Source organism: Nicotiana tabacum, chromosome 6 (genome assembly GCF_000715075.1).
Source record: "Nicotiana tabacum cultivar K326 chromosome 6, ASM71507v2, whole genome shotgun sequence".
Lineage (NCBI taxonomy): Eukaryota > Viridiplantae > Streptophyta > Magnoliopsida > Solanales > Solanaceae > Nicotiana > Nicotiana tabacum.
The window spans coordinates 190329097-190401185 of NC_134085.1; the positions used below are offsets into that span (position 1 = coordinate 190329097).

The 72089-nt window shown below is 38.7% G+C and overlaps 2 protein-coding genes and 1 long non-coding RNA gene across 7 annotated transcripts; 2 read left to right on the top strand and 1 right to left on the bottom strand.

The window, feature by feature from the left end:
• Nucleotides 1-14328: 14328 nt before the first annotated feature.
• Nucleotides 14329-18425, bottom strand: LOC107766207 (ELF3-like protein 2). 3 transcript variants are annotated; one of them, XM_016584956.2, is made up of 4 exons: nucleotides 18057-18425; nucleotides 15720-15961; nucleotides 15168-15219; nucleotides 14329-15092 (listed from the first exon to the last, which is right to left on the bottom strand). In XM_016584956.2, exons 1-4 carry the CDS (start codon nucleotides 18147-18149, stop codon nucleotides 14460-14462), a joined length of 1020 nt encoding a protein of 339 aa, XP_016440442.2. In that variant the 5' UTR covers nucleotides 18150-18425; the 3' UTR covers nucleotides 14329-14459. The 3 variants fall into 3 exon arrangements, 2 of the variants coding, with proteins under 2 accessions (XP_016440442.2, XP_016440441.2); XM_016584955.2 differs by lacking the exon at nucleotides 18057-18425 and having other exon boundaries at nucleotides 15720-18049; XR_012711080.1 differs by lacking the exon at nucleotides 18057-18425 and having other exon boundaries at nucleotides 15005-15092; nucleotides 15301-18050.
• Nucleotides 18426-19196: 771 nt separating this feature from the next.
• On the top strand, nucleotides 19197-31964 carry LOC107766208 (uncharacterized). The gene is made up of 3 exons (XR_001643612.2): nucleotides 19197-19368; nucleotides 19507-19604; nucleotides 31710-31964. It is a non-coding gene; the product is annotated as an uncharacterized LOC107766208 (long non-coding RNA).
• Nucleotides 31965-34488: 2524 nt separating this feature from the next.
• LOC107766209 (uncharacterized) lies at nucleotides 34489-40152 on the top strand. 3 transcript variants are annotated; one of them, XM_016584959.2, is made up of 10 exons: nucleotides 34489-34685; nucleotides 34912-35087; nucleotides 35673-35804; nucleotides 35896-35946; nucleotides 36608-36704; nucleotides 37605-37651; nucleotides 38323-38539; nucleotides 38976-39105; nucleotides 39175-39217; nucleotides 39898-40152. In XM_016584959.2, exons 1-10 carry the CDS (start codon nucleotides 34628-34630, stop codon nucleotides 39937-39939), a joined length of 993 nt encoding a protein of 330 aa, XP_016440445.1. In that variant the 5' UTR covers nucleotides 34489-34627; the 3' UTR covers nucleotides 39940-40152. The 3 variants fall into 3 exon arrangements, with proteins under 3 accessions (XP_016440445.1, XP_075112332.1, XP_016440444.1); XM_016584958.2 differs by having other exon boundaries at nucleotides 34490-34685; nucleotides 39871-40152; XM_075256231.1 differs by lacking the exon at nucleotides 35673-35804 and having other exon boundaries at nucleotides 39871-40152.
• Nucleotides 40153-72089: the final 31937 nt, after the last annotated feature.

Genomic DNA, 72089 nt, shown 5'->3' on the forward strand with positions numbered 1-72089 from the left:
GCTCATACAAACTCTGTTGGTGATTCTATTCTTCCTGATCCTGGACCATACCAACGTTTGCTGGGGAAACTACTCTACTTGACTATCACTCGTCCTGACATTTCATTTGTTGTGCAGTGTTTGAGTCAATTCATGCATACACTCAAGTCCTCCCATATGGAGGCTGCTATGAGGGTCATGAGATATGTCAAGTCTTGTCCCGGTATGGGTGTGTTACTAAGTGCTAATTACTCTGCCTCTCTTTCAGCCTTTTGTGATGCAGATTGGGCTGCTTGCCCTAACACACGCAAGTCAGTCACTGGCTATTTTGTCAAGTTTGGCAGCTCTTTGATTTCTTGGAAGTCCAAGAAGCAGTCTACCATCTCTCGCAGCTCAGCAGAGGCTGAGTACAGGAGTTTGGCATCCCTGAGGTGATTTGGATTCTAGGTCTGTTCAAGGAGTTGGGCATTCTTCATTCCTCTCCTGTTCCTATATATTGTGATAGTAAATCCGTTATTCAAATTGCAGCAAATCCAGTTTTTCATGAACGTGCGAAACACATTGATATTGACTGCCATTTCATTAGAGAAAAGGTTCAGCAATGGCTGATTAGTACTGTCTATGTTCCTACTGCTGAACAGGAAGCTGACTTGCTAACCAAGGGCCTTGAGCGATTTCAACATGACTATTTGGTGTCCAAGGACTGAAGAACATCTTCAGTGAACCTAGCTTGAGGGGGGGGGGTGTAAAGGATTAAACATAATATCAGATCTCTAATTATGTCCTCTCCATCACCTATTGTTTCCACCATAATTTGCTGAAGGGAAATCAAAGCACACAAGAAGTAATTTGATCACGAATGAATGATTCAACAATGGCTATTTAGGAGTATCAATATATAACACCTACATTTATAACAATACAAACTTACTTTGACTAGGAAACTTATTCATATAAAATTTTGACTGTAAATCCTAAATAGACATGAATTCAATTTTAAAGAAGAATTTAAGCTTATTCCGTCACAGTTCTTTACGATTCCCATTCCAAGTTGGAGTTGGTCATAACTTTTCCATATGTTCTTAGCCAAAAAAAAAAAAGGAAAGAACAAAAAATCCATATGTAAAAGCAAACAAGGAAACGAATTCCTTCCCTTTTCTGGACATGAACTTTAGTCAACCTGAAAGAAAAGTTATATGATCATCAATAAAAGGAGAAAAAATAGCTTTTGTGGGTGACCAGAACGGTTTTAAAATTCTTTTTTGCGAGTGTTTGATGCGGATCGAACTAAAGTTAATATTTATGTTATTTCAAATGTCCTAATTTAATTTGTTTAACTAAACAAGTGTGCGAAACATGATTAAGAGAAAATTACTAAATATTAGAGAAATAATTAGATGATAATTTTTTATATGTAAAATTTACTTTTAAAGGATAAAGCTTAATTATATGTTCGAATTACCTTCAATTCGAAGAACATAAATGGTATAATTATTTCTTCCTAGAATGGCGGAAGTAATAGTTTTCTTATAGTTAAACCATGTTTTAACTTTGGAAATTAACTTCATGCCCTGAAAAGGTAAGAAAGTATGTGACCAAAGGTAAGTATGAAGCCCGTCGGTTATACGGGCCCTGTAATGAGAAAAATACACGTTTGATCATTTTTAAGCTAGTATTTAAGAAAATGATACTACTTTTTGATTATTCCATTAATAGCAATTTTTTTTACAATCTTAGCATGTTGTAAACGCTATGCCTTACAATATTGCCTATTTATGTATTTACCTCGCCTGTAATTCCAATAACAGAAAATAAGACATCTGGTCCCTTCGGCCCATTTTATTTGTTGTTTTAGCTCAAACACGTCCTTTAAGAAAACATTAAGTACATGATGTAACTTACTATATTACCCTAATTCATTTCTTATTGGAAAGTGCTACTATTGGAAAATGAGTAGTAATATTTTGAAACTACTTTTTAGCTGAAACGATAGTTATTTTGAACCGAAGGGAGTACTGCATAGGATTCATATCTCTGTGGAATCGTTTTCCCCCTTCAGTTTGCTTCATTGTGAATTGGACGAATTTATCGGTTTAATTACTTGATTTATGTATTGCACTACTTGTTTAATTTGGGTTTTGGGCTTTCCACAATATGCAGGGTATTCTTATTTATGAAGATCCAAGAGAAATTATGCTTCCATTGACCCGAAAACTAAAGCCATGCATTGAGAATCCTTCAATGTCTTGAGTCATTCGTAAATGATATGATATGATGGTTTTTCCGGCCCAAGATAGTATTTGTTAGGGCTCCGCCTCTTTGAGCTTGACTTGATAACGAGAGTGTTGTCATGGGGCAGCATGAGTGGTACCAAGCTAAGGTGCACGAGCTAGCACCAAGGCGAAAAGGGAAGCAGGCAAGTGATGACCAAGGCTTTGAGGCAGGCAAGATAGCTTGGCAAAGGCTTGACAATGAGATGAGGGTTGAGGGTGACACTTGAATCTTGATCATGGAAAAGGCATCAAGGCATGGGGCAGTGACTCCAAGGCAAGGCAAAAACGAAGTTGGCAAAGGCAGGCTAAGTGAATGAAGGCATGCGAGCAAGACAGACTTTTTATGACATTGGGGTGTGGCAAAGGGCCATGTGTGTGGGCAATGGCATGGGCTAAATACGGCTACAATGCACCTGAAAACAAGGCATTGGCGCTTGATTCAAGCCAAGGGACGCACATCGGCAGCAAGCTTCAGATTGACCAAGTCAAGGGCAGTTACAAGCAGTGGCGAAGCTAGGAATTTATCCGAGGGTGTTCAAATTTAAAAAAGGTGAAAAAAATCCTTTAAAGAGTGTTCAATATGTGTTATATACCCCTAAAACGTAATATTTTACCTATGTACACAGTACAATTTTTGACGAAAGGTGGTCAGTTGACTACACTTATATCCACGTGGCTTCGCCACTGGTTACAAGGCACATGATGTGCACATGGGCGGTAGTTGGCTTTTGTTCAAACCTGACAGGTGGTTACCAGAACGTTTTTGGAGCCTTAGTTCCATTATCGTAGCACGATCTACATGATCCTAGTAGTTGGGGGATGTCAACTACACTAGGCTAAAATAGTGGATTGTGTAGGATAAGTGTCTAAGCCTAAGAGTGACAAGTGTAAAGGCAAAGTGCTGTCACATGTTTCATAAATGGGCAGCAACTTTATGCTTGTGAAAAAGGAGAAAAACGTGTGAGAGTGCATGTTTTGAGTTAGGAAAGAGTTCCTAAGTCTGTTTTCAAAAGTGAAAATTCCTAAGGCTAAGAGTAGTCTTGTGAGAAAATCCGAGGGTCAAGAGTGATCTTCTTGTATACGGCATTGTACTTTGAATTGAGTTTCTTTGTATGTTTGAGTTAAATACAAAGTTGGGAAAAGAGTTTCCTCTATATTGTGTTTTGTGTTCTTGTTTATTTCTGTTGCCTTTACTTAAATTTCATGGCCAAAATCAGTCTTAAGACTTACTACGTTCAAACTGCCTAAAAATATTCTAAGTCCAAAGTTACTGTAATTTTGGCTAAGTGTTGGGAGAAGGCTGAAGTTGGGTGTGAGTAGGGCTGGGCATATATCGGGTAAAACCGATAGCCCAAACCGTTAATTGTTTATTGGGTTATCGGTATCGGGTTATTGGGTTAACGGTTCGGTAACGGTTTAGAATTTTTTCGCTATTGGGTTATCGATTCGGGCCTCGATTTTCCAATTTTGTTAATGGGTTAACCGATAACCCAAGAAGAATTAATAAAATTATGACTTTACCCTTAAGTATATACATATGCTAGGGCTTCAGTTCATTTTCTCCTATTCTTTCTTAGCCGCACTCTTCCGTTGCTTCATCTTCATTCTTCATATACCTTACTAGTTACTCATAGCGTAAGTCTTTAGTCTTATACAATACGCTGAGCTTTGACAACATGTCAACATTTTCTTGCCTTCTAGGTGTTTTTCATTTTTGTGTTAGTATTGCCCATGCACAGATCAAGGTTTTATTATACGGTTTCTTTTTCAGGTTAGGCATTTGACAAACAACATCTAGTTTGGACTGTTAGTACTATATGTTTGGACTTGTTAATTTTAAGGTGAAATTGCTACTACTTTGTAGTATTATTAATGTATTTGGATAACCGTTGTTGAAGAATTAGTACTATTCATCGGACAAAACGTAAAAATGTGTAGTATATTATATGTGAATTCTTCTCTTTTTTGCTTAACTCCAGTGAATTATCTTCTCTTTTTCGCTTAACTCTAGATTGAGTTATCTTATCGGGTAAACTGATAACCAAATCGATAATGATCGATAACCGGTTAACCAATATGCTAAACCAATAATATTCATAATCGAACCGAACTGACCGATGCCCACCCCTAGGTGTAAGGCCTGGTTGCAACACAAGCTGGTTTTGACGGACCAAAATCAGGCCCGTGATAGTATCCGTAGTGCACGCCATTGACAGAAAAATGCTCCAGGTATACAAATACATTATAATCCCAAAATGACATTGTTTAAGTGTTTTTTCATACGACTTGGTATTCTTATATCGTAGTCCCTAAGGCGCACATATAAACATGTACAAACCAAAAAGTTTGCAAATAGTGTTTGACTCAAAAGATTAATGAAATCGTTTTGAACAAATCAATCAAAGATGAATGGGTAAATCTTAGTCAGACATAATAAATTCCAGATCAAAGAGCTAGCAGTACAGATCGTATGTAGGATAAAGGGAATGTAACTAATCTTTTTGAAATTCAATATTGTATCTCTTATCAATCGATGAGGAGATTGCTTTACATGTTTCTCCAGAAATTCATTCTAATCTCTTAGGAGCAATAGAAGAGAGCTATTTTGGCTTTTCTAGAGAGAGATAATAGGAGCAACCCCCTGGTCGAAAGCTTTTCCTGACTATATATAGTCAAGGCACCCTTGCCCTTTGCTCGACTCGATGTCCTCTTGCCGCTAATGTGTCTTAGACGTGCTTTTAGACGCCACTCTACCAACTCGTCGGATGTCAGGGAGGAGAAATGGAGTGGGCTATATTAAATTTCACTGCCTGGTTACTTAGGCGGGATGTCGGTCGGCTTGGTCGTGATGGTCAGATTTTGACCAATACAGTTAGTCCCTCCATCTGTCGGGGTCGTCTTATGTCGGGCTCGGCAGACGGATCATGATTGTCACGAATTTGAGAGAAATCTGACTTACAACTCTTCGTTCCTTAGTTATATTTTATGGGTTTTCAGCGGAGTAGCGGCGTTCTGTCGATTCCCATGGATCGTTGCGACGGTTTCGGAACCGAAACGTTGTTTGGTATCAAAGCGTTGTTTCGTGGTTATCGCCATTATGACACACATTCCGAGGGAGCTGAAACATTTCGTGCTCTATCAGATTCGATTGGCGACTCTTGGGTTTTGTGCTCGGGGGATTTATGTCTTTTATAAATAGAGGAAGCTTGTCATTCGATTGACACACTTCTTTATCTTTTTCTTGGGAGGATCCTGCTGATATACTTTCTTTCTGATACCTCGATTTTCTGTGTGCCCTCTTGTTTACTGAAAACTTCCACCTCTTCTTCTTGTTATTTCTTTGGCGTATTTTCTGATAAGAATGGTTGGTGATTCGTCCCGTAACAATGTCCCTGCCACTAATCTAATACCGAAAAGTGTTGCTCAGGCCGCTGGAGGGGTAGATGTGGTTGAAGATGAGGAGGTCCCATCGGTGATTGAGATCTTGCCTCGCCTTGGGAGAGAGGCGACCGACTTCAGTATTCGCATCGGGGCGGAACCGGAACCTGTCCCCTCCATTTTGAGAGAAAGGGACATTGCAGAGTTGAAAGAAAGGTAGGGAATCCCCAATTATGTCGATATGCAGCTGGCAGTGGGGAACGACATAGTTCACTTCGACCGCCCTGGGTACTGCGTGCTTTACGCCTACCCCTTTCTTATAGGATATACATTTCCTCTTCCTATGTTGGTGGTGGAATTTTGTCGTTTTTATGAGGTATACCCCGCTTTTGCGTTTTTCAGACATATATGGTAGAAGTGGAAAGCATTCGCAGGGCTAACATTTGGGCCAAGATTTTCTTAAAGATGTTAGAGAAGTATCGTTGCTACAGCAATAGATTCCGCGAGATGCATGAGCGGCTGAGGACAAACCCCGGTAATCGGGCTCTTGGTGAGGAGTTGGAGAAAAGGGATCAGGAGTTGATGCGAGCTATCCGTAGCAAGAGTGTGCTCGAAGAGCAACTTCATATTAAGTACGAGGAGCTCGAGTTGGGCAAGGGAGTTGCCGCAGAATGTGAGCATTTGCAGGAGAGATTGAGGTCGATGCAGTCGTAGATGGATCAGAATTTGACCAAGGTCGAGGCGATGAGCGTGGAATGGATGGGGAAATTGACCGCACTGGAGAACAAGGTCACCGGGTTGGAAAGCATCGAGAGTGCTTGGTCTGAGGCTTCGACGAGGGCGGCGGCCCTGGAGAACACCATCCGCGTCCTTCAATTCGAATAGGAATCGGAGAGAGCGACAACTACCCTCATGGAGGCAAGGCTCGAGGAGCGCATCAGCAAGATCGATCAAGAAGCATTGGTTCTGGGAGATCTAGTTGCAGCACTAGAGGTAGAAAATGGGCAACTGTTGGCTCAAATTGAGTCTTCCTCCACCGCCATTCCCCGCCATATGCACGAGCTTTGGGTTTACGCCGAAACCCAGCGTGATATATATAAGAGGTTGTGGGAGGCGGGTACCGTGAATAAGGTTGCTTATGAAGAAGCGCGAGCAAAAGCGCGGGAGGCTCGCATCAATTGCGGGTATGATGTGACGACGCATGAAGCCAACGGGGGTGCGGATGATGGTAATAGAGAGCTTCTAGGAGAAGGTGATGGTGATGGTGCTGATGACGCCAAACGAAGAATGTTTTCCTTGTCTATTTTTATTTTCAGTTTTTTGTCGATCGTCGTTAGTTTTTTTTATAGTTGGCTTGGTCCATATGTAAGCGGCGGTAGCCCACACAATGACTTTGTATAAAGGAGAGTCTTTTCTTCGTTATTTACCTTTACCTCGAGATCGAACTCTTCTCTTTTTGGCGAAGGCCCTTGGCCTTAAAGGGTGTTATTTCGAACTTATCGAAATAGTAACCCGTCGTCGCTCGATCGAGGTCGAACTCTTCTCTTTTTGGCAAAGTTCCTTGGCCTTAAAGGGTGTTATTTCGAATTTATCGAAATAGTAACCCGTCGTTGTTCGATCAAGGTCGAACTCTTCTCTTTTTGGAGAAGGCCCTTGGCCTTAAAGGGTGATATTTCGAACTTATCGAAATAGTAACCCGTCGTTGTTCGATCGAGGTCGAACTCTTCTCTTTCTGGCGAAGGCCCTTGGCCTTAAAGGGTGTTATTTCGAACTTGTCCAAATAGTAATCCATCGTCGTTCGATCGAGGTCGAACTCTTCTCTTTTTGGTGAAGGCCCTCGGCCTTAAAGGGTGTTATTTCGAATTTATCGAAATAGTAACCCGTCGTTGTTCGATCAAGGTCGAACTCTTCTCTTTTTGGAGAAGGCCCTTGGCCTTAAAGGGTGATATTTCGAACTTATCGAAATAGTAACCCGTCGTTGTTCGATCGAGGTCGAACTCTTCTCTTTCTGGCGAAGGCCCTTGGCCTTAAAGGGTGTTATTTCGAACTTGTCCAAATAGTAATCCATCGTCGTTCGATCGAGGTCGAACTCTTCTCTTTTTGGTGAAGGCCCTCGGCCTTAAAGGGTGTTATTTCGAACTTATCGAAATAGTAATCCGTCGTCGTTCGATCGAGGTCGAACTCTTCTTTTTTTGGCGAAGGACCTCGGCCTTCAAGGGTTTTATTTCGAACTTGTCAAAATAGTAACCCATTGTCGTTCGATCGAGGTTGAACTCTTCTCTTTTTGGCGAAGGCCCTCGGCCTTAAAGGGTGTTATTTCGAACTTGTCAAAATAGTAACCTGTCGTCGTTCGATCGAGGTCGAACTCTTCTATTATTGGCGAAGGCCCTCGGCCTTAAAGGGTACTATTTCGAACTTGTCGAAATAGTAACCCGTCGTCGTTCGATCGAGGTCGAACTCTTCTCTTTTTGGCGAAGGCCTTTGGCCTTAAAGGGTATTATTTCGAACGTATCAAAATAGTAACTCATCGTCGTTAGATCGAGGTCGAATTCTTCTTTTATTGGCGAAGGCCCTTGGCCTTAAAGGTGTTATTTCAAACTTGTCGAAATACTAACCCGTCATCGTTCGGCTGAGGTCGAATACTTCTTTTTTGGTGAAGGCCCTTGGCCTTACAGGGTGTTATTTTGAACTTATCGAAATAGTAACCCGTCGTCATTCAATTGAGGTCCAACTCTTCTCTTTTTGGCGAAAGCCCTCGGCCTTAAAGGGTGTTATTTTGAACTTATCGAAATAGTAACCCGTCGTCGTTTAATCGAGGTCGAACTCTTCTCTTTTTGGCGAAGGCCCTTGGCCTTAAAGGGTGCTATTTCGAAATTATCGAAATAGTAATCCGTCGTCGTTCGATCGAGGTCGAACTCTTCTTTTTTTGGCGAAGGACCTCGGCCTTCAAGGGTTTTATTTCGAACTTGTCAAAATAGTAACCCATTGTCGTTCGATCGAGGTTGAACTCTTCTCTTTTTGGCGAAGGCCCTCGGCCTTAAAGGGTGTTATTTCGAACTTGTCAAAATAGTAACCTGTCGTCGTTCGATTGAGGTCGAACTCTTCCCTTTTGGTGAAGGCCCATGGACTTAAAGGGTATTATTTCAAACTTGTCGAAATAGTAACTCGTCGTCATTCGATTGAGGTCGAACTCTTCTCTTTTTGGCGAAGGCCTTTGGCCTTAAAGGGTGTTATTTCAAACTTGTCAAAATAGAAACCTGTCGTCGTTCGATCGAGGTCGAACTCTTCTCTTTTTGGCGAAGGCCCTTGGCCTTAAAAGGTGTTATTTCGAACTTCTCGAAATAGTAACCCATTGTCGTTCGATCGAGGTCGAACTCGTCTCTTTTTGGCGAAGGCCCTTGGCCTTAATGGGTGTTATTTCGAACTTATCGAATTAATAACCCGTCGTCATTCGATCGAGGTCGAACTCTTCTCTTTTTGGCAAAGGCCCTTGGCCTTAAAGGGTGTTATTTCGAACTTGTCGAAATAGTAACCCGTCGTCGTTTGATCGAGGTCGAACTCTTCTCTTTTTGTCGAAGGCCCTTGGTCTTAAAGGGTGTTATTTCAAACTTGTCGAAATAGTAACCCGTCATCGTTTGATCGAGGTCGAACTCTTCTCTTTTTGGTGAAGGCCCTTGGCCTTAAAGGGTGTTATTTTGAACTTGTTGAAATAGTAACCCGTCATCATTTGATCGATGTTGAACTCTTCTCTTTTTGGCGAAGGCCCTTGGCCTTAAAGCGTGTTATTTCGAACTTGTTAAAATAGTAACTCGTCAACGTTCGATCGAGATCGAACTCTTCTCTTTTTGGCGAAGGCCCTTGGCCTTAAAGGGTGTTATTTCGAACTTATCGAAATAGTAACCCGCCGTCGCTCGATCGAGGTCGAACTCTTCTCTTTTTGGCAAAGTTCCTTGGCCTTAAAGGGTGTTATTTCGAATTTATCGAAATAGTAACCCGTCGTTGTTCGATCAAGGTCGAACTCTTCTCTTTTTGGAGAAGGCCCTTGGCCTTAAAGGGTGTTATTTCGAACTTATCAAAATAGTAACCCGTCGTTGTTCGATTGAGGTCGAACTCTTCTCTTTTTGGTGAAGGCCCTTGGCCTTAAAGGGTGTTATTTTGAACTTGTTGAAATAGTAACCCGTCATCATTTGATCGATGTTGAACTCTTCTCTTTTTGGCGAAGGCCCTTGGCCTTAAAGCGTGTTATTTCGAACTTGTTAAAATAGTAACTCGTCAACGTTCGATCGAGATCGAACTCTTCTCTTTTTGGCGAAGGCCCTTGGCCTTAAAGGGTGTTATTTCGAACTTATCGAAATAGTAACCCGTCGTCGCTCGATCGAGGTCGAACTCTTCTCTTTTTGGCAAAGTTCCTTGGCCTTAAAGGGTGTTATTTCGAATTTATCGAAATAGTAACCCGTCGTTGTTCGATCAAGGTCGAACTCTTCTCTTTTTAGAGAAGGCCCTTGGCCTTAAAGGTTGATATTTCGAACTTATCGAAATAGTAACCCGTCGTTGTTCGATCGAGGTCGAACTCTTCTCTTTTTGGCGAAGGCCCTTGGCCTTAAAGGGTGTTATTTCGAACTTGTCCTAATAGTAATCCGTCATCGTTCGATCGAGGTCGAACTCTTCTCTTTTTTGTGAAGGCCCTCGGCCTTAAAGGGTGTTATTTCGAACTTATCGAAATAGTAACCTGTCGTCGTTCGGCTAAGGTTGAACTCTTCTTTTTTGGCGAAGGCCCTTGGCCTTAAAGGGTGTTATTTCGTACTTATCGAAATAGTAACTCGTCGTTGTTCGATCGAGGTCGAACTCTTCTTTTTTGGCAAAGGCCCTTGGCCTTACAGGGTGTTATTTTGAACTTATCGAAATAGTAACCGATCGTCGTTCCATCGAGGGCGAACTCTTCTCTTTTTAGCGAAGGCCCTTGGCCTTAAATGGTGTTATTTTGAACTTATCGAAATAGTAACTCATCGTCGTTCGATCGAGGTCGAACTCTTCTCTTTTTGGCGAAGGCCCTTGGCCTTAAAGGGTATTATTTCGAACGTATCAAAATAGTAACTCGTCGTCGTTCGATTGAGGTCGAATTCTTCTCTTTTTGGCGAAGGCCCTTGGCCTTAAAGGGTGTTATTTCGAACGTATCGAAATAGTAACGCGTCGTCGTTCGATCGAGGTCGAACTCTTCTTTTATTGGCGTAGGCCCTTGGCCTTAAAGGGTGTTATTTCAAACTTATCGAAATAGTAACCCATCGTCGTTCGGCTGAGGTCGAACTTTTCTTTTTTGGCGAAGGCCCTTGGCCTAACATGGTGTTATTTTGAACTTATCGAAATAGTAACCGATCGTCGTTCGATCGAGGTCGAACTCTTCTTTTTTTAGCGAAGGCCCTTGGCCTTAAAGGGTGTTATTTTGAACTTATCAAAATAGTAACTCGTCGTCGTTCGATCGAGGTCGAACTCTTCTCTTTTTGGCGAAGGCCCTTGGCCTTTAAGGGTATTATTTCGAACGTATCAAAATAGTAACTCGTCGTCGTTCGATCGAGGTCGAATTCTTCTTTTATTGGCGAAGGCCCTTGGCCTTAAAGGTGTTATTTCAAACTTGTCGAAATACTAACCCGTCATCGTTCGGCTGAGGTCGAATACTTCTTTTTTGGTGAAGGCCCTTGGCCTTACAGGGTGTTATTTTGAACTTATCGAAATAGTAACCCGTCGTCATTCAATTGAGGTCCAACTCTTCTCTTTTTGGCGAAAGCCCTCGGCCTTAAAGGGTGTTATTTTGAACTTATCGAAATAATGACCCCTCGTCATTTGATCGAGGTCGAACTCTTCTCTTTTTGGCGAAGGCCCTTGGCCTTAAAGGGTGCTATTTCGAACTTATCAAAATAGTTATCCATTATCGTTCGATCGAGGTCGAACTCTTCTCTTTTTGGCGAAGGCCCTCGGCCTTCAAGGGTGTTATTTCGAACTTGTCGAAATAGTAACCCATTGTCGTTCTATCGAGGTCGAACTCTTCTCTTTTTGGCGTGTTATTTCGAACTCGTCGAAATAGTAACTCGTCGTCGTTCGATTGAGGTCGAACTCTTCCCTTTTGGCGAAGGCCCTTGGCCTTAAAGGGTGTTATTTCAAACTTGTCGAAATAGTAACTCGTCGTCATTCGATTGAGGTCGAACTCTTCTCTTTTTGGCGAAGGCCCTTGGCCTTAAAGGGTGTTATTTCAAACTTGTCAAAATAGTAACCCGTCGTCTTTCGATCGAGGTCGAACTCTTCTCTTTTTGGCGAAGGCCCTTGGCCTTAAAGGGTGTTATTTCGAACTTCTCGAAATAGTAACTCATTGTCGTTCGATCGAGGTCGAACTCTTCTCTTTTTGGCGAAGGCCCTTGGCCTTAAAGGGTGTTATTTCGAACTTATCGAATTAGTAACCCGTCGTCGTTCGATCGAGGTCAAACTCTTCTCTTTTTGGCAAAGGCCCTTGGTCTTAAAGGGTGTTATTTCGAACTTGTCGAAATAGTAACCCGTCGTCGTTTGATCGAGGTCGAACTCTTCTCTTTTTTGTGAAGGCCCTTGGCCTTAAAGAGTGTTATTTTGAACTTGTCGAAATAGTAACCCGTCGTCATTTGATCGATGTTGAACTCTTCTCTTTTTGGCGAAGGCCCTTGGCCTTAAAGCGTGTTATTTCGAACTTGTCAAAATAGTAACTCGTCGTCGTTCGATTGAGATCGTACTCTTCTCTTTTTGGCGAAGGCCCTTGGCCCTAAATGGTGTTATTTCGAACTTATCGAAATAGTAACCCGTCGTCGCTCAATCGAGGTCGAACTCTTCTCTTTTTGGCGAATGCCCTTGGCCTTAAAGGGTGTTATTTCGAACGTATCGAAATAGTAACCCGTCGTCGTTCGATCGAGGTCGAACTCTTCTTTTATTGGCGTAGGCCCTTGGCCTTAAATGGTGTTATTTCGAACTTCTCGAAATAGTAACCCGTCGTCGTTCGGCTGAGGTCGAACTCTTCTTTTTTGGCGAAGGCCCTTGGCCTTACAGGGTGTTATTTCGAACTTATCGAAATAGTAACCGATCGTCGTTCGATCGAGGTCGAACTCTTCTCTTTTTAGCGAATGCCCTTGGCCTTAAAGGGTGTTATTTTGAACTTATCGAAATAGTAACTCGTCGTCGTTCGATCGAGGTCGAACTCTTCTCTTTTTGGCGAAGGCCCTTGGCCTTAAAGGGTGTTATTTCGAACTTATCGAAATAGTAACTCGTCGTCGTTCGATCCGAGTTCAGAACTCTATTGTTAATTACTTGTCAGTTGAACTTAAATTTCTGACATTGTAAGGTAACAGTGAAAGAGTGAAAGGAAGCTGGAAATATAACTGATATTTTTCTCCCCCTTGTGGAATGGCCAAATCACTTTTGGTGTGATGGAAAGTCAAACACAATATCGTAACTATAATATGATTCTTCTATGACTGTTCTTAAGTCCAAGAGGAGTTTGTCATGTTCGGAGAGGGCAGATCAGACTAGGGGTATTACTACTGGTTTTCAACTTTAAAATAGAGGAAAGGCTAGTGCTACTAAATCTGATTCTCTAGTAATTAGGCCCAATTTTTATGACGTTCTTAATAGTTAAGCATCTAATAAAGGTGGTTAAAAGGACAGACAGAGGAAAAAAGAAAAGGGGAATGCTTCAAAGGAAAGGACGACGACGAGAAGCATGTTTTAATGTTTAGCTATTTGAAAGCCTTAATATCATGCTGATTACTTTCACCCAATCGTACAGCAAGGTAAACTTGGTTAGTACCAAAAGTTCGAAGTTTACTTCATATGTGGACACTGTATGGGTCAAAATCTGACCACACGTGGATTAGCGCTAACAAGAATGGTATATAAAAGGTTGACTAAGTCGTGGTCGTACCCACAAGATGTAATAACAATGAATACCTCGGCCACTGCTGAGATCGAGCCGTCAAAAAGCGTGTATGGCGAAGTAAATATCGTAGTACTTGAGGGTGGCGACGTGAAGTACAATCAAGGGATGAAGACATTCTGGTTAAGGACCGATGGATAAAAGGGAACACTGACAATATATATAGGAGGTAAGAAGACATGAAAATGGGGCTTCCTCTCCTGGAAGGAGAAGAAGGGAAGAAAACCAAGAAAAGTTTTAGATAGTGAATACAAATCTCTATAATCGTGATTATTGAATCAAAAGGATAGATCTCGTTATTGTCGATGGCATCCCATCTTTTCTGTCTTTATCACAACATCATGGGAAAATATGTCAAGAATGTAAGCCTATTATTTACATTTGACATCTTATAAAGTTTATAAGCTTGATTATATCTTTTTCTCTTATTCCATGTGTTTAGATCTAGAGTTAATTATCCTTGGCTAAGATTCATCCTCTATTTTCATCATTAATTAGTTAAACAAAAAGCTTAACACTTTTTGGTCAAACAAACACAAGTTCAAAGCAAAGTGAAAAAGGGAAAATAAATATTCACAAACACAAGATCCAACCTGTCGTCTCTCTCCGAACAATAGAAATCACCTTAACATTATTTATTGCAAGCTTGCTGCAAATATTCGCAGAGAAGTCAGAAAATAGTTTAAGATTATTGACATTTGTACTATATCTTCAATCCATCTTTTACATCCGTGCGCAAGTTTCAGTCAATGATACAAAAGAATGAAGTTAGTTTCTGTTGCTTTCAATTGAATGCATTTACAGTAAAGAGTCTTTTGATTAAAAGAAATGATGAAGGACATACAAAAGGAAAACATATAGTAATAGTTGAAAGGGCCTACTCCTTACAAGGTAAGACTGAAATGTAGTTTCCTTTCTTCCTGTATGGACCTAAATATCCGAGCTGCTGATTCAGGTGCTGTCTTAGGGTTGTGAGGCACAACCTTAATCACTTGAATTCGCTGCTCCGTATTGTGATCCTCAACTGTTTGACTTTGAAACTTCGAAAAGTCTCCTCGAACAGCAGACAAGTTCACAGGCGTAAAATTACCATAAGTTGATGCCACGAAACCGGGAGGAGGAGGACAAGGTCCGGTATAGTTTTTGTAAACAAGTCCTTCAGAAGGTGACCTTATTGGAACTAAGCACTGATTTCCAGGAAGTGGTAATTTGGGATCAGAAGCAACAGATCTTGATGTTGTTGTCCCTACGTATGAATTTTGAGTTGCCTGCTGTGGTATGTGTCTTCTATCATTTTCATTATCGAGAGTAAGCAGATTTTCGTGAGCATTATTATCCGCTGAATGCTCAAAAGTTATAGGTTTCGGAGGATCAACCTTTGCTTTAACAGGCACCGCAGAAGATTCGCGAACATTATTGGATAGCAACTTTTTCACTGAAGATCTGATAGAAGGTTGGGTGAGATAGAAGTTGTTTTCAAATAATATATCTGGTGATGCGGCAATCAACTTCTGCACCTGAAAAAGATAGTAGCTTAAGTAAATTCTAACCCTCCAGGTTACATTTAGTGTTTCGCCAAAAATGTGAAGTACCTTTATGAGCCTGTGTAGCTCAAACACTTGTATCGCCAAGATCCGTTGTTGGCTGAAAATAGTAAACAGCAAGTTAATAATACATCACAGACAAAAAGAAAAACTAATAATTGACCAAAAACACAGCAGAAACCTCTGTCCCAGAAGTATTTCCTCAAATTCCTTGTCGATATATTACTTTAAGAAGGCCAATGCACTGAGCCAGCGACGGACCATACACAAACTTGGACACCAAAGTAACATGAAACCTTCTATTGATTGTCGCAAATTAGATACTTTGGCAAAGTACATTTTAATATGAAGGATAGTGTTTATGCCAATTTAACCACCAGTTAGTAGATAAAATGACTTCTTCCACTTGTGCAGTTCAAAGTTCTAGCAAGTGGTGTTATCTAGATAAATAAATGGAACAGTGTAGCACGGGGGCAGAGACTGAAAGTAAAATCAAATTCGTATCAGCAAAATTACTTTACTAACTTCTCGTGTCGAGCCTCAAGTTTACAAGTCTACCATCACGCTACCCTGGAAATACATGAAAGAAATTAGGCTTACTGTACTATGGTTCTTCTTGCTATGCAGAATAGTTTCGGACCAATCAATTCCATGACATTATCTGGAGATACTTCAACGAATGACAGAGAATTTGAAGTGCCTGAAATTCCCTCACGTCTGCCAGCATCTCCTAACTTAGCCCTCTTTAGAGATCGATGGTCATCCTCAAGGGGTAGATAGGGACATAGTCGATCCTCCTTCATGTAAGCACGTCTCTTTGCTGATGAAACATCTGAATTGGCCTGGCTTACATCCAGAATACAAAGATCATTGCTCCTTTCAAAAGCATTGGTAGGAGAATTACTATTAGAGCATGATAAACTCTGTGGCTGAGAAGGATTAGGACATAAAGCCTTATGATTTAGAGGCTTCAGTTGTTGTACATCAGGATGTCTCGCCATACAATTCGTTCCACTAGAAGAATATGGAAGAATCATCTCAACAAAATGAGTAGACTGGGATGAATTGCAGAACGGAGAAAACGGAGTTCTGTAATTGCTATCAACCTATGACCGACGAAGACATTCTGTGAGCAGATGAAATGAAACAGCTTATATCAACTTCTCAGCTAGCACTTATCAGCCAATATTTGGCCCAAAGTATTTTATAGTTCACAAAATCACAAGCCATTAGCACCAAGGTCCTTACCTCATCCCATCGTTAAGGAAAAACATGGAACATTATCAATTAAGCAAAGCTAGCTAAAACTATTATTCTATGGTGGTTAATGTATTGGTCTAAATTTGGCGACTAGGCAGTAAGGGATAAGCGAGATCAAGGACGGGGTCAACTGCGGGTAGTAACTGAAAGCCGCTCTCGAGAGGGCTGATGCCAAAGACGGGCAGCTGAGATGAAGAAATAACAGTAGCATAGGTTCAAATATGAATATAAGAAATATTCCTTTGGATATTCCTTAATTTGTACTTTTTAGGATTTTGGGGAAATATCTCCCATAAATAGAAGGAGATAGAAACAAAAAGTGTTGGAATAAACTCCCTACAAAAATAATATTCACGGTACTAAAAACGGAATAATAATGTAGCACCGAGATACGATAATTAACACGGATAAAAGAAGACACCAAGATTTTTACGTGGAAAACTCTTTTGAATAAGGGAAAAAAACACGGTCCTGAGACGAGCAACTGATATCACTATAGCAAGGAATTTTACACTTTGTAGGTCCGAGTAAAATACTCCAAAGACCACTACAACACTCAAAAGAAATGACCCTCTTTTGATATTTTTATCTCACTACAATATCGCTCACTCTCTATTTTCCTCACAGACTATTTTCTTATACCTTATCTATGAAACCTCACTCTTTCTTTCTTTCTTTGTTGGTGTATCAAAATAAGGGCCGAAGCTCTCCTTTTATAGGCAGAGCCTCGCCTATTACATTTGACATTTCCTTCTGCACGCCTGCCGAATTTGACAAATGCAAAAGAGATGATGGTTGCCAACTTTGAAAACAACCAACAAGGAAGAAAAGTCTTCCTTAATTAATGGGATGGACCCCACAAAAAGGGGATCTTCGCTTTATGAGAAAAAACACATTGTAAAAGATTGACCTGAGAGAATATACAACAGTTGTCTTGTTCATTAATTATCCTATTCAAACATACGTTTTTGCTTCTTTATTCACAAGATCCAAAGATCCCTCAACCTTCTTTATTTCTCTTTTCCCCACGATGATGTCAGAGAAAAGAACCATCCAAGTGTTACAATAATTGGGTGGTAGATTCCTTTTTGTTATATTCATTGTCACTATCTACATTTATTGCACAATATTTATGTTATTGCATTTACGAGCATTTAATCGGCTGCATTTACGAGCATTTAATCGGTACAAACACACTGATTAACGTTGTTTATCTTAACCGGCTTTGAATATAATATTTGGTGTAGATTTTATTATTCTTAACTAAGATTCACCGTTCATTTTATCATTAATTGATTTAACTGAAAGGTTCATAACTTTTTGGTGAAACAGTTAATAAGCTAAGTTATCAAATAGGAAAACAGTTTCTGAATCTGAACAGGACAAGAAATAAACATATGAAGAAATTTAAGTCAATAAAAGAATCTGATGTCTTGGTCCATGCATTTTGATTTGTTTATATATCTTTTGGAGTGCTAGTATTCTATCTTATGTGTGGTTTACCTCTATAAACATGTCAAAAGCTGCATTGACATGTTTGAGCATTTAAGAGAATGCAATTTACCAGCCAAAGGATGTTTAATCGACTCAACAGCGAACAACAATCAATTCAGGTTATTCGAAATTCAAGCAACTATACTGAAGAAGACAAAGAGAACATTAAAATGCTTTACTTACAAGAGCTATTTTGGTAATGGCGGCGGACTGTTCACAAAGAGCCATTTTGTTCCCTCCTTTATCGGTATCATTGATATGTAGCCTCGGAAACATACAAGAAGATTTGAAACTGTTTAGCAGATTAGTAGTACACTTCTAAAGATGCACACAATGAGCCTACCCCACAGAAGTGAAAACGGTTTTCTGTTTACAATATTGAAAAGGCCAAATAATGAAGAAACAAGAAATACTATCACAGAAAAGGTGAGTCTTTTATTATGTAGTGCAGTGAAGAAGATTGAACAAGGATAGGTTGACAGTCATGTGGGAATCAGAAAAAGAAGATCACATGAACCAATAGAAGAGGAGAATGAAATATGGACATTATAAGACCAACAGTGGATAGAAAAATATAAAATTGCTTCAAATGGTTGACGCTTGGAACCACAAGTGCCACATTATAAAATCTGGCCAATCTTTTCACAGAAAAATCTGTAAAATATCTGGCTCTTTTGCCCTTTATTATTAATCTCATTCGTTCTAGTTAGTCTAATGAATGAGTCTAAGGCCTCATTTATTTGTACTTAATGAAGCTCTGAATCTTAATCATTTAAGATCTCAGATATTAAGCGCGTTTGTTTTTTAAGTTTGAATCTTAATTATTAAGTGTGTTTTCTTTTTTTTACTTCACAATCACTTAATGGGTCTGAATAGGTTTATATGATTAAGATCCATAACATGGACTTAATTTAATTAAGATGCTATCATTCATATTCATTATTAATTGTCATAACCGCCTACTATCATCAACAACCACCATGCAACCACCAGGGGCGGAGCTACAGTAGTGGGTACGGGTTCGGGCGAACCCAGTGACTTTTTTCGGAACCCTGTATATGTATTGAAATATTCATTATATATATATATAAATATATAATGCCGAACTTAGTAACAAAATGGTTCTAGGTTCAATGGTAAGGGTTGGGCTTGCTGTGAAAGAAGCAGTGTTTTATTTTGTTGCTTTTCACATTTTTTTAATACAAATCACAAACTGAACGATGACGTTTTCTTTTAATAAACATAAAAACGTTTTTGCTCAGACGTTCCTCTAAATAGAGACTAAACTAACATTTATCTTTTAATAAATAAAATAAAAAAACATTTTCTTTCTTTCTAATAAAGAAAAGAACAAAAGCCTTCCAACTCCAAAGACCAAACGACAAATCCCAATTCCCAAATCAAGAAAACTAGGGGTCTTCTCTGCCTCTGTTTATCGACAATCACTACTAGTCTGCTACCACAATCTGTTGGACGTCCTCCAATTCTCTGCTGTGTATGCTCTTTCTCACTTAGAAGTTAGACCCATTTTTCTTCTTCAATTCTTTTTTTCTGATTTTGTGCTTCATATGTTTCTCTTATATTTTATATTTGATAATTTATACAAAATTTGATTTTTAATCTTTGATTCTAGGGTTGTCCCACATTTTGACCTCTATTCTTTTGGTCAATTTGTGCTTTTGTATTTTCCAAAAGCTCAAACCTGGAATCCCTGACAAACCGGTAGACAAGGTATGTGGTCCATTGATCCTACTTTCTTGTTTTCAATTTCTTAGTGAGACCAACTTACATTCACATAGGTACTAGTCAGAGATTAAATTATCATTGTTATAAAATATAACCTAAAATAACAATATAGAACAAGCAAAAACAAACTAAGAGATATAGAGCGAAAGAGAGATTCTTATTTTTTCTTCAATTGTGTGTATTTTCCTATCTATTACAAGGCCTTTATATAGGCATAAAAGTGAAGAAAATATGTCATGGAATATATCATTGAACATACAAAATATGTCATTAAACATTTGAGATGAAGATTATGGAAGAAGAGTAGACATCCAACATAATGTGATATTTATCATAACACTCCCCCTTTGATGTCCATAGATAATGTACCTCGTTAAAACCTTATTAGGAAAAAACCCTATGGGAAAAAAAATCCTAGTGAAGGAAAAAGAGTACACATGTTTAGAAATACGCCTTTTAGTTGCCTCGTTAAAAATCTTGCAAGGAAAACCCAGTGGGACAAAATCTTGTAAAGGAAAAAGAGTATAACGCGTATTAACTCCCCCTGGTGAGAGCATCAACTCACATCCTTGAGCCTTCGCATCCCAATTTTGTACACCAGTTTCTTGAAGGTTGATGTTGGTAGAGATTTGGTGAACAAATCAGCCATATTATCAGTTGAACGAATCTGTTACACATTGATATCACCATTCTTTTGAAGATCATGTGTAAAAAATAACTTTGGTGAAATGTGTTTTGTCCTATCTCCTTTTATCAATCCTCCCTTTAATTGGGTTATGCATGCTGCATTGTCTTCATACAAAATTGTGGGTAGTTTTTCACACTTCAAACCACATTTGTCTCGGATAAGATGTATTATAGACCTCAACCAAATATATTCTCGACTTGCTTCATAAATAGCAATTATCTCAGCATGATTAGAAGAAGTAGCCACAATTGATTGCTTAGTCGATCGCCAAGATATGGCAGTGCCGCCACATGTAAACACATAACCTGTTTGAGATCGAGCCTTATGCGGGTCAGATAAATACCCAGCATCGGCATAACCAACAAGATCGGGATTGCAATCATTGCCATAAAATAAGCCCATATCGGTAGTCCCTTTTAGATATCGCAATATGTGTTTGATCCCATTCCAGTGTCTCCTTGTAGGAGCAGAGCTATATCTTGCTAAGACATTAACCGAAAAAGTTATGTCAGGCCTTGTAGTGTTAGCAAGATACATTAGTGCACCAATTGCACTAAGATATGGTACTTCAGGACCAAGAAGCTCTTCATTCTTTTCTTGAGGTCAAAACGGGTCCTTATTCACATCAAGTGATCGAACAATCATCAGAGTACTTAATGGATGTGCTTCATCCATGTAAAACCGTTTCAATACCTTTTTAATGTAGGCAGATTGATGAACAAAAATCTCATTTGTCACATATTTAATTTGCAAACCGAGACACAATTTTGTCTTCCCGAGATCTTTCATCTCGAATTCCTTCTTTAAATAATCAATTGCCTTTTGGAGTTCTGTAGGAGTTCCAATAAGGTTTATGTCATCGACATATACGACAAGTACAACAAATTCCGATGTTGTTTTCTTTATAAAAACACATGGACAAATGACATCATTTATATAACCCCCCTTTAATAAATACTCACTAAGATGGTTATACCACATTCTTCCTGATTGCTTTAGACCATACAAAGATCTTTGCAATTTGATTGAAAATATTTTCCGGGACTTTGAATTCTGTGTGTTAGGCATTTTAAATCCCTCAAAAAATTTCATGTATATCTCATTATCAAGTGAGCCGTAAAGGTAGGCTGTAACTACATCCATTAAATTCATGTCAAGCTTTTCATGGACAGCAAAATTAATGAGATAATGAAATGTTATAGCATCCATAACAGGAGAATATGTTCTTCATAATCGACACCAGGCCTTTATGAAAATCCTTGTGCAACAAGGTGTGCCTTATATCTTTGTACCTCATTTTTCTCATTCCTTTTGCGTACAAAGACCCATTTATAGCCAACAGGCTTAACACCATTAGGTGTTTGGACTACAGGCCCAAAAACTTCACGTTTTGCAAGTGAACTTAGCTCTAATTGGATTGTTTCTTGCCATTTTGGCCAATCAAGTCTTTATTGACAAAGATTGAGGTTCAAGATCCTCACTTTCTTGCATAATGCTAGATGCAACATTATGTGCAAAGATGTAATCCACCACTATATCCATTCGATTAAAATTTGTCTCAATATCAATTGGATTTATTGATAGTTCCTTATTTTCTTGAGTCTCAGGCTCATTGATTTCCTCATGAATCTCAGGATTGGTTAAATCGTGAATTTTTTTATGAGACTCTTTCGTAGTGTCATCTTGATCATTTATTTTCCTTTTTCTAGGATTTCGATCCTTAGAACCTAATGGTCTGCCACGTTTTAGCCGTGCTTTTGACTCATTAGCTATGACACTAGAAGATTTTCCAATAGGGACATCAATACGGATTGGAACATTCTCTGTAGGGATATGTGATTTTGTTATCCTTTTCAGATCCGTAAATGCATCTGGCATTTGATTTGCTATTTTCTGCAAATGGATAATCTTTTACACCTTTGTGTTACAAATAGAGGCACGTGGATCAAGATGAGACAATGATGTATTTTTCCACAAAATTTCACGTTTGGTTTCACTAATTTCTCCCCCTAATTTTGGGAAAAATGCCTCATCGAATCGACAATCTGCAAAACGAGCCGTGAACAAATCTCCCGTTAATGTTTCAAGGTAGCGAATAATGGAGGGCGATTCAAACCCAACATATATTCCTAACCTTCTTTGGGGACCTATCTTGGTGCGATATGGGGGTGCTACAGGCACATATACAGCGCATCCAAAAATTCTTAGATGAGATATATTAGGTTCATGACCCAAAACTAATTACAACGGGGAATATTTGTGATAATTTGTCGGTGTGAGACGAATTAGTATTGCTGCATGTAAAATGGCATGACCCCAAATAGAAGTAGGCAACTTCGTTTTCATGAGTAACGGTCTTAGTATCAATTGCAGACGTTTAATTAAAGACTTTGCAAGGCCATTTTGAGTGTGAACATGAGCTACAGGATGTTCCACTTTTATCCCAATTGATAAGCAATAATCATTAAATGCTTGGGATGAAAACTCAGCAGCATTATCAAGTCTAATAGACTTAATTGGATTATCGGGAAATTGTGCCCGTAATCGGATTATTTGTGCCATTAATTTTGCAAACGCGAGGTTACGAGATGACAATAGGCATACATGAGACCATCTAGAAGATGCATCTATTAAGACCATAAAATATCTAAACGACCCACTAGGTAGGTGAATAGGTCCATAAATGTCCCCTTATATACGTTCTAAAAACGCAGGAGACTCAATCCCAACGTTTGTTGGTGATGGTCTTATAATTAACTTGCCTTGATAACAAGAAGTGCAAGAAAATTCATTATTTAAAAGAATTTTCAAATTCTTTAATGAATGCCCATTTGAGTTTTCTATGATTCGTCTCATCATAATTGATCCAGGATGGCCCAATCAATCATGCCAAAGTACAAAAGTATTGGAAGTAGTAACCTTTTGGTTTAAGGTAGAATGTGCCTCAATTGCACTAATTTTTATCCAATATAGGCCACAAGATAAAGATGGGAACTTCTCAATAACTCTTTTTTGGGTAGAGACATTCTTGGTAACGATGAGATATTCCATATTATTCTCATCTATTATCTCAATATAAAATCCATTTCCGCGGATATCTTTAAAACTCAACAAGTTCCTCTTGGACTTGGAGGAGAACATTGCATTCTCTATGATAATTATTGATCCCATAGGCAGAGTTATAGTAGCTCTTCTAGAGCCTTCAATTAGATTACTACTACCAGAAATTGTAGTAATATCTGCCTTATACATACTTAAATGAGAGAAATATTTCTTCTCTTTGAATATTGTATATGTCGTACATGAATCAATTAAGCAAATATTTTTACAATTGAACTTTGATCCAAGTTTGCTTTGAAAGATATCCATATTTGCTTTTTGTAGTTTGACATACAAAAGAAGTATATGAATAAATATTAGTATTTTTAGAGAAAAATGAAAAAGAAATAAAGTTAAACCAATAATTCAATAGCAGCCTTTAATGCATTTTCTGACAAATTCTAATTATTATACAAATAATTACACAAAAAATAATACAAGTACACATATGACTAATACAACTACAATAAATTTATTTACATGTATAAATTATTTGCATTTTCCTCCACATTGTATGAAAAATAATTGATCCGTGTAAGAAAAGAACATACTCATAAAAAAAAATTGAGGGTGAAGTAACAAAAGTTGTTCCAGGGTGCTTGTAAACCTTTTCTTAAAGAGAATTAAAGCAACGTAAAGGAAAGTTAAAATTGTTAAAAGATCACTGAGACTAGAATACTAATTAATAGGATATTACTCCTTCTTTGTGAAATTTATAAAATTTCAGAAATAAAAATATTTTTAATAACTACATAAGAAGAATTATAAAGTACAATAAAAATTACGAGATGTTTATTCATTACATACTACGAATAGGAAAGCATAAAAATTAAATTGCTCAATCATCTCTAACCACAGATCCATCGCCGATCAAGTGGTTTATTTTTTTATCAGGGTGCTCAAAAAGATCTGCCACATCCAAATGGGTGATGTCAAATTCATTGTCATAGACAAGATTGGCTTCAGGGCCTTTATTCTTCAGAGATTCTTGATAAAGCTCAACCAAATATTTTGGTATGCGACAAATTTTTGCCCAATACCCTTTTCCACCGCAACGATAGCATTTAGTTTCTGAACCCTCTGCGTTTCGCTTCTCATCTTTCCCTTTCCATTTTTGGAAGTTATTTTTCGGTGGAGGATGATTAACACCAGGAAATTTTCTTCCTTGGATATGGCCACGACCATGACCACAAATATGGCCACGACCTTTTCCACGATTAGCATAATGGGAATACACCTTATCCTCTTTAGGCAATGGTGTAGACCCAGTGGGTCGATTTTCGTGATTTCTCATAAGTAATTCATTGTTTCGTTCAGCCATAAGTAGAAGAGAAATCAACTGAGAGTACTTTGTGAAGCCTTTCTCTCGGTACTGCTATTGCAAGATCATATTGGAGGCATGAAACATTGTAAACGTTTTTTCAAGCATATCATAGTCACTGATATTATCTCCACAGAGTTTCAATTTAGAAGTAATTCTAAACATAGCAGAATTATATTCAGAAACAGACTTAAAGTCTTGGAGCCTAAGATGAGCCCAATCATATCGTGCTTGTGGAAGAGTGACCAACTTTAAATTGTCATATCTTTCTTTTAAACCATTCCACAAAACAAGTGGATCTTTCACTGTGAGATATTCAATTTTCAACCCTTCATCCAGATGATGACGCAAGAAAATCAAGGTCTTAGCACAGTCTTGGGTAGATGCTTTATCTTTATCTTTAATGGCGTCTCTAAGACCCATTGCATCTACATGGATTTCAGCATCCAATACTCATGTCATATAGTTCTTGCCCGAAATTTCATGGGCAACGAACTTTCTTTTCATAATATCAGACATAATTAAAAAATACAAATTTTAGAAAAATTATACCTTAATTTTCTCAAAGATCTTCTTGAGATGGTAGAGCCCCGTGTTGATAACGTGTTATAAAATATAACCCAAAATAAAAATATAGAACAAGCAAAAATAAACTAAGAGATATAGAGAGAAAGAGAGGAAGAGAGATTCTTATTTCTTCTTCAATTGTGTGTATTTTTCTATCTATTACAAGGCCTTTATATAGTCATAAAAGTGAAGAAAATATGTCATGGAATATATCATTGAACATACAAAATATGTCATTGAATATGTCATTAAACATTTGAGATGAAGATCATGGAAGAGAGTAGACATCCAACATAATGTGATATTTATCATAACAATCATTATGTTTTATTTATATAATAAATGTGGAAAGCAAGATTTGCAAACATATGGAAAGCTAAATCACTATTCGAATCATTAGTCATTATTCGAAGCATTAGCCTGTAACCTCTGACTTCTTTCATATGTTGTGGCCTTATAAGTGGGTCTCTTTGTTAGACAAATAAATTGAATTGACTTTACTGTATATACTATCCATCTAGACTAAGTTTTTAAGTTTTTAGGAATAAAGCATATTTAGTTTACAAATTGAACTATGTCAAAAAAGATAAAGAATAGGTTGTTATAGTATTTTGAAACATACAACTTGAAGTGAATTTATATTTTGTGATTTTTGGGGTCTTCTAGCAAAAGTAATATGATCACGAGTTTTTACAAAGCTCAAGCTTCTGTAGCTTCTTCTAGCTCTCCTTTGCCAAGTTTTCCATGCCCAGTTATTAATAACAATATTAATCCTTCCCAAGTATCGGATAAAGTGTTGGATTATGAGCCTGATCCCGCTGAAAGAAAACCAATTTCAGAATATCCTCCTAATTTACTTGACCGCATAGGGAGAAATTATATACAAAATGGACCTTGTCAACCTCGTGATTTTGTCTTTCCAAAAAGAGATTTTGGAGGAATAATTCGTTATTTTAATCCTGAATGGTTTAAAACTTCATGTTCTTAATAGTTAGAATATAACATTAAACAAGATGCAGCATTTTGTTTATGTTGTTACTTGTGTAAAAATGAGGTTGGAGGATATGGAAAAAAGTAGGCGATGCTTTCACAACGGATGGTTTTAGAGGTTGGAGTAAAGGTTTAGAAAGGCTTAAATCACATGTGGGTGACGTGAGTAGTGTTCACAATCGATGTTTTAAGATGATGCTAGATTTAATGAACCAAGCACAATCCATTCTAACTTATTTGGACAAGCAATCTGAGAAAATTAAAAGTGAACATCGACTTCGCTTGAATGCTTCAATTGATGTGATAAGGTATCTTTTGAAAGAAGGAATACTTTTTCGGGGTTATGATGAGAGTGTAAATTCTACAAAAAGAGGCAACTTTTTAGATCTCTTAAAATGGTTTGCAGATAAGAAGGAAGATGTGAAAAATGTGGTATTAGAAAAAGCTCCAAAAAATAACAACATGACTTCTCCTGATATTCAAAAAGATATTGTAAGTTCTTGTGCAAAAGAAATGGTGAAAGCAATTATTGAAGACTTGAATGGGGATTTTTTTTTTGGGATATTAGTTGATAAGTCTAAGGATGTATCTCATAAGGAACAAATGGCTCTTGTTCTGCGCTATGTCAACAAGGAAGGTGAACTTATTGAGCGATTCCTTGGTCTTGTTCATGTTAAAGGTACAACTGCACCTGCATTACAAAAAGCAATATATTCTTTACTTTTACAATATTCATTGAGTTCATCTCTAATACGGGGACAAGGGTATGATGGAGCAAGTAACACGCAAGGTGAAATCAATGGTCTTAAAACTTTGATTCTGAAAGATAATCCTTCGGCATATTGCATACGTTGCTTTGCTCATCAATTGCAATTAACTCTTGCAGCTGTTGCAAAGAAACATCATGATGTAAATAATTTTTTAAACATTTTGGCTAATGTTTTGAATGTTGTTGGAGGTTCTTATAAGCATAGGGAGATACTTAGAGATGATCAAGCCGAAAATTTAGATGAGTTATTAGTGCTTGGTGAAGTTCATACAGGAAGTGGATTAAATCAAGAACTTGGTTTTCAAAGGTCGGGTGATACCCGTTGGGGATCTCACTTTAAGACATTGTGTAACTTTATTTCTTTATTCTCATCAATTTTTCATATACTTGGAGTTCTTGCAAATGAGGGTTCAAATTATCAGGAGAAAACATTGGCAAAAAGTCTAGTGGAAGATATAAGATCTTATGAGTTCGTGTGTATGTTACATTTGATGTTAAAATTATTGGCAATTACATATGATTTGAATATGGACCTACAAAAAAAAGATCAAGATATTTTTAGTGCAATGAAACTTGTTGATTTCACAAAGAAGCAATTGCAAACAATGAGGGAATCTAAACGGAATTCTTTGATAGAAGATGTCTCTGCGTTTTGTGATAAGAATGGTATTGTAATCCCAAAAATGGATGAGAAGTATGCACTTGGAAAGTCGAAGCGTGAAAGCTCAACTATTACATATTCTCATCATTTGTACGTAGAATTTTTTGTGCAACTATTGATTTGCAACTTTCGAAGCTTAGCAGTCGTTTTAGTGAAGTGAATACTGAGTTGCTTCTTGGTATGGCTAGTTTGTGTCCCAATATTTTTTTGCAGATTATGATAGAAATAAGATTATGAAACTTGCTACATATTATCCAAATGAGTTCACTGCTTCTAACCTTGAATATCTTAGTTGTGAGCTTGACAACTATATTGACTATGTGCGAGAATTGAACAATGCATTCTCTAAATTGAAAGGGCTTGGTGATCTGTCGAAGACATTGGTTAAAACAAATATTCACAAGACATGAGGACTTATTTATTTGCTTGTGAAATTGAGTTTGATATTACCTGTGGCTACTGCAACGGTCGAAAGGGCTTTTTCTTCAGTGAAGTTTATTAAAAATGATTTGCGAAGCAGGATTGGTGATAAACTTTTTGAATGATTGTTTAGTTTGTTATATAGAGGATTAAGTATTTGAAAGTGTACCTAATGATGCGATCATTGATCGTTTTCAAAACATGACAAGTCGTCGAGTGCAATTAAAATGATAATGTTTATATTCATATATTGTGTTTATCTTTTGTTACTTTTTAAATATATATTAAATATCGATACTCATTCTTTAGTCAGTTTGTTATTGTATATTAGTTTTAGGTCATAGTATTATTTTACAATTTAGAACCCACACACTTCAAATCCTAGCTCTGCATCTGACTACCACCACCACCACCACCATCATCCTCAAACATAGTTGTCACCATAATCGATTACCACCACCCACCATCTGCACCACTCCCACCATCATCATTCTCAACCACAAATAACACCCATCCACCTCAACTACCACAACTAACCACTCCATCACCAGCAACAACCATAACTGGCACTACACATCATTATTAACTACCACATTCCTCAATCGCAACTACCACCACCACCATCCTCAATCATAATCGCCACCATTACTAATCACCACTAATACTACCCTCAACCATAACTATCAACCAAACCTACCACCAACCACCACCTCTAAACAGCATTCACAAGCACTACCATTAGCCATCACCACCAGCAACTACTATATTTTAAAAAAATTATAGATTTTATTGATAGAATATTAGATTAATTAGTATTTTATTTAAATTTTATGTTTATTAATTTTCAAATAAAAATAAATTTTATACACTCAGATATTAAAAATCAAATAGTTTTAATTATTTAGTATTTAGATCTTAATACACATCCTAATATTCAGATGTATATTGAGATTCAGATGTCTTAATCTTAATACACATCTTGATATTCAGATGTATATTCAGATTCAGACGTCTGAATCTTAAAAAAAACAAATTAGGACAATGCTCCCATATGTTTGCATTAACATAATTTATTCAATAGCAGGTATGTACTTCTAGTATGTATGTAATAATTCTCGAGGCAAGCTATATGAAATTGAGAGTATCGCAATCATACTACGGAATAGGGATTGAAAAGATCATTTGAATAGTTTTCTTGTGATGACCCAAAAGGTCATATCTTGTTTTAGAAGTCAAATTTGTGTTCCGAGGCCTTAAAAATCTCCTTTGGTCTCACCTCGATTTGTGCGCGGTCCGGGCACATTTCCGAAAAGCTTTTATGTGAAATTTAAGAGAAATATTGAATTTAGCCTTTAAAATTGATCAAAGTTGACTTCGGTCAACGTTTTTGGTAAACGGACCCAGACCCATAGGGTCCGTAGTAAAATATGGGACTTGGGTGTATACCCAAAATCGAATTTCGAGGTCCCTAGCCCGAGAAAAAGAATCTTTAAAGAAAATTGTCTATTGGAAAATATAAAGACTTTTGGAAAAGAAACGATGTGTGATCTGAATGGTATCGGGCCCATATTTTGGTTTCGGACTTGGTACAGGTTTTAAAATAATATTTAGGTCGAATCTATGAAAAAATTGGTAAGAATCGGAGTTGATTTGATAAAAATCAGACCCTAGGTTGAGAAAATGGAAAATTTGAACTATCTTATGAATTTCATGAATTTGAGGTTAAATTCGTAGTTGATGTTATTTTGGCGATTTGATCGCACAAGCAAGTCTATATGATGTTTTTAGACTTGTATGCATGTTTGGTTTAGAGCCCCGAGGGCTCAGGTGAGTTACGGATAGGCTTCGGGGTGTATGGACTTAGGAAAAAGACTTGTGCTGCATAATTCCAAAAATTGCAGGTCTCTGAACCTGGGGTTTCGCGGTCCGCGGTGGAATTTCGCGGCCGCTCTGGGGATTTCGCTGCCGCGGTGGGCAAGGCTAAAGCTCCCGCGGCCGTTACTTCGCTGTCAGCGGTTTGTTTCGCGGCCGCGACCCTTTTTCCGCGGTCAGCATTTTAAGGATCTGTGACGGCTATATAAACGGGACTTTTCATCCATTGTTTTTCCAAAACCCTAAAGCATAAGAGACAATTTTTCAAATACTCTTTCTTCCCTAAATCATATGTAAGTTATTTTAAACTCATTTCTTTCTCTCCTTAACTTCTTTTTACAAGATTTCATCCTAGAATCTAGGGTGTTCATTGTGGAATTGGTAATTTTGGGTAGAACTTAGGAATATTGAAATTTGGGGATTTAGACCTTGAATTGAGGTCGAATTCCAAAATCAATTGTATATTCGGGCTCGGGGGTGAATGGGTAATCGGGTTTTGATCCGAATTTTGGGTTTGGACCAAGCAGGTCCGCGGTCAATTTTTGACTTTTTGGGAGAAACATTGGGAAATCTATATCATGCATTAGAATTGGTTTATTTAGCAATTATTGATGTTATTAAGTAAATTATGACTAGATACAAGCGGATTGGAAGTAGAACTAAGAGGTAAAGCAGTAATTGAGGTTTGATTTTTATTCGTGAAATTGAGGTAAGTGTTTGGTCTAACCTTTGCTTGAGAGAATATGAGTTGTGGTCTTAATTGCTACGTGTTAGTGTTGAGTACGACGTATAGGCATGGTGACGAGTATCTATACGTTGGTCTCAAGCATGCCCATGAGTCTTATACCATGATTGTTGTGACTCTATTGTGTATTGTCCATGCTTAGGCTGATGATTATCAATGTTGAACATGATTCATGATAATTTCCTAGTAATTGATCATTGTTGAGTATTGGCTCAAGTTAGGATTTGTTTTGTGAAGTAACTATTGGAAAGAGATTGGTTATAGCTGATTCCCTGGCCGGGATATTATTGTTTATATTGTTAATTCCCTTGCCGGGATGTTATTGTTTATCTTGTTGATTCCCTTGCCGGAATGTATTGTTTCTATTGTTTGGGGTGAGGAAGAGTGTAAAACACGAAAGGTGATGTCGTGCATGATATGGTGAGTGAGTGTTAACTCACGAAGGGTGATGTCGTGCCGATATTGTGAGTGTTAACGCATGAAAGGTGATGTCGTGCCATGATTTGAGAGTTAAAGCACGAAGGGTGATGTCGTGCCGATATTGCAAGAGTTAATGCATGAAGGGTGATGCCGTGTCATGATAATGATAGTTAATGCACAAAGGGTGATGATGTGTCGATCCTGTTGATTCTTATGGTGAGGACGAGAGTAAAAGCACGAAGGGTGATGTCGTGCACGTGTTACTGTTTTCCTTATTCCCGCTGATATAAATATGGTGTTCTTTATGCTTCTCTACTAAAATTCTGTTAATACCTGATATTCCTCGCAGCATGATCCCCTTCCCATCTTTATTTGTCATTTTATGTTATTATCGTTCTGTTCGTATACGATTTAACTGCATAGGTTTATATGGTTGTCGTGTCCTAGCCTCGTCACTACTTCACCGAGGTTAGGGTCGACACTTACCAGTACATGGGGTCGGTTGTACTAATACTGCACCCTGCACTCTTTTGTGCAGATTTCGATGCCGGACCTGATGAGTACCTTGAGGTAGTTGCCTTCAGTTCAGGGAGACCAAGGTAGATTTGCTGGCGTCCGCAGAGCCTGAAGTCGCCCTTCCCCGTTTTAGATTTTTGCTGTCTCTTCACTTTGAGAACAATTGTACTTTTCTTTCTAAACCAGTGTTTGTAGAAATTCGTAGATGTTCGTGAAATTGTGACACCAGATCCTTGGGTAGACATGTATTGGAGTATTTTGAATTGTTATAACTTTTCCGCACTTTATATCTGATTATCTTTAATTACTATTTATCTCTGATTGGATTATTGCTAATGTGTTAAAATCATAGTAGTTGGCTTGTCTAGCTTTTATGAGTAGGCGTCATCACGATTCCCGAGAGTGGGAAATCCGGATCGTGACATTTCTTGATTATCTTTTATCAACTTGATGTGTTGGCTAGTCGACACGACGGGCAAATAGCGGAAGACATAGAAGGCCTTTGAGGTTTGGAAAATGTGACAATTCAAATCCCGGAACGAATACAATCATGTTATGATTAATTTACAATCAAGTTTACAAAAGGTCAATTACATTCTATCTTAGTCCGTTAAATCAAACAAGTTTATTGGAAAAGTCATAAATCGACGAGTAAGTATATTTTAATTATGATTAAGTGATAAAAGTGTATAAACATAAAATATGTCTGATATTCATTTAATTGGTATAAATATTGAGTACGAATAAATTTCTTCCTCATGCACGCCTTGCCTAAAGTTACATATCTTCTAATAATGTTATTAATTTGATTATGCACACTGATACGCAAATCATCACGCCTTACCAAATGTTTTCAAATCAAAACATTTGAAAAACTCATGAAGTTTTTATTAGTTCCCAAAGGGCCTTAGTAAAAACTCCAAGTCAAATTAAGGGACCTACTCGAGTACACCACTATCTATGATAGTATTACCAGAATTTCTTAACCACGTTTTTAATATACACTATATTAATTTCTTAATTATGTTTTAATCTTCTTATTTGAGTTTCAGCAAAATCTATACGATGATTACATAATTCTTTTAATTTAATACATATATTTTTATTACTTGCTGTGAGATAAAATGACAGTTATGATTTTGTTAAATCATGTGATCTAATTTGCTCAAACAAATCGATTGTACTTTGATATGATTAACATTCTTTAACAATGCCCCCACATAAGTTTCCTAAGTTTTATCTTTTGCTTTTGGTAATTTTTGTTACGGAATAAAAAGAAATGGATGGGATGCAAAGGGAAGAACGCAATAAGTAAAACATAATTATTGTATTGCTACAAATAATTGAAAATGAACTACTAATTTTGTTGAGGGATAATTCGTCATGAGAACTATGGTGTAAAATACATTACATATTAAGCTTTAAGTAATTTTTTTTAAAGAGCCCAAATTATGTGCACACACAGTATATAGATCACTTACATTGACTTACAACAATAGAAAACTCTTCATAAAAAAATAGCATTATATGTGTCTATAACTTAAATACTCCTCAAATTTTTATATCCTAACGTTCTTTATAACTTTTTTTAAAAAAAATTATATACTATAATTTTTTATATATTATCAGGTGACATGTTAACTTTTCATAACAAGTGACATTAATAACCTTATTACAACATTAAAAAACCTTCTTCATCACATTACTTTGCAAAATGAAAAAGAACATTTATACTTTTAGAATAAATTCCTTTTTAAAAAGAAGTCATTGCCATTCTTATGGGCGTACAAAGTAAACCGACAAACCGCATCAACCCGATAATTCGAGTTAAATTGGTTTGGTTTGGTTTGGTATTGGGAAAAAACCCCCGACCATAATTGGTTTGGTTTGGTTTTAACTAAAGAAGTCAAATCGAAACCAAACCAACCCGACATTACATATATAGAAATTTTAGATATATTTAATATATAAATATACTTATTGTGATGTAATCTATAAATATTTCTTAAAAAAAATTCATAATTTTATCTTTTAAGGTATTATTTCAAGGTTGAACTTAAAACTTTTGAATGTTCCAATAAGTTTTATAGTCATTAATATTAGTAAATTAAATAATACTAATAAAAGCCCAAACCAAAATCAAATCAATACCAATACTAACAAAAGACATTCAATTCAATACCACGAACGGGAATGTATTGAATATCTATTTTTTGTTTTGCAATAATTTAAATAAAAATGCATAACCTATTTTTATTTTTATTTTTTAGCGTTTAGTCATGTAATTAATACGCCCTTATTAGTCTACTTAGTTTAGCATGACTTAGTACTTTTAGATTATGTTTATTTTTATTATGACTTTTTAATTAGCAATATTTATATTACATAATTTTATTGTCTTTATTGTTGAATATTTTAGGATAAGCCATGACACATCTCATATTTTGTATTATTTTTTTGGAAAATACTTTATATAGTTGTATCTTAGTAGAATTAAAGTTTGATTTGATAACCCGACAAATCAAAATAACTCTAGAATTAAAGTTTTTAGATTTAATAACCCGACACAATTAATTTGATTTGATAATTGTAAAATCCGAACCAACCCGTATACCTCCCTGCCCATTCTTATATAACTTCCAATATACCAGAGTGTGTCAGAACAACGGCATAGCACGCGGACGGCTCCGCCCGAGAGAAACAGAAAGAGTAGGGAAAAAGTATCAAGCAAAAGGCGCATGCCCTGAGCAGAGACGCCGCATTGTACCGTTCTGCAGGTTTTTATAGCCTCTTCACTGCTGCTTTCTCTTTGCTATATCCATTGAATAAAAGCATCAACAACAGCAGTATTTGAGAACATGAATATCCAATCATAGACAAAAAGATTTTTGATGTTAAAATCGATTGTTGCTCTGGTGGTAATTTCAAATTTTTAATCTTATGGCTTTAGCACCTAGTCCTCGCCAAACTTACATTCCTCTACCGTCCTCCAATTCAGGTGGTCTTTTATGCCCAATATTTAGTTTTACTACTATGTTGATATTGTTAACTTAGGGTAAACTATGTGTGCCTATTATTTTCCAACACTTCAATTGTCGTAACTGGTTTTGGGATGTGATTAGGGCTCCAATCAGGGCATGTAGTTCGTTGCCCTTTTTATGTGTATACTGTAATAATTTAGTTACTGGTTAATGTTCGTATCACTTAATCATGCATTTGAGCAGGTAGGCAACATGCCGATCATGAAGTAGTTCTAAAACCAGTGCCCATTTATATCGTCACCCATGAATCTCAACTTCCAGCAACATTTCTCAACCCTTCCCCAAAAAATGAGTTGGTTGTTGGACTTGACTGCGAGGGTGTTGACCTCTGTCGATATGGAACTCTCTGTATTGTGCAGGTATTTGTCAATTCCTACATGTTCTGAGTACATTCCAACTTTGTGCCTCACTTGATTTGCCAATATTCTGATGTTATTCAATAGTAGCTTTCTGTAAGTCTATTAGGAGTAACTTTAATTGAATATCTGTTTTCTTGCAAAGCAAAAAAAAAAAAACATAGCTAATAAAAAAAAAATCATAGCTATAAGTTGCAGGATTCAGAAAATTATCTCCTAACTTCCCTTGCCTGACAATAACATAGCTATAATCATCCTTTAGACTTTGTGCATCCAAATCAAACTCATTACCTGCTTTTTTCCAAATTAATGGAGTCAGTGCTCGGGTTTCATATGTCAAGGCTTGTACCAAGCCCCCTGTCAACCCAAGGTCGACCATTTTGAGCATTGGTTAAAGCTTGTCTTTTCTGTGTCCTAAGTCCAATATTTTAGTGTACAAATTGCAAGATGTGTAAATTGACTTTTTTGGCTTGGGATGGTGATTCCATGCTAAGTTTCACTAGTTTATAGGTTTTATCGTAGAATTTTGGGTGGGGCTTGACCATATTATTCACCTTTTAGTTGACCTTTCGTCATTGAAATTGACAGCTTGCTTTTCCGGATGCTATTTACCTAGTTGATGCAATTCGTGGTGGGAAAAAGTTGATTAATGCCTGTAAGCCTGCTCTTGAGTCTATGTATGTCACAAAAGTTATTCACGACTGCAAACGGGATAGTGAGGTCTTATGGAACTTCTTTTAACCTCCTAATCTTGTTTCTCTTTTCCCTCTTGTATCATTTTTGTCACATATAATTCCTCTTTCTTTTTCAGGCATTATACTATCAGTTTGATATCAAGTTGCACAATGTTATGGATACCCAGGTTAGCTTCTGGTACTTTCTTGTAAGCTATTGGCTACTAGTTTCTCCTGTTATTCTGTTAGATACCTTTTAACGAAAATTGTAAGTGATTCAGACATTACGCTCTTGCTGCTTAACCGGGCCCCTTGCATACTCATTGCATGTTTCCTTTCTACCACCTCATGTGTAAGATATCTTTCTTATTAATGTTCACCTGGATTGTGCTGATTCCCAGCCATGATAGTTTTGATTTCTACACTGCCTCGCTAGATAATATTCTCGCTATATTTTGTTTAATTTACTGCACCACTTTTTGTGACCTCTAACTGATAGGAGTTGGTATCTTATTTAGAAGCTCAACGGATGAAATCTTATTTTTTGGACGTTTATATGATGATTTGACATCAGATCGATGATATCATTTTCATTAGTAATTTGGAAAATAGGACTGAACGTGAGCCATTAATGAGAGGCTTTTCTTTTAGTTGCTGCTGATGATGTTAACTTCTTCCATAGTGCAGTAAAAATCTATCTTGTGTGATAAAATAAATCATTTCCACTGATTCTTTATTCCAGATATGGTTTATTTAATGTAAAGCACTCCTGAACATTAACTTACTTCCAACAGCAAAACAAAGTTTGCTTTTCTACTCGGTGACTGTTTACTTTTCTATGTTGTACAGATAGCATATTATCTGCTAGAGGAACAGTTGGGGAAGAAGAGGGCACCAGATGACCATATCTCTTTTGTGCGCCTTCTTGCAGATCCACGCTATTGTGGTACTATCTCCCTGTTCAGCTTCTATTTATCTTTTCCCATGTGGTGACTGCACTGAGTATATGAATGTTGAGTGGTTAAATGCAAATACTCCTACAGGATGACCAGCTAAGTTTGGTTTTGTTTTGATTCCTGGAAATGTTTGATTTGGTTTTGAGAAGCAAGATCTATATTCTATAAAATATCCAAATTTCACTGGTTATGGTTTTTGGTCAAAAATATCAATTCTTGTAACTTTTGAAAACGGCAGCTGAACAAGGGCAGCCATTATCTCGGATCTGGCTTTGATTATGCTTGCTCTTATGGTTTTTAATCATAAAAGAGAAAGGAAAAGAATTGCGAAGTGTCCTCTTTGAACTGCATCTCATTCTTTGAGGAATGTCTTTTCAGCATTGTGTTGTTATCCATACATTTAGAGAGATGGCATTGGAAATTGATACTATTCTGTAAGTTTTGACTATGGAACAAATTAATTTGCATATTTTGAGTTGTCATGGTATACATGTAATGTAATTAGTTGGTAGGACTGAGGTGGGGAAGGGAGGAAGAAGAATATCTAAGGACAATCAAAAAATTTCTGGCTAGTTCATAACTTCAAAATGTAAAGAGCGAAAATAAATGAAGCAAAAATTCTACGGTGCACAGCAAGGATTCCTTAATACTGACAATATAACCTCAACTATATTTGCACTTCCAGTGGAACTTGTAACTCTGACCACCTCTTCTCTCTACCTTTAGTTTTTGCTCATAAAAACTTAGGGCATGCAATGAACTTTAATGATGCTCATGACTAGAAAAAGCTTGCTATGGAAAACTTCTAGGTTGTAAAAAAGAAGTTCATGGAGAGATAAAGTTGCTAATTGGCTTTCCTTTTCCTTTTTATCTCTTTTATGTGATTGCAGGTATATCATACATTGAGAAAAAAGAAGTCCGTTCCCTTCTGAGGGAGGTTGGATTCTATGTTACCAATTTCTTTCTTCAGTTGACATGCCTTCCATGTGGAACATGCATCCTTGGTTATCATTCCCAGACCACAGTTAAATAGCTTTATCAGAGAAAAGATAATTTTGAGAAAGTTCTTTGACCCTTTTGCCAAGGGGTTCTTAAAGACTTTGGTAGTCGAAAAACAAGATGAATTATATGTGGAAAGAATTACCAAGTAGGCACCTGGCAACAAGTAGTCTTCAGGAACTAACACAGTGAGAAGATAAACCAAAGTCTTACTATGCCTCTCCCCCACCCCCAAACACCCCAAACAAAAGAATAATTAGAAGAAAAAAAGAAAGCCATCCCCCAAATCCCTGCTATGGGCAAATAATCACCTAGTATTTAGAGTTGGCAAGGGATGAGTTCTTTGACAAGATTTTCGTTGTTTATTGCTCCAATTAACTATGTATGTGCTCTTCAAAATAGTTGCCGATCCCAACTAAATGGTCTTGTATTTTGATAAGCTTCAGGTTTTGCGCAGTTATACATGACGGCAACTTTTCACTTCTCAAATTAACTTTAGTATTAGATTAACTATATGGAGCTTCTTTCCATGCTTAGATATCCCATTTATGCACAGTGTCTTTGCTTATGTACCTTGTAGAATCACATTGCTTAGTTCCTTTTCCACAGGATCCTCAGTTTTGGACTTACAGACCATTATCTGAGTTGATGGTCCGTGCGGCTGCTGATGATGTTCGCTTTCTTCCATACATATTCCATAAGATGATGGAGAAATTGAGTGAACAATCATTGTGGAGACTTGCAGTTCGTGGTTCACTTTGTTGTCGGTGTTTCTGCATAAGTGACAATGGATATGCTGATTGGCCAGCAATCCCTTCCATTCCAGGTGATCTCGAGCTCTCCACCAAGGCCATGAATACTTAGTGATACCAGAATTCACATGTTATTTTGTTTGGATATTCTCTTATGTAATTGGAAAAGTTTCTTACTATATTAAGGCCATGTGGCCTCGTCCTGATTTATGTCTAGTTTGATCACCTCTAAGTTAGTGGAAAACTAAGCTGGCCCATCAAAAGTATAACACAAGAAGTGTCAGATGTGATGCATGTAGGTGGAAGGCTGACTGACATAGCCTATTTTGGAGATACAAATTTGTAATAGGACATACAACAACAACATACCCAGTAAAATCCCACAAATTTGTAATAGAACATAATTTTGAAAATTTAATTTGTGAAAGTTTGCATATTATCAAATTGCAAGATAATCTTAACCAATAAAATGTTAGCGCATTTCTGCTAAACTGTGATTCATCCTGTCAGAGTTCCTCAATGTGGAAAGAGATACTTTGGAAGAGGAGATTCTGTCAGTACTTGATGTGCCAGCCAGGAAAATGGGATGTGTTATTGGAAGAAAAGGGTCCTCGATTTTGTCAATCAAAGAATCATGCAAGTAATAGTCTCTCCCTTTCATCATTCTTGTTTGCTGGTTTAGTGGGTCCTAATATGAAACATTTTGCAGGGCAGAAATTCTAATCGGTGGATCAAAGGGGACGCCAGACAAGGTTGGTAAATTTAAACATGTAACTCTTTACTTTTGAATTATTATCTGAAGTAGATTGTCATTCATGTCTGGAAGGGATACATTGTACTTCTTCCTCTCTTATGATCTCAATTATGTAGGCCAATTCATTTACAAGTTTGCAGTTCAAAATTAGCTCTTAAATTCTGGTGTACTTATCCTCATTCACATACATTGTTAGGGAGGAAGTTGGCCGGGATCCCACCGACCCTTCCACTAAATTCATCAACTATCTTTAACTTTTAGCAATATCACCCATTTCAAAGAAGAAGAAAAAACTTTTAGCAATATCATTACATTTATTACATTTGCAAGAGCCAAAGATCACATTGGTCTATGTGATTAGTGTGGGGCCGTTAGACGGGGCGTTACCTAGTATAGGATGAAACTTATATGAAGCAACGATGCCATCCCAAACATCCCAAACATTAAAAGGAGGAATATCAGCTTACAAAGAAATGTCATCTGTGCCTTCGAAATCTTGAAATACTTCGAAGTTTTTTTTCAAAGACTACTCTTTTCATTATTGAATTTGGTTTGAGATGCAACCAAGTTTTAGACTAATCAAAAAATGACTTTTAGCTTTATAGAAATAATTTACAATTGCATAATACAACTCGATCACTGTTTGATCAGGTTTTCATCATCGGACCCCTGAAGCAGGTAAGGAAAGCAGAAGCAATGTTGAGGGGCAGGATGTTGTGAGATACTTTTGACCCTTTTGCTGCACCTAGAAGCCAAAGTTGTGCATTCATATTACTCGATTGTCACGCTAAACAAACTTGAGTGAGACATATCTCACTTCTTTTGCTAAGAGATGAATTCATCTCACGTTGGACGGGGTGCTAAATGAATGCATATGTTTGAAGTTAAATTCATATTTCTTTATTAGGCGCGAATGAAGCTGAGTTTGATTCCGTACTTTCACTTTGCAGCTTGCACTCTCTTGCACGCACGTATTATAAAGAAAAAGACCATTGTTGGCCTTATACTTTGATATCAGAGTAAAGAGTTTTAGACTTGGTTTATGCACGCATTTGAATGTATTTTAGCGCCCTAATACCTCTCTTTCTGGAGTCGTCGTAAGAATGTTATGACGAGGATGATTTGAATTTTAGCGTTGACAAGGTAGGCATTGTTTTATTAGTCAAATGTGGACTTGATTGGTGGAGAGTGATCTCTTTGCTTTAGGGGTCATTGTCATGCCCAAGGAGTGGCCAGCTTGGGAATTTTACAAATACTACTGGAACAGAAATGGATTTTAATACTACCAGTTGTAATTGTTGTAGTGGAGCCATGGGGTTAAGTTCTAGAAAATGTTGGAGAAAGTGACAGAACGTTGTGAAAGGGATAAACCTAGTCCCCCCTTCTCCACATGACCACTTGATTAGTTTGAGGGATTCGGACAAAAGAGGTCGTTGGGGGCTAAGGCCATTGAATTTGACACTGTGGATACTGTACAATGCATATACACCAATACTTCTAAATGCAAAAGAAATTGAATACAGAGAATTGAATTGTTCGTTGGCCCTCCCCTATATTTACTTCATTTCTAGTAAATGGTAGCACGAACTCTTAAGAATTAAACAGCTCCACAAAGTTGGCGATGATGGGCCAATTCCCATTTAAGGCATTCACTCTGACCAATTTGGTCTAAAATGCCTCAAATTCTCTAATATTGGACAGAGTACCTATCCTAATATGGCTCGAAATTGACGGGAAATCTTTTACATTTAACTCATCTAATCTAATGTGAGACGAATTATTCAAAGACAACAACAAACAAACAACCATTACGCCTCAGTTATAAGTTATAACTAACTTGGGCTTAACTTTATATATTTGTGGATCATGTTATTTATTTAATGTGAATATTCGTCCTAGATCAATTTATTATTTGAATTCACCTAAAAAAGTTCAGTTGATTTTTTATCAAATTATTACTACATTAATTCCATTTTATATGACTTACTATTTTTAGAGAATTAATTTCATCTATTTTTCGATTATGGTTAGTGGCTGAGCTAGGAACTAATATAAGGGTTTTCATAAACTTTTGCCACCACCTTAGAATCTTTCTTATGTGGTTTGGGGGGTGGTTTAACAGTTTATATATAATACTAATAAAATTAGTTTTCCCTATTTTGCAGTGTATTTCAATTGAATCACGTCGTCTCCACTTAGCTCCACCCCTAATTTTGGTGCTTTCCGTAATTTCTAATATCGAAATCTTATTAAGAAGAAAAGAAAAGAATCAACGGATCGTTGTTTTAATTTCACACCAATCAGTTTTAAAACAAAAAGACTAATATTTTGGAACTTTCTATTGCATGTTCTTTGCATCCCTAATCAATGATTAAATCAGTGTCTTAGATACTTGTAATTCCTCTTTAAGTCATCGTTAAAACTAATCAAATACTACTAGATTACAGTGGATTTAGGAATGTCAACTCATCTTTTACAAACCAAAATGATTCGGAATAGAAGGAATCTAACAAGATAAATTAAACAAGTAATTTGACTGCTGTCATGAGAATTAATATTAAACTAATTTTAGTACCAATCATGCGTATCATCTGCTGATATCAAACAATACTTAATAAATTAAACAAAGCAATACTAATTTTTATGCTAGTAATTGAGAGAGAGAGAGAGAGAATCAATGGGATTCTCTTGATCAGATCTGATGGTCCTAATCAGCGGCTCTGATTGATTTCCCATGTGGGAGATGCCTATCTGGTACTGTAAATAACCACTAAATTCCTTCCACGTGTACTAAGGCATTGGGTTCACGTGTGGACCTCAAGGATAAGAATTTTATACTACTTCTATTATAGTCCGCAGTGGCAAACGGCCGGTCGAATATGGTTCGGGTTAAAAACGGGTAATGAAAAAACGGATTAATTATTCGACCCGACCCATATTTAATACGGATAAAAAACAGGTTAACCGGCGGATAACCGATATTATCCATGACTTCTTGCATATGATCACTTTTGAGAAAATTCTTAGTTTCTATAACTTGAGGAACCTCCAATTTGAGGTTTTACAAATGTAAAAATTAGACTCATTGGTTATCCATTGGTTACTCATTGGTTATCCATTTTCTAAATAGATAACATGGTTCTTATCCATATTTGACCTGTTTTTAAAAAGTTCAATATCCAACCCATTTTTAGTGGATAATATAGGTGGTTAACCGTTTTCTTTGAACCATTTTGCCATCCCTAGCTATAGTAGAAAGGATTTGTGGCATTTGTGGGTCCCAGTGGGCAAAGCCGAGCCGATAGATCGACCAGCCTGAAAGTGACGTCATCTAAGCCGACACGTTGACAACTCATATTAGAGAGGCATTTAATTTGGATGCTGACATTTACGTGTGGATGGCTGGACCACTTTCTTATGTGGGCCGAACCACTTATCTTAAATAGGCCCACATCTGAAATCGGCCCAAATTAGATGTTTTACCTTCATTTCAAAGTATCACCTTCTAAAATGGAGAAAATTTCCAAATTTATCTCTTAAATTCAGAACATCATATCAAAATTTGGTCCCTACTATATATAGTAGAGTTATAATAGCCCTCTCAAGTTTTAAAAGTGTCACTACTTAATATGATCCAATTAAATCAACTACTTATGATTATCCATAAACTTAATCATATAGTATAAGTTATTATAAAAATAATTACCTTAGTGCTTCTTTTTTCTGTAAAGCGAAATATCTTTTTGCTATTACTCAATTTTCGGATGGTAAAAATGCTTTCACCCATTGAGCTTTAATCTTTTCCTCGCTAGATGTTATGCCCTTGAATTTTGTATTTTGTTGTCTAAGATTCACATTACCTTTCACTTCTTCTCTTAATAGTTTACTCAAATAAAAACTACTCCCTCCGTTTCAATTTAGACGAGATAGTTTGACTCGGCAATGAGTTTAAAGAAAAAAGACTTTTGAAACTTGTGATCCTAAAAGTTTAAGGGGTAAAAGCTTTGTGGGACTATGATTTTGTGTGATTATAAAAGCTTCTCATTAAGGGTAAAATGGGTAAAATGAAGAGTTTAAAATTAAATTATTTCCAAATCTAAAAATATGTCATTTATTTTGGAATAGACTAAAAAGGAAAGTACCCATCTAATTTGAAACGGAAGGGGTATTAAAATGCAAAATATGAACAAGGTGCAGAACTAATTTTCTGATGATTACATGTAAAAGAAATTATATCGAAAAGCTTTTATCTAAACATTATGACCACAATATTTGAACTAACTAAATTAAACAAGATATTTGAACGCTTAATTAATTAGGATCCAGATATTAAGTGAATTGAATTTCATAAGATTTCGTGAAAAACTGTTCGACCTCCAGAACAAACATTGATGTTGTTGTAATATATACTTCCTCCGTTTACTTTTATTAGGCACGTTTTGACTTTTCATGCCCCTTAAAAAAAAATACAGTGTATAATTTACCATGATACCCATATTAATTGATGCATATTTTAATTAATTTGAGAAAATAATTTGAAATGAGTAATAAATATTGTAGGTATAACAGGAAAAAAATTTGTCTTTTCTTGATATACTAAAGTGACAAATAAAATTAAAAATCTGTTTTTAGTATACATGCCAAGTGAAGAAGGGAGTACTAAGATATATACTATATCTAAAACTATGACGGGAAAAGAAAGAGAAAAAGAATTGGTACATTAAATTTTGTAAACCGTTATTGTTGATGCATGCATAGCCATATTAATAACAATTTTGTCCACTTATACATTGTTTTTCTTGTTCTGGTTTAATTTATTGGAGTTGTCTTTTACTCCAACTAAAATCCAAATATCATTTGATTCTATCTCAGGGAAACTTCTGATTGCCCCACGGACAAATGACACAAGCTTTGGAGGTTTGAAGCAACTTAAATTCATGACCTGTACGTGCATTAAAGTAGGAGTTGTTAAAATAAAGCTAAGTTTTATGCATTGTTGTTTAAAAAATTAATTATGTATATATTGTTCGTGTAATTGAAAATATTACTATAATATAGTAGTTATTATATTATAAAATTATCAATGAATGTTAATCATAAAAAATTAAATATAGTTACCTTATGATTAGTGATATGATTATGTAAATATACTTTATATTGTCAATATTTTGAACTTAAACTAAAAATGAGTGATTAAACAAAAGTAGGAAACTCGTTCAACTAACATCTATAATTCCTTGTTACGTGCAGATCACATTTCTGTTTTATTGTTGCATCCAAACCGAATTCTCGCTCTTTCGCTCTGTCTTTCATTTGCAAGATACAATGTCTAGTTGGGTAGCTTTATCTTAACTACAACTTTCCATTATTTGCAAAAAAAAAAAAAATTGTTACTAGGGTGTACATGGACTGGGTTGGTTCGGTTTTTATCAAAACCAAACCAAACCAACTATTTCGGTTTGGATTGGTTCAGTCTTGCCAGGTTTTTCATATTTTTCGGATTTCAATCTTACTTTGTTAAAAAAATTTATAAGTAAATATATGTTTAGTAAAAATTAAAAAAATTGAAAAACATATGATCTATCAACATATTCTTACGGGAGAATTTTCTTAGTAACATATGATATTTAGTTTTTTAGTCGCCTGACAATAATTTTTCGTTAATATACACTTTCAAGATTAACTAAATTTAATAATTAAACATAAAAACTAATATGATACATATATAATGATATGTTTTATTTCATTTTAAATTATCGAATACCACTTCAAATTTGAAATATAAAAATTTTAGATCTTAACTTATGAATATGGAAGAACAAAGAGATTGACACATTTTAATATAATACTACTTAATAAGATAGTGATCGTACAACCCATTATTTAAAGCTAATAAAATAAAACTTTCATATTTAACTAAATATTACATCTCATAAGAGAATCACAAATATTTCTATACATTTTTTAAAAGAAAATTCTATGAAAATTCTTAAAAGCATATATAAAAAATTATATATTTAAATGTCGGTTTGGTTCGGAATTTTTTACTCAATACTAAACCAAGTCAAACCAAACCTAATTGGATTTTTTAATCGGTATGGTTTGACTTTCCGGTTTGGTGCGGTTTTCCCGTTCGATTTGTACACCCCTATTGTTACTACGACTTAATATTAAATAAAGTGGGATAAAAAATTATGGAACACATCATTTGAATTACCTAAGTTTTAGTGGGATAAATTAAAATTATGGAAGACGTCATTTGAATTAATTAAGTTATTGTGAGCAAATGACACTCAATGTGAGTACTTGATGAAATAGTTGAAGTGCCCGACAAATTGGCTAGAGCACCATTGTGTTAATTATTATACGTAAGTATCAAATGGGGCATAGCTCACATTATTATGAGCTTATTGATGTCAAATGATTATTATTTGGTTTCAACAACTTAAGAAATGAAACAAGTAAACTACAAGGTGAAGAAAAACATGAGCGTTGACAATAACAAGTAGGAAAAATAAATCAGTTTAATGAAATAGAGAAGGGGGTGGAAATTGATACAGAAAGAAGCAAATTGCTATGGCAACCCATTCACTGAGCTGTAATGATGGGGCGCATGTGGGTAGGATTCAGAGATTTAGATGCTCAAAACCTTCGATATTTTCTTCTCTTTCTAAGATAAAAAACAAAAAAAATAAAAATACTATAGAAGAAAGAATAATGGGAGTGAGAGATAACACGTATCAACAAGGGTTGTGGTGGAGTAGTAAGTACTCCTTTATCCTTAACCATAGGTCTCGGGTTCGAGCCCTGGGTATAAAATCGCCTTTGTTAGGGAGCGCTTTACCCTCCAATGTGGGACTTTCTGGCGCGAATTGAGATTTAATCGAGTTCCAATATGAGTATCGGATATCGGATGAAAAAAAAAAAAAAAAAGATAAGACGTGAAAAGACAAAGTCATAGGAACAAGTTGCTGAGCTTCTGTTATCTTCACTTAGCTTCTGAGTTCTGACTCCAAACCATTTTGTTTGCCTGCCAATATCTTTCTTTCTGGCTCCTGAACTATCCCACTACTGCCATTTCTTTACTTCTTTATCCCACGTACAAAAACATTGCAAATTTCCCAAGATTTATTAATATTCTTTCTAATTCTTTAGTCCATTATTTTAACCTATTTTATTTCGCAAAATTTTGAGCGTGGCATGAAGTTGTGATCAATAATGAATGAAGGAAATATTTTTGGTTATATTATACTTAAACTCTAATGGCTTGCGAGTCCATAATTTTTACGAATTTAAGTTCTATGCATCGAAGTTATAAACGGTATTTGCAATATCAATTCACTTATTAGATTATTTTCTTTGATAAATTCCAAGTAAAATATTATCACAAACTAAAATTCACTAATAATATAATATAGTCTTTGTATGGGTTCAAGTTTGACCAATCACGACCAACGACGAGTACGACAAATGACGGGGTCTCCTTGAGTCGATGTCCTGAGGGAGACGACCTTAAGACAAAACAAGAGACTGTACAACCCTTGTAGTAGTGTAAGCCCATAATGGGGACATTAGGAATATTCTCTGTATTTTGTCTTTTACAATTTAGAAGAGTTTCTCACTTAGTATAAAAGGAGGACAATAATCTTGTAATGGGGGCCCGAACGCTGGAGACATTATTACTCATGAATGAAAAGAAACTTTGTGACCATCTTCTCTTTATCTATTATTCCTTCTAGAGATTGTCACACCTCCTTTTTACGCACCCCCCGCGAGGGTGCAAGAGAGTTTTCCCAATTAAAGGACAATCGAAACGGGATTTGTTTATTTATTTCAGAGTCGCCACTTGGGAGATTTAGGGTGTCCCAAGTCACTAATTTTAATCCCGAATCGAGGAAATGAATGACTCCATATTACAGTCTGCGTACCAGAAATCCGGATAAGGAATTCTGTTAACCCGGGAGAAAGTGTTAGGCATTCCCGAGTTTCGTGGTTCTAGCACGGTCGCTCAACTGTTATATTCGGCTTGATTATCTGATTTTATACAAATATGTACTTATGTGCAAATTTTAACTTTTTACTGCTTTCATAATTATTATTATTAAGGAATGTGAACATCGCTTAAAACATGTCTTCGGACCGCGTCACATGAAATGCACCCACGATCCGGAACATATTTTTATTCAATGTTTTAGGATTTGGATTTGGGTCGCATGAAATGCACACCCGAGTTTAAGAAAGTAGATTATTAAACACGCCCCTAAAGAGACTATCGTGTTATTATTTTGGGAAGGCCGTGAAATTCACTAAACGGCCCTCCTAAATTCTAAGTAATTTTAAAACAAGTATTTACTGAGGACCCCGCAATTTGTATTTTTATTCGGCGAGGCTCATCTCATTCTTATTTTTTTTTTAAAAGGAATTTGCAACGTCGTGGAAATGCATCTCAGACCACGCCACAATCAATGTACCCGTGATTAGAGACACATTTCGATTTCGCTGAGACTTGGATTTGGGTCACATAAATGTGCACCCGAGCTTAAGGAGATAATATTATTAAAGGCGCGCCTAAAGCAACTAGCGCATTATTATTTTTGAGTAGGGCCGTGAAATTTGCTAGACGGCCTATCCCGGAATCTAAGTATTTAATACATCATTTTGTGAGGACTCCGCAATCTGTACATTTTTTATTTTTTGGTGAAGCTTGTCTCGTTTTTTTTTATTATTATTTGTTTATTTTCTTTCAAAAAAGAAAAAAAAGATAAGGCTAAAATAACTACATTCTTTGCTACTTTGCGAGGTCATAGGTTATAGATTGAACCTATTTGATGAAGCGAGTATTTTTCCGCGAAATTAAAATTGCTACTATAATTTCAACATTACTACCACATGTATAAATAACTATTAAGACAAACTAAATAATTAACACCTTTCATACAAACCTCTATTACGACGAATATCTGGATAACAACAATTTAAACATGAAGAAACAAAATGTCAAATAGCTACTTAAAATAACGAAACAACGGAAAAGACATTCACGGCCAAATTTCAATACCGTACGGAGTTAATTATCAAATATAGCAATTCGCAATCATCATGTATATATGTCTTGCGCAATTTCGCGTACTATCCGCATGAACTAGGATTGTATTTCTACAAACACCTATACATATAACTAAACAGCAAACATGGAGGACACATGCAAAGATAACCTACTTGAGATTAACGTCCGATGCGTTGGACCTGCGACGAAACCTCGGACAACAACCTCGATGTACCGGACCTCGACGAACCAAAGTCGACCTCGACGGACCTCACCCCGGACAGAACTTCTGGGCTACCCTTTCGAACGTTTTACGGTTAAGCTTCAGCTGGTGTGTGTATGTGTTTTGACGATGGTTATGGCGTTTGGACAGTGACGACGAGGGGGTGTCGGACTGGTTAGTTTTGGGTAGTGGTCGACGGAGTGATGGAACTAGGAGGGGACAGGGTGGTCGTTTGGTGTTGGTTGCGACAGTAGGGTCGAGAGGCGGAGAGGGAGCTGGTTGCGACGATGGAGGCAGTGCTTTGGTGGGTCGTTGATGGGTCTGTTAGTGAGGAGGGAGCAGCTGATCGGAGGTGGTCGTGGTTCGTTGCCGGGGTGCGAGGGTGGGTGATGGAGCTGGTGGTTTTGCTGGACGTGAGGAGGAGGGGGTTCGACGGGAGGTTGTTGGTTGAAGGTGGTGTTTGGACGATGCAGGCAGTCGTTTGGACGTGGGGGTGCGACTGGATGAGCTGGTGGGTTTTCGTTGAAGGTTGGTGGTTATGGCGTCGGGCAGGTGGTCGACGGTGGTTCGACGGGAGGTTGTTGGTTGAAGATGGTGGAGCTGGGAGGTTGCGGACGTAGGTGGTGGCGTTTTGGACGTGAGGGGATGGTGGTTGAAGCGTGGGGGGGGGGGGGGGTGGGGAGCTGGAGGTTGACGGTGGTTTGGGTGGTCCTTTAGGTTTTTTCTTCTTCTTCTTTTTGAAGAAGAAGATGAATAGTGTTCTGAGCCCCAAAAATTTCTCCGTCCGTTTCTCTTGCTTTGTCCGTGTATTTGATCCCTTTGGCCAAGACAAATGAGCCCCACGCGTGGTGGGGTTCGAGGCTTGTGTTCCCCACGCGTGGTGGGGTTCCCCGTGTATGGGATTCTGTCCGTGTTCCCCACGTGTGGCGGACTTGGATTATTATGGGCTAGGTCCGAAAATTAGGCCTAAAAGCGGATAGTTTGAACCCGAATATTATTCTTTTGCCCGGACCCGAGAAATAGGAACACATTGCTTAATTAGTCTTATGTAAGCAAAATAACTACCAAAAATAAGACTAGTATTTAAACAAAACTATATCTTTTTTTTTAAATATTTTTTCAAGATTTAAAATAGCTACAAAATATTAATAAAACTATTTTTTTGTAATTTTCGTAAATATTAAGATAAAATATGAAGTAATATTTTTGTATTTTTCAAAGTTAAAATGACTATAAAATATTAATAAAACTATTTTTTTGTAATTTTCGTTTTTTAATAAAGACAAAATATAAAGTAATATTTTTTGTATTTTTCCAAGTTAAAATGACTATAAAATATTAATAAAACTATTTTTTGTAATTTTCGTTTTTTTTAATAAAGACAAAATATAAAGTAATATTTTTTTGTATTTTTACAAAATTAAAACGACTATAAAACATTAATAGAATTATATTTTTTTGTAATTTTCGAATTTATATAAAGTACCAAAATAAAGTACAATTTTTTTTGTATTTTTCAAGTTTATGAGAAATACATAAACTAAAATTTATATATATATTTTGTGATTTTTCTTTTTGCAACGAAATAAAGCAAAATAGTTAAAATGACTATATTAGACCCAATTACATATTTATGCTAAAAAAAATGTGAAAATCCTCGGGGAGGGTCAAAAATCACGTGCTTACAGCTGCCCCTCTTTGACTGGAAACACGAAGAGTTTTCCGACAAAGAACGACTAGACGTGTTTTTGACCCAACCATTATTTGGAGGGGACTACACTACGGAAAGGAAAGGAATGTGACCGAGCCCTGGTATCTGAGCTGCCTACATATCCTTGGTTATACAGGAATCAGGCCCCGTGTAGTTCGGAAATGAGAGAGATGGTAGAGTGTACCGAGGTGAGGAGCCGATCGAGGTGTCGTTCCGTTGAGGTTCCGGTCCGCGGTCCTGTCGTTACAACAAAAAATGAAGACTGAAAAAGACTAACTAAGCCTATCAGCTACTAGTTACAGGGATTCCTATCTGTAAGTCTTCTGAAACTTGGTCTTGAGTCTTCAATGGTGCTTCATACAGACTTCAGATTTGAACCTTGATACTGCTAGTTGTAGGTGCTAGTTCTTTGAGCGGACCACATCTGTTCTCCACTTCCGTACCTTGGGTTCTTTTCCCCTCTTGTTTTCTTGTTGTCTTTTTTGACCAGCCTTTTGTGAATGCTGGAGATTTTTATTGCTTCCTGCTGGGGATTCCTGTTGTATTCCTCTGCTTCATTGATTCTAAGTGTGCTCCTTTCTCATATGAGCGGGCTTTTGACTTCAATACTTCAATTGTATTCCCTTATTCTCTAGGTGGGTGCCTGATTTCTATTTCTTTTATCCTTGTTCTCCATGTGGCTGCCTGATTTCTTCCTTCCTTTGTCCTTATTCTCCCGGTGGACGCCTGATTTCTATTTTCTTTGTCCTTGTTCTCCAGGTGGACGCCTGATTTCTATTTTCTTTGTCCTTGTTCTCCAGGTGGACGCCTGATTTCTATTTTTCTTTGTCCTTGTTCTCCAGGTGGACGCCTGATTTCTTCCTTCCTTTGTCCTTGTTCTCCAGGTGGACGCCTGATTTCTATTTTTCTTTGTCCTTGTTCTCCAGGTGGACGCCTGATTTCTTCTTTTCTTTGTCCTTGTTTTCCAGGTGGACGCCTGATTTCTATTTTTCTTTGTCCTTGTTCTCCAGGTGGACGCCTGATTTCTATTTTTCTTTGTCCTTGTTCTCCAGGTGGACGCCTGATTTCTTATTTTCTTTGTCCTTGTTCTCCAGGTGGACGCCTGATTTCTATTTTTCTTTGTCCTTGTTCTCCAGGTGGACGCCTGATTTCTATTTTTCTTCGACATACAACAAACTCCGTTCTACAGGCGGGTCTCCTATTGGTAAGATTAAACTTAAGAAGTGCGTCTCCTATGGTGAAACTAAACCAAGGAAGTGCGTCTCCTATTGGTAATGACATGCCTGTATTTATACTTGTGGGCGACCTAGAATATGGAATGAACAGACAAAATGTATTCCCTCATTATACTGGTGGGCGACCTAGAACTGAAATGTATTCCCGCATTATACTGGTGGGCGACCTAGAACTTAAATGTATTCCCGCATTTTACTGGTGGGCGACCTAGAACTTAAATGTATTCCCGCATTTTACTGGTGGGCGACCTAGAACTTAAATGTATTCCCGCATTATACTGGTGGGCGACCTAGAACTTAAATGTATTCCCGCATTATACTGGTGGGCGACCTAGAACTTAAATGTATTCCCGCATTATACTGGTGGGCGACCTAGAACTTAAATGTATTTCCGCATTATACTGGTGGGCGACCTAGAACTTAAATGTATTCCCGCATTTTACTGGTGGGCGACCTAGAACTTAAAAGTATTCCCGCATTTTACTGGTGGGCAACCTAGAACTTAAATGTATTCCCGCATTATACTGGTGGGCGACCTAGAACTTAAATGTATTCCCTCATTTTACTGGTGGGCGACCTAGAACTTAAATGTATTCCCGCATTTTACTGGTGGGCGACCTAGAACTTAAATGTATTCCCGCATTTTACTGGTGGGCGACCTAGAACTTAAATGTATTCCCGCATTATACTGGTGGGCGACCTAGAACTTAAATGTATTCCCGCATTTTACTGGTGGGCGACCTAGAACTTAAATGTATTCCCGCATTATACTGGTGGGCGACCTAGAACTTAAAAGTATTCCCGCATTTTACTGGTGGGCGACCTAGAACTTAAATGTATTCCCGCATTTTACTGGTGGGCGACCTAGAACTTAAATGTATTCCCGCATTTTACTGGTGGGCGACCTAGAACTTAAATGTATTCCCGCATTTTACTGGTGGGCGACCTAGAACTTAAATGTATTCCCGCATTTTACTGGTGGACGACCTAGAACTTAAATGTATTCCCGCATTATACTGGTGGGCGACCTAGAACTTAAATGTATTCCCGCATTATACTGGTGGGCGACCTAGAACTTAAATGTATTCCCGCATTATACTGGTGGGCGACCTAGAACTTAAATGTATTCCCGCATTTTACTGGTGGGCGACCTAGAACTTAAATGTATTCCCGCATTATACTGGTGGGCGACCTAGAACTTAAAAGTATTCCCGCATTTTGCTGGTGGGCGACCTAGAACTTAAATGTATTCCCGCATTTTACTGGTGGGCGACCTAGAACTTAAATGTATTCCCGCATTTTACTGGTGGGCGACCTAGAACTTAAATGTATTCCCGCATTTTACTGGTGGGCGACCTAGAACTTAAATGTATTCCCGCATTATACTGGTGGGCGACCTAGAACTTAAAAGTATTCCCGCATTTTACTGGTGGGCGACCTAGAACTTAAAAGTATTCCCGCATTTTACTGGTGGGCGACCTAGAACTTAAATGTATTCCCGCATTTTACTGGTGGGCGACCTAGAACTTAAATGTATTCCCGCATTTTACTGGTGGGCGACCTAGAACTTAAATGTATTCCCGCATTTTACTGGTGGGCGACCTAGAACTTAAATGTATTCCCGCATTATACTGGTGGGCGACCTAGAACTTAAATGTATTCCCGCATTTTACTGGTGGGCGACCTAGAACTTAAATGTATTCCCGCATTTTACTGGTGGGCGACCTAGAACTTAAATGTATTCCCGCATTATACTGGTGGGCGACCTAGAACTTAAAAGTATTCCCGCATTTTACTGGTGGGCGACCTAGAACTTAAATGTATTCCCGCATTATACTGGTGGGCGACCTAGAACTTAAATGTATTCCCGCATTATACTGGTGGGCGACCTAGAACTTAAATGTATTCCCGCATTATACTGGTGGGCGACCTAGAACTTAAAAGTATTTGAAATTGTTTCCCCGTTCTTCCGAGAAAATTTTGACAATCGGTAGAAAATTTTCTGCCCCGGTTTTTGGTGACTTCCCTGGCGTTGCCTCTCGCTGCCATCATCAATCCTTTGTTTTCCTGCAGCAGACAAAAGAATTTAATTAGTTTTAATCGTGGTGGTAGAGGGTGCCTTTTCGGCGGATGATTTTTCCTCTCTTCCCCTTTTCTTGCTCTATGTCCCCATAATTGGTTAGTGGACAAAATTGCCTGCTGGGGGTCTCTAGCCTGCTGGGGCTGGTTTTCAATTTGTTCCTTTTTCTGCTTTTCTTTAAGCACATGCTGTGGGAATCTGCTTTTACTCCTGAAACCATTCCCTTTGGAGCTTACTTCCTCCAAAACTGCGAGGCACGATTATTGCATTGCCTAGGGCCGGCTTTTAAGACTACTTGTGTTATCCTGCATTGGATGAACTCCCCTTCGGTCTCTGGTAGTAAGCTTTGAAAAATCCTTTTCAAGACAAATTTTAGGAAGAGGAAATAAAAGATAGAAAAGGAGCAAATCTTTCTGAACCAATATTTGGTGGGAGAAGAAACTCAGAAGAACTTATCTGGAGGACATGACTGGTCCTCGTGATCATGTCGTGCACCATAGATTCCCGACCCAGTCTATTTGTATCAATCGATTTGCCTGATGGTCTAACTTGCTGGGGATGATAAATGAGTGTCCATTTCGTTGCGAATATGGTAGCTTTTGTTGATTTGTCTTGTCGCCTCATAGTGCCCTTCGAGGGGTTTTCACTAATGAGACTCTCTCTTTTCTCTCATCTCCCGGCGCCTTATGGTGCCTGTGAAGGTTTTCACCAATAAGACTCTCTCTTTTCTCTCATCTCCCGGCGCCTTATGGTGCATGTGAAGGTTTTCACCAATAAGACTCTCTCATTTCATATTCCTCATCTTACATCGCCTCTCGGTGCCTGTGAAGGTTTTCACCGATAAGACTCTCTCCTTTTATTTCTTTCGAGGAATCGGGGTGTTGTAGATACGACCCTCTCTTCTGGAGATTCCTTTGATCATCGATTCATTCCCAATCTTACGATCCTCTTCTTTGCTGGGGATCGGTGTATTATTCTCGGTCTTATTTGCCTGACTTGGCATCTCTTGGACATTGATCGGGAGGTCTTTTGGACGTTGATGTTGGTTTTGGTGTGGGGGTTAAAGAAAGGCTATAAAAATGAAAAATAATTTGATGGGTGATGTGCTACAACTTTTGGAATCAAACCTTTGTTGGAACTTAAAACATAACCTCTGCCCTAGTTTTCTTGCTTGGGGAATTTATTTTTTACACTTATGTTGCGCTATGTGCGTTACGCACACTGTGCCTATTATGCACACTGTGTACATTATGCATCCTATATTCACTATGATGCATACTATGACTGAGCCGTGAGGCGCCTACGTATCCTATCTTCTTCTTTTTTTTTCTTTTCCTTCTTTTCATCTTCTTTTCTTTTTTTTTCTTTTTTTTCATGTCTTTTCCATTAGTGATTCCAAAAGAGGGGTATGAAAGAATAACTTAAGGCTCAAAGGGGGAAGCAAGGGTTAAAAAGTGTTTGGATAGAATAAAGAATTGTCTCCGTCATCCCATTATCCAATAAATGCCAAATACAAACAAACGAACCAATAATTGCTATAATTAAAGAAATTACGCATAATATCTCTTGACTGCATCAGAATTGATAGCCATGTCGACACATCTCCCCTCGACATCTGTCAAACACAAAGCACCGTTGGACAATATTCTGGTCACGATATAAGGCCCTTGCCAATTTGGGGCGAATTTGCCTTTTGCCTCGACCTGATGTGGGAGGATCTTCTTCAATACATGCTGCCCTACTTCAAACTTCCTGGGGCGCACCTTCTTATTATATGTTCTTGCCATTCTCTTCTGGTACAGCTGACCATGGCACACTGCTGCCAATCTTTTCTCATTTATCAGGCTCAACTCTTCCAATCGAGCTTTGACCCATTCATCATCATTAATCCCGGCTTCAGCGACAATTTGGAGGGACGAAATTTCGACCTCCGCTGGTATTACGGCCTCAGTTCCATACACCAACAAATAAGGAGTTGTGCCTATGGAAGTTCGGACGGTAGTGCGGTAACCCAACAAAGCAAAGGGTAATCTCTCGTGCCATTTTCTGGACCCTTCCACCATTTTTCGCAGTATCTTCTTGATATTCTTATTGGCTGCTTCGACTGCTCCATTCACCTTGGGACGATATGGGGTGGAATTGCGGTGTGTAATCTTGAATTGTTGGCATACCTCTCTCATCAAGCTGCTATTAAGATTCGCACCGTTATCCGTGATGATCACTTTTGGGATCCCAAATCTGCAGATGATATGGGAGTGAACAAAGTCCACCACTGCCTTCTTGGTTACTGATTTGAAGGTTTTAGCCTCAACCCATTTGGTGAAGTAATCAATGGTCACTAGAATGAACCTATGACCGTTGGATGCTGCCGGCTCGATGGGCCCAATGACATCCATGCCCCATGCCACAAACGGCCAGGGTGCTGACATCGTATGTAACTCTGTTGGCGGAGAATGAATCAAATCTCCATGTATCTGGCACTGATGGCATTTCCTCACAAAAGTGATACAGTCGTGTTCCATGGTGAGCCAATAACACCCTGTTCGAAGGATCTTTCTTGCCAATACATATCCGCTCATGTGTGGCCCACAAACTCCAGCATGTACCTCTGCCATAACCGTCGTTGCTTGATTGGCATCTATGCATCTCAACAATCCCAAATCCGGGGTTCTTTTGTACAATACTCCTCCGCTGAGGAAGAAACCATTCGACAAACGCCGAAGGGCTCTTTTTTGTCTCCAGAGGCATGTTCTGGATATATCCCCATTCTGAGGTATTCCTTGATATCATGAAACCAGGGTTCGCCATCTGCTTCTTCTTCTATGGCATTGCAGTAGGCGTGCTGATCGCGGACCTGGATGTGCAGAGGATCAACATATATTTTGTCAGGGTGGTGCAGCATTGATGCTAAGGTGGCCAAGGCATCCGCAACCTCATTGTGAACTCTTGGGATGTGTTTGAACTTCACCGATCGAAATTGCTTGCTCAGATCATGCAAGCATTGTCGGTATGGTATGAGTTTTAGATCTCGTGTTTCCCATTCACCCTGAATTTGATGTACCAAGAGGTTCGAGTCTCCCAAGACCAAGACGTCTTGGACATCCATGTCAGCAGCCAAGCGCAGACCCAGAATGCAAGCCTCATACTCGGCCATATTGTTGGTGCAATAGAAGCGTAGTTGAGCCGTAACAGGATAATGCCGTCCTGTTTCAGAAATGAGTACTGCTCCTATTCCAACCCCTTTCGCGTTGGCAGCTCCATCAAAGAAAAGCTTCCAACCCGGTTCCTCAGGCAATTCCAACTCATTTGTATGTATTACCTCTTCGTCAGGAAAATACGTTCTTAAGGGCTCGTATTTTTTATCAACGGGATTCTCTGCCAAATGGTCTGCCAGCGCCTGGGCTTTCATGGCCGGCCTCGTTACATAGACGATATCAAACTCTGTGAGCAGAATTTGCCATTTTGCCAACCTTCCCGTGGGCATAGGTTTCTGAAAGATATACTTCAATGGGTCCAAACGGGATATGAGATAAGTAGTATACGAAGACATGTAGTGTTTCAACTTCTGAGCTACCCAAGTTAGGGCGCAACATGTTTTCTCGAGTTGAGTGTACTTGACCTCATGTACTGTGAATTTCTTGCTAAGATAGTAGATGGCTTGCTCCTTCCTTCCTGTGTCATCATGCTGCCCCAATACACAACCAAATGAATTTTCCAAGACCGTCAGGTAAAGAATTAGGGGCTTCCCGGGCTTAGGCGGAACCAATACGGGTGGATTAGACAGATACCCTTTGATTTGGTCGAAAGCCTCCTGACACTCTGCCGTCTAACCTACCGCAGCATCCTTTCTCAGCAGCCGAAATATGGGCTCACAAGTTGCTGTGAGTTGAGCGATGAACCTGCTGATGTAATTGAGTCTACCCAGCAAACTCATTACCTCTGTTTTGTTCCTTGGCGGTGGCAAATCTCGGATGGATTCAATTTTGGATGGGTCTAACTCAATCCCCCGTCGACTGACGATGAATCCTAGGAACTTTCCTGATGGAACCCCGAATGCGCATTTGGCCGGGTTAAGCTTGATATCATACCTTCGGAGTCTTTGGAAAAATCTCCTTAGGTCTGCCACATGGTCCTCCTGACGCCAAGATTTGATGATCACATCATCGACGTACACCTCGATTTCTTTGTGTATCATGTCATGAAACACGGCAGTCATTGCTCGCATGTACGTTGCCCCGACGTTCTTTAACCCGAACGGCATTACCCGATAGCAGTAGGTTCCCCATGGCGTAATAAACGCTGTCTTCTCAGCATCCTCCTCGTCCATTAGGATCTGATGATAACCCGCATAGCAATCCACAAAGGATCCGATCTCGCGCCCAGCGCAATTATCGATCAGGATATGAATGTTGGGTAACGGAAAATTGTCCTTGGGACTTGCTTTGTTGAGGTTGCGGTAGTCGACGCATACCCTGATTTTTCCATCCTTCTTTGGGACTGGTACCACATTGGCCAACCACTCGGGATATCGAGTGACCCGAATGACCTTCGCCTGCAACTGCTTAATCACCTCTTCTTTGATCTTTACACTCATTTCTGTTTTAAATTTTCTTAGCTTTTGCTTGACCGGAGGGTATGCCGGGTCAGTGGGCAATTTGTGAACCACTAAATTGGTGCTTAATCCTGGCATAACCTCATATGACCATGCAAAAACATCTTTGAATTCCGTGAGGGTTTCGATCAATTCTTCCCTGACATTCGGCTCAATGTGGATGCTAATTTTGGTCTCTTGGACGTTATCAGCGTCTCCTAGATTCACAGCCTCAGTGTCATTTAGGTTAGGCTTGGGTTTCTCTTCAAATTGGCACAGTTCTCGGTTTATCTCTTCGAAGGCTCCCCCTTCGTCACATTCAGATTCATCGTCACAAACGACCTCTTGCATCATTGAGTCGGAATCAGATTGATTTATTAGACTAGGTCGAATATCCGCTGTGCATGCCATGTCATTAGAACCAGTAAAAAGAGAACTGTTCAGAAAGAAAAAGAACAAAACAAAATTAAAATGGGACAAAAGAAAAGAACTTCATTAAACTTGCGGGATAAAAGGGTTCACACTTTTACAAAAACGAAAGTAAAATTTGGATTACACCCTTGAATAATCCGGACAAAACAAAACACACAAAACATAAATCAAAGCCTACTACCAAGACTCCCCTCGGACAGGAAGAAGAGTAACTGTCCAATTGTTGGTCTTGGCCTCAGGCCCCACAAACTGTATCTCTGCTCTGCTGGAACCTTCTCCAGCTTCCACCATACTGACATCCGCCAATAGCTTCTCAAAACTCTGATTCAGGTCTTCACTTATACCGATCAAAGGTCCTAGAATCTTTGGGACCGGTGACCCCTTGGCACTTGCTTTGACAAAAGACCTTGAGAGGCGTGGCACTGGTTTAGGCAGAAACCAGACCCTCTTCTTCATTTTTCGCGCGTGCTTCCTATCTGCTGCGGTTGGTTTGAACCCCAATCCGAAAGTTTCCAGATTTTTAGGAAGGGAGACAGGTTGGACAATCCCTTGAAGCTCGACTCCCAGGCCTTTTCCCGGCACAAATCCATTACCCAGCATTTCTGAGACCATCATGACTGTTGCGGCAGCTACCCTAGGGTGCGGAATGATTTCTCCTTCAGAAATTTTGTTGGCCGACCCCGTATCGAAAATCTGGTAGACCCAAGGACCTTTGTCATCAGCGGTTTCTATGAAAGGTACAATGGTTCCGCCCATGGTGCACGTTGTATCCTCGCCGTGTAACACGACCTCTTGTCTTTCCCACTCGAACTTCACCATCTGATGTAGGGTGGAAGGCACCGCTTTGGCTGCATGAATCCAGGGTCGTCCCAACAGCAGGTTATAAGATACTGTGGCGTCCAACACCTGGAATTCCATGGTAAACAGGACCGGACCAATGGTCAGTTCAAGTACAACATCCCCTACAGTAGCTGTTCCGTTTCCGTCAAACCCTCGGACACAGATACTGTTCTTGTGGATCCTTCCGTGGTCGATCTTTAACTGGTTTAAGGTAGATAGTGGGCAAATATTGGTGCTTGAGCCGTTATCCACCAATACTCGAGTTACCACCGAGCCTTCACATTTGACAGCTAGGTATAGAACTTTATTATGCTCCGTACCTTCCACCGGCAGGTCATCATCTGAGAATGTTACCCTGTTCACCTCGAAAATCTTGCTGGCAATGGTTTCCAAGTGGTTTACAGAAATCTCACTGGGTACATGAGCTTCGTTCAATATCTTCAACAGGGCCCGACGATGCTCCTCAGAATGGATCAGTAATGACAACAGTGAGATCTAGGCCGGTGTTTTTCTCAGCTGTTCGACCACAGAATAGTCTTGTACTTTCATCTTCCTCAGGAACTCTTCAGCCTCTTCTTCGGACACAGGTTTCTTGGTTGCAACTGGGTTGGTTCTTCTTAGCTCCACCGGAGCAAAACATCGACCTGATCGAGTCAGCCCTTTTCACAACTGACTTCTTCCACCTGTTTTCCTTTGTACATCACTACCGCCTTTTCATATTTCCAAGGCACAGCCCTGCTGTCAATCATCGGCAGCTGGACCACAGGCTTTATGGTCACCAGTTCTCTACATACCCCTTTTAACACGACTGCCGGTGTGGGCGGGATTCCTGATATTACCAACTTGCTTGGCTCGGGTTTGCTTGTTATGGCGGACGGGCTCTTTCCCAATATCACTACCGGCTTGACGCCTTCTCCCTGCGACTGTACACTCGTCCTTCCACTGGTCGAGACTTCTTTCGGGGCGGCTTGGATCATCATCACTGTTTGTGAGGGTTTTCTCAACTCTCCTCCCTCACACACCAACTCAATCATGTGAGTTTCGTGGTGCGCTGGCAGTGGGTTTTGGTTGATGTTAGGAGCTTCGGGTGTCTGTACCTCGATCTTATTGGTGTCGATAAGATCCTGTATGGCATGCCTTAACTTCCAACACTTCTCGGTGTCATGCCCGAGCATCCCTGAGCAGTATTCACAACTTATTGATCGATCCAAATTCTAAGGTGGGGGATTTGGTTCTCGAGTCTGGACAGGACTAACTAACCAAACCCAATTGCCTCAGCTTGTGGAACAAAGCGGTGTAGGTTTCTCCCAACTCCGTGAAAGTTCTTTGCTTCCGCAACCTGTCATTCCTAGCATCTAGATTTCCCCGGAAGCCTGCCCCTGAAGGGTTTCTATACGCCCTCGGTGGAGGATAGGTGTTTTGTGGTGGTGCATATATGTTTTGGGGAGCCGGCGCGCGCCATTGTGGGCGAACCGGAGGCTGAGTGTATGCTTGGGCCTGGTGTACGGAACAATGTGGTTCTCGAGGCGGATAGAAATTTTGTGGTGGGTTGTATGGGTAGTTTGACCTGTGAGGTCTGGGTTGGTTGTAGTGCGGCCTGCCAGCCCTGGACCAACTGCCTGCCTCGATCGTGGCAACCTCTTCTTTCTTTCTTCTCAGCGCACCTCCCGTGCCGCTTTGAATAGCCTGGGTTGTGGCTTTGAGTGCCGAATAGTTTAAGATTTTGTCAGACCTCAGACCCTCTTCTATCATGACCCCTATCTTGACCACCTCGTTGAAAGATTTTCCAACTGTTGTCACCAAGTGACCAAAGTAGGTTGGATCCAGTGTCTGCAAGAAATAGTCCACCATCTCTCCCTCTCTCATGGGAGGATCGACTCTAGCTGCTTGTTCTCTCCAGCGGAACCCGAACTCGCGAAAACTTTCCCCGGGTTTCTTCCCAGTTCTCAATAATGTGAGACGGTCAGGGACTATCTCGAGATTGTACTGGAAATGACCTGCAAAAGCCTGCGCCAGATCATCCCACGTGTACCACCTGCTGGAATCCTGCCTGGTATACCATTCTAGTGCAGATTCGCTCAGACTTTGGCCGAAATAAGCTATCAGCAGCTCATCCTTGCCGCCTGCCCCCCTCATTTTGCTACAGAATCCCCACAAATGTGCCATGGGATCACCGTGCCCTTCATATAAATCAAACTTAGGCATCTTGAACCCAGCCGGGAGTTGGACGTCTGGGAAAGGGCACAAATCTTTGTATGCTACGCTGACTTGATTGCCCAGCCCGTGCAAGTTCCTGAAGGACTGCTCCAGGCTTTTGAACTTTAACAATACTTCATCCTGTTCAGGGGCCTTAGCCAGCTTCTCAATCTCTGCCGGCACTTCCAAATGTGGATTGTAAGCCTGTGGTTTGGGGGCATGAAACGTAGGCTCGGGGGGGTAGTATTGTGTATCGTGAGCCTGAAACAATGGCTCACTGGTCGTTCTTTGCAAAGGGGCTGATGTTGGTCCCACAAAAATGGGAATATTGGGTGTTGGGAGAGGTTGATGGGGTGGTGGAGCTTGGGAATCATGAGGGCTTCTTTCTTGATGATAAAGGGGATTTGGGCGGCTTGTGGAAGGGCCATAGTGAGGGTATTCCGGCATGTGCCCCAGTGTTTCAGGGCTCTTTTGTGTTTTGGCTATGGCTAACTGCATTGCATTCATCTCTAGTCCCTTCCTTTCAATCTTTTCCATCGCTTCTTTTAGCAACTGGCTCATCGGCCTCTCTTCCTCATTACTATTCTCTGAAGTAGTCATGTTGGTTGCTATCGGTCCTTTGGATCTGGTTTGATAGGAGTGTGTTGCCAGAGTTCTTTGTTTGATTCAGACAACAACAAACTTTGTTAGCGTTAGAGTTTAACAGATTTGATCATAACACATAGAGGATGCAATGCACCTAGGCAGTTAATCGTTTCTACATGCTTTGCTTCAAACAACATGCGTCATCCCGGTTTGCTCATTCGTCCCTTTTTAAAGTACTTTGGGAAACCCTGTGTTTTATTTTATTTTGTATTTTCTTTTCTTTCTTTATTAAAAGCGGTCGAATCTTATGGGGATTGCCTACGTATCACGTCCCCGCGTGAATCAGACTAGGCGTAGTTCTGCCTTAAAGTAAAGAAACACAAAATTCTTGTGAAATCGTTAAATTCATTCTCAAAATTTTGCTATTACAAATTACTTCAAGCAAGGAATAGCAATAGTACAGACTCCACAGTTCTTAACCCGTTTTGACTAAAAGAAAAGAAAACAACATATGGAAAAGCAACAAAGCCAAATAAACAAGACTCAACCAAAGATTAATTTTCCAACTTAGGGGCCCGCGAGGCATCATTCGGCCTTTCCGCGGCCCTTGGTGTGAGGTCCCTCTGCAGGCTTTTCAACTCATTCATGATTCGGTGGACGCAACCCATGATGGAAACAAGGAGGGTCTTCCGAGGCATTTGCTCGCATGCCAGGCATCTCATGTAGATGTAATGCCCAATCTCGTCGATCCTTCCTCGAATGTTGTCCCTTTCTGCGAACAAATGCCTTATCTGTCGGTTCTTCAATCCCAGTGTTTGCGCATTGTTGGCAAGCTGATCCTGGAACATCTCCATTTGTCTTTCCATTCTGGTCATTGCATCGTAATATCGCCTTCTGTCGGCTTGGGCATCTCGTGCTTGTTTGACGATCCGATCATGTAGAGTGGAGTTCGTCTCCCTTAATATTCCGACGCTCATTTCATAATCCCTTATGACCTGTTGCAAACGCTGCTTCCGGGCCATTGTGTACCTTGCCCATCTGACCTTCATCCTTGCTATGCAAGCTTCTGATTGTTCTAATTCTTCTTGGCTCTGGATGACCTGACTTCTCAAACTTGCTATCAATCTTTCGTCAGAGCGACGCTTCTGTCGGTCAACGTTACTCTTACTGGCTTGGCGAAGGCGGGCCTTCAAGGTTTGGTTTTCTTGGGCTAGCTTGTTTCTTTCAGCCTGCTCCGAGGCGACTTGCACATTGTTCTCAAATACAAGCCTTTCGACTTGTTGCTTTAGCTTCCCGATTTCCACCCGGTAACCTTCCTCCCTTTTTAACCATCCCCATTGCTCTTGTGAATCATCTGTGAAGTGTTGGACGTGTGCCCTTTTAGCAGGTCTTTGCCGAATCTGAAACCTTCTTTCGAACCAAGCATCGTACTTTGGGTCTACCTCACCTTTAGCCAGTTCTCGCACCATGGTCTTGGGCTCCAAGAATCTACATTCATGCCACAGTTTTCTAATCTTCCCCTCGGGGAATATGACTCCCGGGCTTAATTCCAAGGCATGCTTGCTCAGATCTTCATCAGTAGGGACTACTTGAAACCTGCCCAGTTGTCGTAATACCCGATGAGGGGCATATGGCTGGATGCTGCGAAGCCCCATTAAGAGAACATGACATTCTTCAGCCGACATGTAGATCACCTCAGTATCAGTCAACCAACCGAATGCCCATTCAATTTGGTCAGCTGTTGTTGACCTTAACCGTGTAAACCACGCTTCGACACCTTCAGGAAATCTGGCGCCTGTCATGCGCTTCTTGAATCCGCTGATACAATTCCTCTCGGTCAACCCGTGGTTCATGTATCCTACTCGGTGATGGAGATGTTCCTGTATCCATAGCTGAAGTAACAGGTTGCAACCTTGGAAGAACTTGCCTCCTTCTCGGCATATAGTCAGAGCCCGGTAGATTTCGGACAAAATCAAAGGAACCACAGTACTATTGGTTCTTTTGATTGCAACGTCGGCCATACCTACCAGACCTATCTCTATCTTTTTATCCTTCCTTGGACAGACCATGACTCCCAAGAATGCTGTGATAAAAGCCAAAGTACGTCTTGCTTCCCATTTGTTTCTGTTTCCGCCGTGAGTTAGCCCAAGGCTCGGTTCCTCGAAACCCTGCGGGGTTCCGTACCGCTGATACAAGAAATGGAGATCACAACATCCTCTCGATAAATCGTCATGTTGTATCTTCCGACTGATGCTTAGTAGATCCAGAAACGCATGCGGAGACACTGGTCTTGGCGAAAGCAAATATTGCCCTCTTAACCTCTCATTCAATCCCGCATATCCGGCGACTTCCTCAAGTGTTGGTGAAAGTTCAAAATCAACAAAACGGAATACATTGTGGGTTGGGTCCCAAAATGGTATTAGAGCTTCAAGAATATCTGTCCTTGGCCTAACACCCAACAAATTTACAAAACCTCCCAATATTCTTCCTACTACCTCTTTGCTATTGGCTTCCAAATCATTCCACCACATGTGGAGTTGTAGGGGGACCTCGCTGAGGGCCGAGAATGGTTCATTTTGCTCTGTGCTCATCCTGCACATTTATTAAGGTGACCTTTTAGGCGAAAACAGAAACCTTTATTTTGACTCTAAACAAAAATCTTGGGAAACAAAACAAACAGTATACGTATTTATATACATGTGTATATGTACATATATGCTTTATGGTATATCATTATTGGTAAAATGAAAAAGGGAGTTGGACCCGATGAGGGTTGCCTACGTATCTCACATCCGGTGAGAATCAAACCGACGTAGTTCGGGTCAATAAGAGATAAACAATAATAAACATTTTTTCAATTTTCATATTAAAACAGACCGGGTTTCAAAGGTTTGAAGATGACCTACAAACTCGAAAGTCAAACACCCGCATATTCTAATCAAAAGATTTACAAACAGCCAGCTTCTTTCCCCGTTTGACAAATGCAACCAAACGGCTATTTTTGCAAATGTGGCCCCTTCCAAATTTCACATGAATTTTGAGGCCGGGGAGGATTATTTTATGACACCTTACAAACTTGTCCGTTCTTTTACGAAAATAACCTTTCGACAACTGAAAGATACTCTAAGGCTATTTCGGCAAGAACGGTTTAAGACGCGGCCGAGGCTGGCTCGGCTTATTATGACAAAATTCCAACGGTATTTTTCTTTTCAAATTATAATAAAACCTGGTGTTGCAAACAGGGTTTTTAGGGGCTTGGGGACGAAGATTTTTAAGGCTGTGTGGGTCCATATCTCAAAATGACCCAAAGGCGGGTGTTTATGCCAAATCAGCCTCCCGGCGTCCCTTTCGGGAACATTTGACTATTTATGACAAAACAACATCACCTGACTTATTTATAACTCTTTTTATCGTTTTTCAAATTAGAAAAGTCAATATTGCAAACATGGTCTTTCAACGTCTCGGGGACGAAGATTTTTAGGCTGTGGGGGTCAACTGGACCAAGTCTTATAAAAATGACCCAAAGGTGGCTGTTTATGCAAAGTCAGCCTTCCGGCGTCCCTTTCGGGAACATTCGGCTATGTCTTGATGAAGCAGCGTCACCCAACTTCTTTATGACAAAATTAAAGTTTGACATATATTTTTTGTTTATTATTATTAATTTATTTTTGGCTTTTTAGCAAAAGGTGGGGTTGGACCCGATGAGGGTTGCCTTCGTATCTCACATCCGGTGAGAATCAAACCCACGTAGTTCGGGTAAAAGAACTATTTTCGAGAAGACCCTTTTCCATTTTCTATTTTTTTTTTATTATATTTTCCCCACAACAATCAAATAGACTATTATTTTTCATTCATAACAAACAAACAAATTAACAAAAAAAAAACATACAAAAGCATAAAACATTCCTTCTTTTACCTTGCTTAAAAAAATATTTTTTTTGAATTTTGGATTTTAAAGAAGAATCAAAATGTTTTCGGATTTTTTTTTAATTTTGAATTTTCTTTTGAATTTTTTTTTGATTATATATATATTTATTTTGGAACAGATAATAAAATCACGTTAACGCCCGACTCTTTTTATTTTTATTTGGCATTTTCATAGACAACCAAAATAATATAAAAAAACATTTTTTTTTAAAAAAAAGACCAGACTTTTTTTTTTTGATTTTTATTTAATGGCACAACAAACTATTTTCTTTTTGAGAAAAAAAAAACAAGACAGAACAATGATGATTTTTTCTTCTATTTTTCCTTTGCTTTTAATATAACAAACTAATAAGACATTTGTTTTTATTTTCTCAAAATTTCGGCAGAGTTTCGATACTACTTGGACATTGCTTTTTTTTTTTTCTAAAAATAAGTAGTTATATCTCTACCCTGTTATTTTCTCCTCTTTTTCACGATTTTCTAATTTATGGAAAATGATGACAACATACAAAATATTTTGAATTTTCATGCTCTTTATATATATATATATTTGTTTTTATATTTATTGTATTTTTTTCAAAAATGTGGCATGGGGGACATAGGGAATTCCAAGACTTCTTGGATTCCGCAAATGTTCCCCATGTGCTTTTCCCAAAAATGAAGCATGGGGGACATAGGGAATTCCAAGACTTCTTGGATTCCACAAAGGTTCCCCATGTGCTTTTTCCCAAAATGTAAAGCGTGGGGGACATATGGAATACCAAGGCCTCTTGAATTCCACAAATGTTCCCCATGCTTTTGATTAAAATAAGATCATGCTGGAAAAACGTGCGACCTTCTTATTAAACGTGATCAACATAACAATTCACCCTTGAATAAGTACAACATGTAGCACATAGGATGCCAAAAGATGATCTATTATTTTCAGGTTGCTTGTCCTAGACGGACCCAACCCCTGTGTTGAGTCCCCTAAGTCAAATGCACATGATGCAAATAAACGTTCCTACTAGGGATCCGGCATGTGGCTTTGTTATACTAAGTTCAGAACCTGAGTGTTTGTTCTAGACCTGGCTTACCCGAGCGGACAGCTCGAGCCGAGGGGGGCAGCGTACCGGGAATACAGAAGCTTCACCGGCTTAGCAACTTGTCCGAACCTCGTTCTAAATTGGGATTTGACACTATACAGAAAAGAAGTCGTACGAAGTATACCCTTCTTCATGATTTAGAAGACTCAGAAAGGATAGGGGTTTCGGCACAGTTTATATACAGTTCACGTAATATCAAAGCGGTAAAAGACAAACAATTAGCACATTAAGAACAGATCATGTAACAAAATCAGATAAAACCAAATATAACAATTTATCTAAGCTCGAATTTCTAACCCTGAACCAGAGATTCTGGGTTTCATCCCCAGCAGAGTCGCCAGAGCTGTCACACCACCTTTTTACGCACCCCCCGCGAGGGTGCAATGGAGTTTTTCCAATTAAAGGACAATCGAAACGAGATTTGTTTATTTATTTCAGAGTCGCCACTTGGGAGATTTAGGGTGTCCCAAGTCACCAATTTTAATCCCGAATCGAGGAAATGAATGACTCCATATTACAGTCTGCGTACCAGAAATCCGGATAAGGAATTTTGTTAACCCGGGAGAAGGTGTTAGGCATTCCCGAGTTCCGTGGTTCTAGCATGGTCGCTCAACTATTATATTCGTCTTGATTATCTGATTTTATACAAATATGTACTTATGTGCAAATTTTAACTTTTTACCGCTTTCATAATTATTATTATTAAGGAATGTGAACATCGCTTAAAACATGTCTTCGGACCGCGTCACATGAAATGCACCCACGATCCGGAACATATTTTTATTCAATGTTTTAGGATTTGGATTTGGGTCGCATGAAATGCACACCCGAGTTTAAGAAAGTAGATTATTAAACACGCCCCTAAAGAGACTATCGTGTTATTATTTTGGGAAGGCCGTGAAATTCACTAAACGGCCCTCCTAAATTCTAAGTAATTTTAAAACAAGTATTTACTGAGGGCCCCGCAATTTGTATTTTTATTTGGCGAGGCTCATCTCATCTTATTTTTTTCTTAAAAGAAATTTGCAACGTCGTGGAAATGCATCTCAGACCACGCCACAATCAATGTACCCGTGATTAGAGACACATTTCGATTTCGCTGAGACTTGGATTTGGGTCACATAAATGTGCACCCGAGCTTAAGGAGATAATATTATTAAAGGCGCGCCTAAAGCAACTAGCGCATTATTATTTTGGAGTAGGGCCGTGAAATTTGCTAAACGGCCTATCCCGGAATCTAAGTATTTAATACATCATTTTGTGAGGACTCCGCAATCTGTACATTTTTTATTTTTTGGTGAAGCTTGTCTCGTTTTTTTTAATTATTATTTGTTTATTTTTTTTCAAAAGAAAAAAAAAGGATAAGGCTAAAATAACTACATTCTTTGCTACTTTGCGAGGTCATAGGTTATAGATTGAACCTATTTGATGAAGCGAGTATTTTTCCGCGGAATTAAAATTGCTACTATAATTTCAACATTACTACCACATGTATAAACAACTATTAAGACAAACTAAATAATTAACACCTTTCATACAAACCTCTATTACGACGAATATCTGGATAACAACAATTTAAACATGAAGAAATAAAATGTCAAATAGCTACTTAAAATAACGAAACAACGAAAAAGACATTCACGGCCAAATTTCAATACCGTACGGAGTTAATTATCAAATATAGCAATTCACAATCATCATGTATATATGTCTTGCGCAATTTCGCGTACTATCCGCATGAACTAGGATTGTATTTCTACAAACACCTATACATATAACTAAACAGCAAACATGGAGGACACGGGCAGAGATAACCTACTTGAGATTAACGTCCGATGCGTTGGACCTGCGACGAAACCTCGGACAACAACCTCGACGTACCGGACCTCGACGAACCAAAGTCGACCTCGACGGACCTCACCCCGGACAGAACTTCTGGGCTACCCTTTCGAACGTTTTACGGTTAATCTTCAGCTGGTGTGTGTATGTGTTTTGACGATGGTTATGGCGTTTGGACAGTGACGACGAGGGGGTGTCGGACTGGTTAGTTTTGGGTAGTGGTCGACGGAGTGATGGAACTAGGAGGAGACAGGGTGGTCGTTTGGTGTTGGTTGCGACAGTAGGGTCGAGAGGCGGAGAGGGAGCTGGTTGCGACGATGGAGGCAGTGCTTTGGTGGGTCGTTGATGGGTCTGTTAGTGAGGAGGGAGCAGCTGATCGGAGGTGGTCGTGGTTCGTTGCCGGGGTGCGAGGGTGGGTGATGGAGCTAGTGGTTTTGCTGGACGTGAGGAGGAGGGGGTTCGACGGGAGGTTGTTGGTTGAAGGTGGTGTTTGGACGATGCAGGCAGTCGTTTGGACGTGGGGGTGCGACTGGATGAGCTGGTGGGTTTTCGTTGAAGGTTGGTGGTTATGGCGTCGGGCAGGTGGTCGACGGTGGTTCGACGGGAGGTTGTTGGTTGAAGATGGTGGAGCTGGGAGGTTGCGGACGTAGGTGGTGGCGTTTTGGATGTGAGGGGATGGTGGTTGAAGCGTGGGGGGGGGGGGGGTGGGGAGCTGGAGGTTGACGGTGGTTTGGGTGAGTCCTTTAGGTTTTTTTCTTCTTCTTCTTTTTGAAGAAGAAGATGAATAGTGTTCTGAGCCCCAAAAATTTCTCCGTCCGTTTCTCTTGCTTTGTCCGTGTATTTGATCCCTTTGGCCAAGACAAATGAGCCCCACGCGTGGTGGGGTTCGAGGCTTGTGTTCCCCACGCGTGGTGGGGTTCCCCGTGTATGGGATTCCGTCCGTGTTCCCCACGTGTGGCGGACTCGGATTATTATGGGCTAGGTCCGAAAATTATGCCTAAAAGCGGATAGTTTGAACCCGAATATTATTCTTTTGCCCGGACCCGAGAAATAGGAACACGTTGCTTAATTAGTCCTATGTAAGCAAAATAACTACCAAAAATAAGACTAGTATTTAAACAAAACTATATCTTTTTTTTTAAATATTTTTTCAAGATTTAAAATAGCTACAAAATATTAATAAAACTATTTTTTTGTAATTTTCGTAAATATTAAGATAAAATATGAAGTAATATTTTTGTATTTTTCAAAGTTAAAATGACTATAAAATATTAATAAACTATTTTTTTGTAATTTTCGTTTTTTAATAAAGACAAAATATAAAGTAATATTTTTTGTATTTTTCCAAGTTAAAATGACTATAAAATATTAATAAAACTATTTTTTGTAATTTTTGTTTTTTTTAATAAAGACAAAATATAAAGTAATATTTTTTTTTTCCAAAATTAAAACGACTATAAAACATTAATAGAATTATATTTTTTTGTAATTTTCGAATTTATATAAAGTACCAAAATAAAGTACAATTTTTTTTGTATTTTTCAAGTTTATGAGAAATACATAAACTAAAATTTATATATATATTTTGTGATTTTTCTTTTTGCAACGAAATAAAGCAAAATAGTTAAAATGACTATATTAGACCCAATTACATATTTATGCTAAAAAAAATGTGAAAATCCTCGGGGAGGGTCAAAAATCACGTGCTTACAGAGATTATTATACTCAACTAAGATTTACCCTTTTATCTTTGATTGATTTGTTCAAAAAAGTTCTAATATCTTTTGAGTCAAACAATTTGGCGCCGTCTGTGAGGATTTCTATAGCTGAAATCATAGTTTTCTTCTAGATTCTTGAAAGAAACAATCACTTTTCTTCAGCCTCATAAAAGCTAACAATGGCGGGAAAGGGTGAAGCGAGGCTAAAGGCAATAGTACGCGTCTCAAATAACCTACTGAATTCCCTCAACGAGGCCAGTGGAGAAGACAATGAAAATGCAACACCAAGTGTTACACCTGAGGGTGAGATCTCACATCCTCCGCACGGGGATCTAACGATCTTGCGCGAGAGAGGAACCTCAACATCCTCAGCAGGAGAAGCACCACCAGCTGTCAAAAGGCTACTAGAAGAATGGTTAGAGAGTACCTTGAGCAACATGCTCGAGAAACCCATTTAGGGAGGTGTCGAAGACGCGCTACCCACAGAAACCGCAGTTGTTGCCGATGAGCCAAACGCTACACGAATAGGTAACACCCGCACTATTACTGATGCGGGCGACGATGCACTTACGGCCATCTTAAAGAAAATGGAAGAGATGGAAAATGAGAACAAAACACTCCACGACCAGATGAAGGAACATCAGGAAAGGGTCGATAAAATACCAGGCGCTTCGAAGCTGTTACCAAAACGCGATGTGAATCGATTCGTCGAACAACCATATAGCGAAGGGGCAGCTCCCCATTTTATTCCAAAGACCTTCAAAATGATGCCCTATTTGAAAATATATGATGGCACCACAGACCCGAAAGATCACCTAATCCATTACGTTACCGTAGTAAACGGTAACGATTTATCAAAGGAACAGGTGTCGTCTGTACTGCTGAAAAAGTTCGGCGAAACTCTGACAGGGGGAGCGCTGACATGGTATCCCCAACTACCAGCACAATCGATATCCGAATGGTAGACAAGTTGGTCACCGCGCACGTGGGAGCAAAAAAGGCAGAAGCTAGGGTCAATGATATCTTCGCCGTCAGGAAAACGACGAGGCGAGGGACTTCGGAATTTCCTAAACCGATTCAACAGAGTAAGGATGAGCTTACCAAACGTGTTAAAAGGGATGACAGTAGCAGCCTTTCAAAATGGTCCAAACAAAACGGGTCAAAAGCAACCAAAAAACTACTCAGTAGACTCATGAAGTACCCCCTACCACGTGGGAAGAGATCCATAATGCTTATTGCACCGAAGTGAGGGCAGACGAGGATGACCTGAATGGTCCACTTCAGCGATTAACATCAGTCCAGACCAAGACAAGGAGAGATCGCCGCCATGACGGGCAAAGGGATCAACTACTACGTTTCAAT

What these genes read in the sequence shown, in the direction of transcription:
- LOC107766209 (XM_016584958.2), top strand. Translation starts at nt 34,628, where the DNA reads ATGGCTTTAGCACCTAGTCCTCGCCAAACTTACATTCCTCTACCGTCC. An exon ending in GAACTCTCTGTATTGTGCAG is followed by an intron (nt 35,088 to 35,672) that starts GTATTTGTCAAT and finishes TGAAATTGACAG; the next exon opens with CTTGCTTTTCCGGATGCTAT. An exon ending in ACTGCAAACGGGATAGTGAG is followed by an intron (nt 35,805 to 35,895) that starts GTCTTATGGAAC and finishes TTTCTTTTTCAG; the next exon opens with GCATTATACTATCAGTTTGA.
- LOC107766207 (XM_016584955.2), bottom strand. Translation starts at nt 16,156, where the DNA reads ATGATTCTTCCATATTCTTCTAGTGGAACGAATTGTATGGCGAGACAT. An exon ending in GCAAGAAGAACCATAGTACA is followed by an intron (nt 15,220 to 15,719) that starts GTAAGCCTAATT and finishes TACTATTTTCAG; the next exon opens with CCAACAACGGATCTTGGCGA. An exon ending in AGCTACACAGGCTCATAAAG is followed by an intron (nt 15,093 to 15,167) that starts GTACTTCACATT and finishes TATCTTTTTCAG; the next exon opens with GTGCAGAAGTTGATTGCCGC.